We start from the raw sequence: 72,089 nt of genomic DNA on the forward strand, positions 1-72,089 counted from the left end.
CTGGGCACCGCCGTCTCAAGCACCGCTCCGCTGGGCCCTTCCTGTCAAGCACCGCTACGCTGGGCACCGCCGTCTCAAGCACCGCTCCGCTGGGCCCTTCCTCTCAAGCACCGCTCCGCTGGGCCCTTCCTCTCAAGCACCTCTCCGCTGGGCCCTTCCTCTCAAGCACCGCTACGCTGGGCCCTTCATCTCAAGCACCGCTACGCTGGGCACCGCCGTCTCAAGCACCGCTCCGCTGGGCACCGCCGTCTCAAGCACCGCTCCGCTGGGCCCTTCCTGTCAAGCACCGCTACGCTGGGCACCGCCGTCTCAAGCACCGCTACGCTGGGCCCTTCCTCTCAAGCACCGCTCCGCTGGGCCCTTCCTCTCAAGCACCGCTCCGCTGGGCCCTTCCTCTCAAGCACCGCTACGCTGGGCCCTTCCTCTCAAGCACCGCTCCACTGGGCCCTTCCTCTCAAGCACCGCTCCGCTGGGCACCGCCATGTCAAGCACCGCTCCGCTGGGCACCGCCGTCTCAAGCACCGTTTATGGTTCACTGTGCCCACCATGCCTCCTCCTTGACCAGTGGAGACTGTCATCCACCTGATGGACTGTGGCTTTGCACTCCCCAGGATGGTCCAGTGGGCAGCCCACCCACTGTAGAGACATTGAGAGACTGTGGCTTTGCACTCCCCAGGATGGTCCAGTGGGCAGCCCACCAACTGTAGAGACATTGAGAGACTGTGGCTTTGCACTCCCCAGGATGGTCCAGTGGGCAGCCCACCCACTGTAGAGACATTGAGAGACTGTGGCTTTGCACTCCCCAGGATGGTCCAGTGGGCAGCCCACCCACTGTAGAGACATTGAGAGACTGTGGCTTTGCACTCCCCAGGATGGTCCAGTGGGCAGCCCACCCACTGTAGAGACATTGAGAGACTGTGGCTTTGCACTCCCCAGGATGGTCCAGTGGGCATGGTGGCTCCTCGTGGATCTGGCGTCGTGGACTCATGTGGCTGTGGTGCCCCCCCCTTCCCTTCCCCTGAGGTGCCTGTAGTTTTTACATCTGATGCCCCTGCAGTGTTCTCTCCAAAGGACTCAGGTCTCCTGTGTGGGCTTTGCCCTTGTTTCTCAAAACTTTGGCCCACGGACATGATGAATTCGTAGGATGTGCAGGACTTGTTACTTCAGTTATACACTGATGTGTATGTCATTTGTTTTCTTGTGAATATCTTTCATGGTTGTACGATATTTTTCAGGAGCTTTTTGGTACATAAATATTTATTCCAAATTTGATTATGTCCTAGCATTTTTCTGGGGTGTTTGGGTGGTGTCACTGTGACTTGTTGCTCTGCATTGGTGTGTACATAGTTGGGGGGGGGGGGGTGCATATGTGTGTGCCCGTAACCTTTCGTCCTCCCCCCTCCCGTGTGTCGTAGGTGCAGTACTCACCGTTGTCGTCTGCGCCGGACTTCGTACTCGTGGTAGATGAGAAGGTAGACGAGAGCAGGTAGGATGTTTAATTCGGGTTCCATGCTGTCCTCCTTCCTCCTGGAGTGCGTAGTGGTGAGCGTTTTCCCGTCCGTAGTATGTTTCCGCCGTGTTTTTATCGGCGGTGCTCCCGCCCCGGAAAAGGTGGCGTATTGGTGAGTTGGAATAGTGTGGGCGGTACATTGTCTGCCGCCTGTCTGTTGGCGGTGACCGCCGCGCTGTTTGTTTGTACCGCCATGGCGGTCGGAGTGTTAAGGTGGCTGTCTGTGTTGGCGGTTCCCGCCAGGCTCAGAATCCCATTTTTTTTACCGCCAGCCTGTTGGCGGGTTGGCCGCCGCTTTAACACCGACCGCCAGGGTTAGAATCACCCCCTATATGTGAATGGGTATGGACAGTGAAAGGGAATGATATATACAGAACTGTACTTATATTAAGTTGAGTTCTTGATAAAATTGCAATGTACTGGAATTAAACTGTTGTAACACTAGAATGAACTAGAACAGTGAATTTATGCTTATGAGGGAAGGTAATAATTGCCCTAGAAATGACCAAACGTAGATCACACAATCATGATGGGTTAAAATTACAATTAAAATAGAAACAAATCAACATTTACGTGAATAACATATGCAGAGTAGATTAAATATGGGGACATTAATGAAACACTGCTGGCACAAATTATGGAGGAATTACTTTGATAGAATTGCCAGTCATTTTAAACTAACTGAGTGAGCAAGACGGGGAGAACACTTACAGGCACATGCATGTGAACATGAGAATTAAGTAGGGGGGCACATAGATAACAAGATCAAACTCATACACTAGAGCTCATAGTTACTGCATAGATACTTATAATTAAAGAGTGAGTGATGGATCACAACACTGTCTAAATTGCAAACAACCCGATGGTATATAATGAACAGTACTGTGCATGGCACTGAGCGATTCATTTGGAGCTGTTAATTATACGCTCATGCACATAGGTATTGGGTAGTCCTGCTGGGACATGCTGTCAAAAATAACAATCAATAAGGCAACTTTCGAATCACTGACATACAATGAGTGGAATAGCTAATATGAGTGATCCCCTCTAGAAAGAATGAGGTATGAAAAATAAGCCTGTTGTGTTGAAATTGCATTAGAAAATGGTTAATACCGTGGTTTTGTCTGTTATGAAGCCTGTTGTTTTTAATAAACTACCATTCACAAAATATGGCATTGAAGGTGTACATTAGACTCAAGTATAAAGATGTGAAATAAAGGATGGACTTGTGTACTGTGCAAAAGACTCAGGGGAGTCAAAATGTGTCGGTCTGATGCTCGCCATTGATTTTGACAATGAAGGACTGGAAATTAAATGGATCCCTGATTTTAGGTGAAGACCATCATATAAAGGTACAGTGCTTTTTTGTTTTGGTGTAATTCCCTTCAGTAGTTTTTGAGAAATTAAGGGGAAAACAAATTTATATATCTAGGGACGCAAAGGATTTGCGACCCCTAATCATCTTGTGCAGAGATCTGATTGGCTGATAACGCTTCAGCAAAAGAAGCTGTTGAAGTGTTGTCAGCCATCTTGGAACTTGGCTGAAGCCGAGTCCCAAAAAAAGTAAAGAAAAAACAAAAAGGGCTATGGTGTGAACATCCTGACCCCTTAGCTCTGGTGGTGGGGTCCCAAAGAGAACCCCGAGGACTAAAAAGCATTCTTTTTTTATTTTACGAGTGGATACACAGTGGATCCGTGAATCCGCTCGTTATATTTTTTCAAAAATGAAGTGCCCTCCCCTGTGCTTTGTTAGTTTAATGTCCCCGGATGGGTTAAGTCCCGGGGCTGCTTTTTAAAAAAAGGGGGTTCTGGCCCCCTCCCAATGCCCAGGGGACTGACACCACCCCAATGCTCATTGGTTTGGATGTGGGGGGCCTCTGACACCCCGCTGCCCTGGTGACCACCACCTCCCCAAGACGTTAATGATATATGGGGGGTGCTGTCTGCCCCCCCACTGCCCCAGGGACCCCCACCCCTGGGGCCAACACTGTAGTTTGAGCAGAGGGGTCATGTGCCCCCCTCACATCCCAGGGACCACCACCTCCCTGGGGCGAGCTCTTAATTAATGTGGGAGGGTCCTATTGCCCCCAGCTGCCCTGGGTACTACTCTACTCCCTTTTATTTTTATGTGTGGGACTGTCTTGATTGCTTAATGGGTTTCTTTTATTTCCCAAGTTCATGTGTGGCACTGGCTTGATCGGGTATAGGCCAACCCCTACAGCGCTCGACCGAAGTCAGTGCATGGCTTGGAGTTCGGTGCTTGTAGGGGGTTGGCTTGTGGCCAACCTAGGTCCACACATGTCCAAAGGCCAACGACAGAGGTGGTTGATTTAATGTAAAGTAAATAAAATTACTGAAAGTTAATAAAAACATTGAAATTCACTGAAAAAGCCAAAGTTTACAGGGATGTTGTAGATAGGAAATAGAAAAAAACATAGAAAATCACCTAAAAATACAAAGATTACAGGGACATTAAAATTAGGTTCACATTTTACTCACACAAAACCATAGACATTCAGCAGTTATAGTTACCTCAAGTAACTATAACTCATGCCTTAAGGTAACTATAACTCACACCCTCACCATGCACTGCTAATTATCCTGCAAATCACTAATGAGATCTTTGATAACATCATTCATTATATCAATCTAACATTTGCTGTAAAATTATTGAAGAGAAAACTGCGCATGGTGGGGCGGTGTGTATGTATGTGTATATATCTATCTATATATCTATATATATACATATATATATATATATATATATACATATATATATATATATATAGATATATAGATATATTTTTGTAATTACTGAAAAATACAAAGCTTAAAGTAATGTTATAGATAGGTGAATATGTCTGTGACAACACTGGTGTTTTTTACTAATAAATACATAATTTCACCTGTTACAGACAGCAGACCTCACATATTAAATCACTCATGATATGTTCTTTGACATAATTTGTAACATCACTGATGACATTTATAATGACATCATTGATGACATCACTGATGCTATCATCCAAGCTTCTTTTGCACATATTGCTCCATAAACTAGTATTGCATTAGAGGGCTGAAAGTAAATACAAAATAGCTCATAATAATTTGAAGCCATAGGTGTAGCAAGCATATCAAATGTGCAGTATTCACCCTATACCATAGGTGTAGCAAGTATATGTTTTGTGCAATATTCACCCTATAACATACACTTAATGGATAGCCTAATTATCATTAAGAATCACCCACAAATATATAGAAAATCATCATTGAACATCTTGTTCAATATGTATACAACTGTTCAGAGAAAGCCCTCATAGTCACTGAGCCCTCACTAAGGAATGAACATGATATAAGAACAAAAGTGGGCACTATAAACCGTGTTCACTCAATGGAGACAGTTTACTCTGTACCACACTGTTTGCAGTCAGTGAAACTCTCAAGTGTCATAAGAAATACACCACAGAATATTAAAAAGTATCTACCTAAGACAGGATGTAATAGGCAACATTTGTCATAAAAGACAGTATTCACTTAAAATAACCAATGTCTGAAGGTCCTAAAGATTATACAACCTGCCTCCTTCATATTGTGGTCAAACCTTTACAGATAACCCATCTCCGGCAGCTAAAGAAGCACATGCACATAAGTTAGTACCTGGTGCACGCAGTCTTCTGTGCTATGTAGAAACTGTCATGGTGAGATGATTCTGTGTAATAACTCAAAGCTGCTCGCAATACTTAGGGCCTCTTTATGAGTTTGGCGGCCCCACCGCGGGACTGCCAAACTCACAGCGATCATGTCCCTCCAGAGCGTATTACAATGTTCCTGCCAGGCTGACCGGGGGGGGCATTGTAATACGCGGTTCCCGCTGGGCTGGCCTGAGGGAACAGTGGTACTATATTTGTCTTGGCTCCTTTAACCGAGCTGAGGCAAATATTGTAGCACTCCAGCACCCTTGGAATGTGCACTGTCTGCAAAGCAGTCAGGGTTCATTCCGATGGTGCTGGACAAGGGGTGCCCTGCACTGCCCATGCCACTGTCTGCAAAGCAGGCAGGGTCTATTCTGATGGTAGGCATGGGCAGTGTATGACTCCCTCTATTGCCCCCTGCACTGGTTTTCCACCAGCCTTTCTATGGTGAGGTCCCGGCCATAGAAAGGCTGGCAGAAAGCGAGGCTGTAATCAGCCAGGTGGTGCTGAGATCAGCACAACCATGGCTAGTTACAACTCTGGCCGCCATCGACCCATCGGGAACCACGGTCCCCTGCAGAGACAGTGGTGCCCTGGCGGGTCCACCTGCCATGATTGTAATGTGGTGGTCGGACCACGACAGTTGTGGCAATGTGACTGTCCCTTGCAGTCTCGTAATCAGGCCCTTTGTATCTATTGCGAATAATTTTTGCCCTGTTGAAAACTTTTCTTGCAGGACCAAAAAACATCTGTTGAGTGACTCTTCAGTAAAAAGATATTTACTTTGTTCAAAAACTTTCCCTTCACCCATATGCTGATCTTCCTCCGTGATGGATTTGATTGGACAGACATTATATGCTTCCTCTGAAAAAGTGTACTTGCACAGATTATATTCAATAGGCAGGCCTGAACTGGTGATGGTGAAAAGCCAATGATCAAGGAAGAAGGCCACATTGGTTCATTGGGTAATGTCTGTCAGATGGTATGGGTTTGATATGGTTAGTGTGAAAAGGACAACAAAGGCAGTAGACCTGACTTATTCATTATGAGAAGCATATGTTGAGCTAGCAAGCCATTATAGGTTGTTTGTTATAAAAAAAACATTGTAAAGTATGCATATCCACATTTTCTAGCACAGACTTCCACATATCACCTTAGTTGTATTTATTTATTTAGTCATTTTAATGTTATTTTGGTCTGAAATGACCAGACCAGAAAACAAGCTATAAGAAGTATCACTAAGGGAGGTGCTCTGATTCCAACCACATGTTTGTCTTCTTGTCTAAAATATTTTTTGGGGAAAATAGTTGTGTTACACTACCTAAAAAGTTCTGCTACACAGACGTCTAGCCAAATGATATAGAAAGAGGATGTTAGAAATTAACCTGTGTTCAACGCCCTAGTAGTTTGGCATACAGCAGTCAGTTTTAATTTAGACGCAATGCATAAAGAATTTGTGCAAAGCTTCAAACAGTAAAATAGTGAAACACCACACAAAAAAGACCCCACACCAAGTTAGAAACATAGAACAAAATGCAATAAATAAAACAAGACCAAAGCGACAAACATTCAATCAGTAGAACCAGCGATATTAATTTTTAGATGTTTAGATAAAAATAGTTCTAAAAGGCAAGAAGTGCATACTGTGGATATCTGGTTGCGTCAGACTGAGGCAAACTCACAAGTTCAGGCCAATTTTGATTGGGTGTGGGTGGGCTGCAGGGACCCAATGAGACCCACTGAACAGAGTACCTCAAATCCTGGTTTGTGGAGTTACGCTGTGAGGATGTGTCATGCAGCCAAAGCGATGCCTCAGCTCTAAAGTATAGCAAGGCAGAAGTGTGAGGGTGTGCGTCATCATCAAGGATCCTGTGGATGGGGCTTGCAATGTGATGTCGGCATCAAGCATGTGGGGCACAGACAAGGAGATGCATTGGTTCAGAGGAGTTGCAAGGCTGTGATAAGGAGTTCAGAGTCATTGTCAAGGCTGCTGTTGAAGAGAGATAAGAGGTTCTGCGTTGAGGACGCACAACACAGCGGCGGTTCTGAAGGCGATTAAAGCTGTGGCTTTAATGCATGTCTTTGCAATGGATCATATCCATGAAGTAGCAGAGATGCTTCAGTTCTGCTTGAGATTACTCTGCCCAGCACAGGACATGGTCCACTTCTCACCCAGGTAAGAAGACAGCAGTACAGCACAGCAGGGCAACAGTTCGTTCAGAGCAGCAGTGCAGTAGATTGGCAGTTCTTGTAACAGCACAGCAGCCTTTCCTTATAGAAGAGTATCCTCAGGTCAAAAAGGGTACTGAAGAGATGGTGTATGAAGTCCAGTACTTATACCCAGTGGTGCCTTTAAAGTGGTAGAGAAACTTCTAGAGCTTTCCCTTTGACATCCCCAGGCATCCTGCCTTCCTGGTCCTGGCTCTAAACTGACTATCTGGCATATGCAGCCCTTTATGTGGAGGCAGGACATAGCCTACTCAAGTGGATGCTCAACTCTTCACTCCCATCCTGCCAGTGATGGCCGATCCAGGAACACCTAAGCTCCTTACTTTGTGTGGCTATCTAGGAGAATTACACAAAGCTCATCTGTTAGCTATACTCAGTCATGTGACCCAGATACAGGTTACAGGCACACAATGGCTAAGGCAGGTAAATGCCAACATTCTAAAAGTGACATTTTCAGAATTACAATTTAAAATCCGACTTTACCATAAGTTGGGATTTAAAATTGTGATTCCAGAGATGCCAAACATGAACTAGCTACCTGTTCACATTTGGAAATTGCATTTACAACATGTAATAAGTTAACTCCAATGTTAGTCCATGGGAGGGGTAGGCCTTACAGTAGTGAACAATAAGCATTAGTTTTTCACTTCCAGGATATGTAAAACATAAAAGGACATGTCTTACATTCTAAATGCACTGCACCCCGCCTTCTGGCCAGTCCAGGGCCTACCCAGGAGTGACATATATGTATAAAAAAGGACGTTTTGGGCCTGGCAAAAAGTTTATTTTGTCAGGTCAACATGGCAGTTAACTGCCCCCACAGGCTGTAATGATACATTTGAAAGGGCTACTTAAGTTGGTGGCACAATCAGTACTGCAGACCCACTAATAGCATGTCCTTTGTAGGCTCTGGGTGCATGTAGTATGACTTTACTAGGGACTTATAGTAAATTAAATGGCCAAATTGAGTATAAGCCAATGTCACCATGTTTAGAGGAGAAAGCACAAGATCGTTATCACTGGTTGACAGTGGTAAAGTGCACATAGCCCTAAGGCTAACAAATCAAGGTCAATAAAAATGGAGAAGGAAGGAAAACCCCTGTCCCCTGGCCAGCATCCTGTGATTCTGGGCAAGTCAATTACTCATTCCCTGCTTACAAAATGTATAACATGACCTGGTCCTCATGTAGGGTACTCTAATGCCTTCAGGCCAGGTTTGTGCTATACAAAACTTCAAAAATAAATAAACCCCCTCACCAAACACCACCGGCAGGGTTTTTACACTGTGAAACCTCTGACAAGTGCATTGGGAACTCTGACAAATACCAAAGGAAAACAGGATTTATATTGTATTTCAGTCTGTTATTGGGAATCATTTGCCTCTCCCCCTCCCCCCCCACCCCCCCCCCCCGGTTAAAGAATCAAAAGTCAAATAAAATTAAAACAAGAATCAGCCCAATTCTCAGAAAGTTAAAACCTACCACTTGTATTCTGTTGAATCTTCATTGTCTCCAAACCTAAAACAGAATCAAGTTTAAGATGGTATTAATTATACATAAAGCAGCATGTCAATCAGGCTCTAATTACCTTCAAACTTTGGCTTCACCATACCATCCAGCAAGGAGTTTGAGCTCATGCCGGCTCAGTCAACATATGGTAAAGAAATTGAAATTGTAAGGAAAGTCATTGAAAAGTAATAGCATTTTGTCTCTAGAATACGTTGCCATTCATGCGCATAAATCAACGTACTGTCGCCAATTTGGGAAAGACTTGAAAACTCTTTTCTTCACAGATATACTTTTTTCTACTACGACTACAGAGCAACCAGATAGAAAGATTTTCTACTCATTCCCGGCCCTGCATACAGAGCCTAATGAACCGGTTTTCCTTACCTTCTCTGGACTATATGCATGGCAGAGTCAACATTCTTCCCTCTGACCTTCTTTTTGTTCCCTGATTTTATTTACTTTCAGTTCTCTAAAACGACCATTTGATGAAATTAACATTTTATTAAATTCCATTAATAAGTGAATAAATGAAAAAATAAAAATGCAGGATAATATGTTGGAATATATAAATTATATCAACCGTTTGTCCTAGTTTTTCTGCATTATTGTTTGCAAAGACGATCTCCTCAGTGGATTTAAATTTGGGCAGCTGGGAAGTTTGCAGGAATGTCACAATGCAGAAAAACGTTTAAAATATCCAAAACCCACAACACAAAATTTAACTGATGGCAATGGTCAGAATCTAAGTCAATTAACTTGAGTTGCTGGTTTAAAAGTCAGTTCCAAAAAATCTACGGAAGAGAATATTCATGCGCTTACTTGAGGGACTTTCACAAAGTAAGGAATGAAGGTAATTAACTTGTCAAAAAATGTCTATTTCCAGTGAGTCAGCGCTGATTTCTTGAGAGTAGCATTATGATATCCATTCAGTCCTTGGCAGACTACAAATTGGGAAGGCTGCAGACAGTTTTGTTATGTGGATTGGTAATTCCACAAATTAGACACCTTGGGCCGATTCACAAAGGTAAACTTAAACTAAACGCCTACGTTTAGACCAAAAATCTAAGTTTAGACCTAAAGTCTAACTTTGCTCATAGTAAAGTTAAACTTTTGGTCTAAGTTTAGACTTTTGTTCTAAACTTAGACCAAAGCCTAAACTTAGTTTACTATGAGTAAAGTTAGACTTTATATCTAAATTCAGACTTTTGGCTTGTAGGTTCATCAAGAACCCAAGGTACCCAGGGTCAATGGATGAGCTACACCTTGAAATGGGTTTTCATTGTACACCGGGTACACAATTAATTTGGTAATATATAAAGAGTAAATAGATATCAAGGAAACCAATGTATTTCTGAAATGGGCACAAGATGTGGAGTTTCAAAGCAGCGGTTATTTTCACATCTCTGAATTCGGGAGTGCCTATACTAGCATGTGAATTACAGGGCATTTCTCAAAATAACTACTTTCTTATATACTGCCTCACACTTGGAAGGCACAAATGTAGAGAAAGACAATTGGCAATAACACTATTCTGTGTTTTCCCCCAGTCTCTCAATAAAAATGGCAATCCACTTGTGTGGGTAGCTGTTAGAAATGCGGTCTCTAGTTGACAGAGGTTTACACCCTTGTCCAAGTAGGGACAACAATCCTTGTCAGGGTAAGTCACAAACAATCCAAATTATCCTGTGCCCGCCCTCTGGTAGCTTGCACTGAGCACTCAGGTTTAACTTAGAAGGGAATGTATAAAGTATTTGTGCAACAAAGCATACAGTCACTCAGTAAAAACACCTCAAAAATACACCACAAAGGTTTAATCTGGTTAAATTAAGGTTACAAAAATAAAGATTCAATAAGCAGAAGTTGAAATATCACTTTTGCAAGATTAAAAAGAGTCTTAAATCTTAGAAATCAACAGTTGTTTCTTGTTTACACAAAGTACCTGATTTGCGTCAAAAATAACATGCATGGAGACCGTAGAGGAGGAGATGCGTGGAAAAAAAGGGTGTGCGATGTTTCTTTGCACATTGCAAGGGGCTTTGCATCGATTTCTGGCACGCAGTCTTGGTTCCTCACTGTGATGTGGGGATCTTTTTGTAGCCCAGGGACGATGCGGGGAAAGCCTGTGTGTGCAGGAAGAAGTCACAGGAATTGCGTTGATCCGGAATGGCGATGCTTCGAATTTTCTGTAGCACAGCAGGTGCTTTGTCGTATCTTCACTCGGGAACTCGAGCTGCATCATTCCGGTTTGGCTGTACATCGATCCAGTAGGTGTGTCGAATTTCGGGTCGCAAGTTAGGCGCTTCATCGATTGTTCACCCGGGGAGTCAGGTTGCATCGTTCGGGCTCGGCTGTGCAGCTATTCATCGGTTGCAAAATGGCTGTGCATCTTTTCCGGCAGTCTGTGTATCGATTTTCAGAGCACAAGGAGAGTTCAAAGAGTGGTTTTGAAGTGCACACGTTTCCCTCTCAGTACAGTTCTGTCTGCCAAGATCCCAGTAGGAGGTTTGGCAGTCCATTGTGTGAGGGGAGGCCACTAGCCTTTGAAATGTAAGTGCCCTTCCAGCCCAGCAAGACCCATTCAGTATGCAGATGAGTGCAGGTGTGACTGAGTGTACTGTTTTTGTGGTTGTCTGGGTGAAATGCACAAGGAAGCTGTCAACCAGCCCAGCCCGGACGCTGATTGGAGACAGGCTGTAAGGCACTGATGGATTTTAAGTGCAGAGGAATGCTCACTTTCTAAAAGTGGCATTTCTAAAATAGTAATATAAAATCCAGCCTCACCAATAAGCTGGAATTTCTATTACCATTTTGGCCATACTAAACATGACCTGGTTATCCCTTTCTGATCAGAAGCTACCACTCAAACAGTAGATGAGGGTAGCCCTAATGCTATCCTATGAAAGGAGCAGGCCTCACAGTAGTGGAACACAAATTTCGGAGTTTTCCACTCCCAGGACATGTAAAACACACATGTACATGTCCTGCTTTTTACCTACATAGCACCATTCCCTATGGGTTACCTAGGGCCTAGGGGTCACTTATATGTAGAAACAGCGGACTTTAAGGCTTGGCAAGTACTTTTAAATGCTAAGTCGTAGCGGCAGTGAAACTTCACACACAGGACTTTGAATGGCAGGTCTGAGACATGGTTAAGGGGCTGTTTATGTGGGTTGCACAACAAGTGCTGCAGACCCACTAGTAGCATTCAATTTACAGGCCCTGGGCACATGTGGGTGCACTTTACTAGGGACTTACAAGTAAATCAAATATGACAATTGGGCATGAACCAATGTTACCATGTTTAAGGGAGAGGGCATATGCACTTTAGTACTGGTTAGCAGTGTTAAAGTGCACAGAGTCCTAAATCCAGCAAAAACAGTGTCAGAAAAGTGGAGGGAGGTAGGCAAAAAGTTGGGGGATGACCACCCTAAGGCTGTCAGGTCTAACAGTAGCCTAATGCCCAGGACAGGAAAAGCCCCAAAACTCAACATGGACATATCACATTTTTACACTGAAAACTGACATGTATTTCGCAAAGTGCCTAGCTGTGGATTTTTTGCTCTAGCTCAGCCGGAACCTAGGGAGACCTAGCAAACCTGTACATTTTTCAAAACACCCACGGGAATCCAGGATGGGCTGGCCTTTTTGGGGCTCTCACTAGGTTCTGTCACCCAGAATGCTTTGCAAACTTCAAAATATGGCTAAAAAGTACATTGTCATCAGATTTTAGTGATGGAAAATTCTGGAATCTGAGGGCAGTCACAAACTTCCTTCCACCCAGCGTCCCCTCAAGTCCCCCACATGAAATGGTACATCACTTGTGTGGGTAGACCTGGTGCCCGTGACAGGAAATGCCCCAAAACACAACATTAACACATCATATTTTCACAGTGAAAACAGATGCTTTTTTTTGCAAAATGCCTAGCTGTGGATTTATAGATCAGCTAACATTTAAGGAAATCTATCAAACCTGTAAATTTTTTTAAACTAGATACCTACAGAAATCCAGTATGGGGTGACTTGTGGGTCTTTCGCCAGTCTCCCAGAATCCTTTGCAAACCTCAAAATTTGAAAAAAAAACATTTTTCCTCACATTTCGGTGTGGAAAGTTCTGGAATTTGAGGGGAGCCACAAACTTCCCTCCACCCAACATTTCCCTAATCCTCCCAATTAAAATGGTACTTCACTTGTTTGGGTAAGCCTAGTGCTTGTGACAGGGAAGGGTCCAAAACGTATTGTGGAGATAATGATAACTAAGGTGAATGTACATATTAGTCCTGGGATCGGGGGCCGTTTAGGGACACCTATCAAACCCAGGCATTTCTGGAAAGTAGACATCAAGTGGAGTCCAGAGTGGTATTGCTTCTATGTATTCCCCAAAGCATTTGTACCCAGAATACCATGTAAATGTAAAACATTGGATAAAACCACAATTTTTTCTTGCATTTCTGTGATGTAAACGTAAGCAATATAAAGGGATACACAAACTTCTTCTCATCCACCATTTCCCATCTTGTCCTGATAAAACTGCTACCCCACTGGTGTGCCTGGGCCTAGTGCCTGTGCCAGAAAGGGTCAATGATTGTCCTAGCATGAGGGCTAATGTTGACCCTGGGGTGATCTATTCCTGATGCTGACACTAGACAGAGACACACATGTGGGTAGTGTTTTATCAGGGCACGTGGGGAAACTGGATGGTAGGGATTTTGTGGATCCCTGCATATTCCTGTGGTTTAGATGACAGAAATGTAGGGAAAAATAGTATTTTTATTCAACGTTTCATCTATGGCCGCCGAGCCCAGGACCAAAAAGCAGGTGCCCGACTTACAAAGACAGATTGATTTGTGATAGATAATTTTAATGTCTCCATGATATGTTTTGGGCCCTTCCCTGTCGCTGCCACTTGCCCATCCAAACAAATGAGGCAATGTTTTTGTCAGGAGACAGGAGACTGCTGGGTGACTGCTGGGTGGTGGGAAATTTGAGGCTACCTGCAGATTCCAGGACTTTCCCTCACGGAAATGCAAGGAAAATGTGATTTGCAGGGGATTCTGGGTGAAGAAAAACTGGTGAGAGCCATTCAAGTCCTGTATCCTTGGACTCCCCTGGTACTAGTATGTTACACTTAATCCATCATTCACACTGGTTGTTTTGAGCACCATCAGAAATTCTGGTTTTAAAGCATAAATACTTATCAAAGTAATAGAATATTGAAACCAAGCCTTCTGAAGGTGAGGCATAAAGCCTCTTCATGGCACCAAATGCTTTATGGTCCGTTCGCAAGCCATTCGCATACAACACACAACACTTTCATACTGCCGGCCAGGGGCACAATCCAACCGATCATTGCACTCACATCAACTTACTTCCACCAGACAAAGCCCCATCGCATTCATATGACACAGGACGGAATAAGTGTGACTACATTTTGCCACCTGTAAGTAACTGCCTTCTTCTTCCTGAACATCACTGAACGCATGCATAAGGAACCTTTACTAATGACTCCCATGACAGCCACATGAGGCTCAGGAAGACATGTCTTTCATTCACCTTTAGCGCACCCACTGTGCTAAGTCCAACTCGTTCCAGTAAGTGGATGCATGCTGAGGGTGTCCGAAGATGCCCTGTGAGGCCCATTCATCGAATTGAGTGGACATATCTACCTTTGGAACTAAGACAGACATGCTGGGAAATTTTTGTGAAGTTCCCTAAAGGTCTAAACTATGAAGAAGGGTAGTTTTGGCTCACAGGGTAGTCCACGAGAACGTAGCATATGTCCCAGCCACATTATGTGCAGTGCTGTGACTGTAATGCACTTATCATACAGCAAATTGAACATCTACTATGTTCTGATGGAGGATGAACATGGCAAGCAGGTCACACTGACCCATACTTGTCATAGTAACTCAGTGTGAGCACCGCACCAATTGTTTTGAATCCATAAGTGTAGATGGTGTGTATCTGTATTACCTTTGCTGTCCACCTTCTACCTATGCAATGTCCTTGGGAAAGCAAACCTAGTGTAAGCTTTTCTGACCGGTTGATGTCTCTGACCTCATCAGAGTCCTGACTTATCCTGTATAATTGGGAAGTGAACCTATGATAATGCCTTCCATCCCAAGCTACTTGAACCTCCAGAAAACATGTCTTTCATGCACCATCAGCACACTGTGGCCCATATTTTTACATTTTGATGCAAAACTGCGCAAACGCAGTTTTGCTTCAAAAAGCTTAGCAATGGATAACGCCATTTTTTGCGCCATCTGGGCATCATATATATACCATGACGCAAGACGGCATTAAAAACTGGTTAGAGTCAAAACATTTTAGGTTAACCATTGCACCTTGCCGTAAGGCAAAATGACGTTAACGCTGCAAAAATGACTGTAATCTGTTTTACGGGACGTAAATTTTTCGCAAAATGGATATGCACCATTTTTAACCGCATTAGCGTCAACTTCAGATGCTAATGGAGAAAACAGTACAAAAGAGAGGCAAACTGGACCCAGAAAGCCTAGAGAGACTCCAAGGTGACCCCATTCAACCAGGAACCAGCCAGGAAGGCACACACAAGTCCCAGGGGATGAAGAAGAAAAAGCGCAAGTGTCGTTTTAGTCGGTAGGAGCATGAAATACTTGTGAGAGAGGTGACAGAGCACCAACATCAACTCTTTGTCACGTCAAAATTGGCAATTGTCAAGAGAGAGGAAATCTGGCAGCGATAGTAGACAAGATCAACAGTGTGGCAGAGGTGAGGAGAACCGTAACTGAGTGCAAGAAATGCTGGCATGATTGCAAGCGAAGGACAAAGGAGAAAATGGCAAGGATCAGGAAGGCAGCACTGCAAACTGGAGATAGAAGTCCAGCACCACATGAGGACCTAGACGAGATGGAGGAGATGGTTACAGCGCTCATCCCCGAGGAATTGGTCACTGGAATTGCAGGACAGGACAACACAGACTGCCAGGAACCACCACAAATGCAGGATTAGTTGCATGGGGGAAAATAATGTTAAGTTGTCAAGTGCACAAAGGGGGAGACACATAGGACACACTGAATGGATGTCAAAGGAGCATAGAGGGACCCATTGCACATTAATTAAGTTGCACCATTCAAACGTATGCAACACATGTACATACGCCTTTGTAGTGCCATGCACCACAACACATACACAACCTAGACATACGTCAATCAGCAGGGCTAAATACCTACATTTACATATGCAACACATAGGATGGAAGGCATGTCTAATGACTGTGCATCTGGTTGTGTCATCACAACATCCCTTGCATGTAGTCAAACAAACCCTATCAACTTGACCAAGACATCAGAAACTAGGAAGTCAGTCAATACCATTCCTGGGGTTATGTCATGGTGGTGTCCCTTGCAGTAACACCTTGTAACTGCCTTGCCTCATTGCCAAAACACGAGTGCTGCATCTTTCAGCTCACAATTTGTTGCAACCTTTCCCAACAGTACCCAGGCATGTGCTGGCAGCACCACCACCCTGCACATTACCAACACATCCTCATAAGGCAGGCACCACTCCATCATATAGTAAGGATGCCCCTCTGGGTGCAGGTAAAAGTAATCTGGGCAGGCGATGGCGATATAGCAGGGTGGTTCTGTATCACAGGAAACATGCTACTACCCAGTGTAACTAAACTGGTGTAGTGTGGAGCCACACATTTTGACGCTGATCAGAACTGTGCCACTTGAGAAAATATGTACTACAGATTGCAATCTGTAGGTCACAAAAAATACAGGCTGAGCCACAACTACTCTGACACAACCATGTGAGACATATAGAAGTTTGGGAAATAACCACAAAAATACAATACATGGGGCCAGATGTATCAAAGGATTTTGCATTCGAAAACGGTGCGAATCGGTAAATTCCACCGTTTGTGAATGCAAAATCACCTTTCACGATGTATGAAGGCATTTGCAGTGCAGTTCTAAGGAATCGCTAAATTAGTTGATTTCTTGCAATTGAGACGAGTTAGTGCGAATCGCATACTGCGATTCGCAAATAGCGACGTGATTTTGCTAATCTCAGTATGCGATTCGCAAAATCCGAATCTCAATGCAATGCATCAACAAGTCAGGTGGAAACAGGAGCAACCTATATAAAGAGGCCCAGAATGACTCAGCCTCTTTTCCACAATGGCTGCACTCTATGTCCTGGCGAGGAGTATGAGGATCCGGGCAGGGGCCAACATGACATTATTGGTGTACAGTCACTGCCCCAGTCCTGCAGAATATTGTCTGGGGAGAGCTATATTTGTCTGCAATATTAGCACCTGTTGGGCCCCTCATGCTTCCCCTTTGTGTTAAGGCTGGTGCGTGGTGAGCGATGCATTGGGGACTTGATGTTGCCGTACTGAGAAGTGTGTGGTGAGTGCTGTTTTATTATCTCTTGCTCTATCCTGCGAGCATGAGCCTCCTGTCATGGGAGGGGCAGCCCTCTCCGTTGCTGAGTGTCTGAGGAGTGGGAGGAGCACTGTATCCAACTCTTGCCAGAGTACCCGAACCCCAGGAAGGGTGGCTGAAGTAATGGAGTTGAGCCTTCTAGGCTCCCCCTGTGACTCGCATTGATCAGGCTGGGCGTGCTGGAGTCAGGAATCATCTAGGATCTGGTATCAACATTGCAACTTCCGCAACCGCAGCGTCTCTCAGTGCGACCTGGTCGGAGACACTTTGCCTAGCAACCAAGAACAGGATGGAAATGTGAAGCACACACCATCGGCCCCGCCCTCAGGTGCAGAGTGTGGAACTTACCGGCAATGCGGACCCCATGGCCAAGGCCAACAAGCTGATTTTGCACTGCTGCTCTGCTGAGGACTGGAACTGGGACCAACCACCACTACCCAGCAGTTGCACCCTACATTGCGGGTGACTGCCATGGAGATTCACAAAATGTGGGATCAAGGGAGGTCTTCTCCTGTCTGCCGTTGGCTGCAATTGTCTACGCCTCCCGAAACTTCATAAAATTACCCTAACAGCCACACTCAGAGCCACACTTAGAGTGCCTAGGCTTTCCCTCTCTACACATTGGGCCGACTCAAAAGGAAGCTTCCATAATCTTTACACTAGGTGTACAAGTACTCCTGTACACCATGATGAATATAGTTCTACTGTGTAACATGTAACAGAGGTGCAAGGTGCACTGGCGCTTACTCTGATGCAGGAATAATTCGTGATTTTTGCCTGTTTGGTGTCATATGAGCGTTACTATTCTCAATAATATGATGATGACTCATGTGCTTATGCAGTGTACTCTGTGAGAGGTTTGATACGTTACTTGCACTGGCCTCTACTCTGTTGCAGGAATAATTAGTGATTTCTGCCTGTTTGGTGTCATATTAGCGTTACTATTCTCAATAATAAGATGATGACTCATGTTTTTATGCAGTGTATACTGTGAGAGGTCTGATACGTTATTACTTAGGCCCCGATGGTACGACATGGGTCACTTGGCTTTACATGGTCTGGATAATGAATACTATATTACTTTTTGCTCTGAGGTATGCCACTTTGATACTGGTATACCCAAAGGTGATGAGTACTAATTCAGGATCTGCAAAGTATGCAAAGAATTTACAAACAGTGTTGTTTGGTCTAGGATTTGTGCACAATATATTTTATTTTATATTGTGTGGAGTCTCCTTTGTGGTGTATTTGTTGTGCCACCAGTGTGTGTGTGTTGTGCAAACGCTTAACACATGACCTCTGAGGATAAGCCTGACTGCTCTGTGCCAAGCTACCGGGGATGAGCACAGGTTATCTTTGGTGTGTAACATACTCACCCTGACAAGAGTGATGGGTTTGGCCTGGCTTAGGTGCATACCCTCGCCAACCAAAAATCCCATTTCTAACACCCTCCAAATGTGAGGATCAGAATTCAGCTGTTACAAATGAATCATGTGTGAGTAGCTAAAGCCTAAATATCCATGTGCATTGTGGCACTCATGACACTCACAAGTCATCTATTTTAAACCACCAAAATTAAGCCCTCATATTGGATTGGCCAATAAATGGCCATACAAGTCAAGTACGCCATGGTATGTGTGCACATAACAGCAAACTTGCGTTACTATTGTTGAATACACCCAACGTGACCTCCCCGTAAACCCAGAGTTATAAATATGTGGTTGGGCAAGATTGTGACCTAGGCCTGAAGCAACAAAGTGACAGATCACAGGTAGGGTGACAGGTGGCCTGTAGACAAATGCTTAAATGGGAAAAACCCAGATCAGTCCCTCAGATAGTCAGCAACACCACAATACATATAGGACATTGGCCCCCAATAAAACATGGAGGGGGCGTGTTGCCAAAACACCTTAAAAGATAGATGCAACATGAAGATAGGCACACTCAGTCAATCAGAACACAAGATATAGACAATACTCAGTGATTACGCATCCCTCATGTCAGACACCTGGACATGTTACCTACTGGCCCGCCTTTTGTCCATGCAAGGTTGAGACCCACCTGAGGATGGTCAGATTTTTGATTCAATGCCTAGTCCTGGATTCCTTTCAGCAAAAAATGTATGGCATTGTTTTATGACCCTTCAAGAATTGTACATAATGGTGCCCAGAACTCTGTAACTTTGCCTCTTGCCTTTCATTTCTTTAAGGTAAATGAGCATTCAAGCAACATTTTTGGGGGGCAAATTGGTCATTGAAGCCTAGACTGCAGTCGAAGGAAGGGTTCCTCACCTGTACGGATTTTCATCTGTGCAAACAATAGATTTGAGCAGACGCCACAATTGATTGAAAATTCGCTGAATCCTCAGTGTGTAAAAGACTTCATCTGATCCTTAGTCCCATCATTTGGCGTATGGCAAACTATGACTCTTCTTGGACTGCTGTGTGAGATACAGATGGTATGTATGAACCTGGGTGTGATATAGGGCTCCGCCTGGATCGCCAGGTGATGGTAGGCATGACCCTGGGTGTGATATAGTGCTCCACTTGGACTGCTGAGGAAGATATAGATGTTACGCTTGACCCCTGAGTGTCACATAAAGACGAGGCCTCAATGTGTGGACTGCTGGTATTAACACAGATGGTACGTATACACTCTGGGTGTGATATAGGGCCAACAGCTACATTTTATTTTTTAGTTTAAAAGTGTTTTCTCAGCACTACCATTCTCTTAAACACTGATTGTGTTTGAAATAAGTGTGAGGTATTATCCGCTGGGACTGCTGGGCATGGCACAGATGGTACCCTAAGCCTCTTGATGTTAAACAGGGTGTAATTCAGAAGTTAGGGAAAGATTTGGACCTTGGAGATTAGGTGTAGCTTGTGCTTGTATGGGGAGGGCCTGTAGTTGTCGAATTGATCCTTCTGCTCAGTATAAATTGTTCCCCGAGCTGATACTGACAGACTATGGGGCTCACTTAGTCCCATGTACCGTGCTGAGCCTCCCCCTCAACATCGGGCAGCATGCAGTAGGAGCTGGCTAAGGTTTTTTTTTTTGGGACAATGTTACTATTTTTTTTCTGTCACTTTTTTCTCTCCTGTTTTATTTCCATTGTGTTTTTCAATTGATGCATTGTGGATGTTGTGGTGGTGACAAACTATTGCATTTTTTAAATTTTATTTTAAAATGCTATGTTTTGTTAAATGTTTAATGTGCGCATGAATAAGTCGTTTCTTTTCCCTCACAAATTGTTATTCCATATCATCTATTCTGCTGCTAAAAACAGGTTATAATGTTTTGAATTAACTATTGCACTTTCTTTCAGGTTGTGATCCCTCATATGCGTTGTTTTATGTACTGTAAGATGTTTTTTTGATGCACCTCTGTCTAAAGTTGAGCTCATAGCTAATAGTTATTGCCGGCATAATACTATATACAGATTTCCCCACGATCAGAGTAAAAGGATTATTTAACACTTAAGAAAGTTAGAACTGTACCCGTCCCCTAAAAAGGTTCCCAACCAATCATGGAGTCACATTAAGCCACATGCAAACTAGATTCCCTCAGAGGCAAAAAAGCTAGATAAATACTGCCATGAATGCTATGCCCATAGTAAGGCTTACCTGTTACCATGGCCAGAGGGGGAGCCTTCGACACCAACATCATAGAACACACAAGGACAGACACATTTAGACCACTTTTGTAAAATGAAAGAATGCTAGAAGAGAGTCAATTTTAGAACTGTGGGCCATCTTTGAGGTGACCTGATCTGTAACCACCCAGAAACCACACTTAAGGCTACCACAGCTCCCCACCATATGTAGGTGCTGATGCCTGCCAATGTAGGAATATACTATCCCAAAGTGAGAGATAGTGTGCACAGAGTGTCCTCAAGAGGCTTGACAGAGGCTATACTAATGCTCTATTTGTCGTAGTGTGGTCGAGCAGTTAGGATTGTCAGAGGATAGTGTTAAGCATTTGTTGTACACACACAGGCAATAAATGAGAACACACACTCAATGACTTAACTCCAAGTTTTTATATAGAAAAATATTCTTTTAATAATTTATTTTAGATTCACAAGATTCAAATTGAACGTAAGTACATTAAATGTAAGGTACTATGCATAGGTGTAGATAGGAGTTTGAATCAAAAGAGTAATGTACACAGTTTGGCACCAAATGGCAATAAGCTATATTAAAAGTGGACACAGTGCAAAATTCAACAGTTCCTGGAGGAGGTAAGTACAGTTAGGTTAATGTGGTAAGTAAAGCACTCACAAGTTCAGTCTCCGGGGTATAGGTAGCCCACCGTTGGGTGTTCAGTCAACCCCAAACACCCAGCACCAGCAACAGAGGGCCGGTCAGGTGCAGAGGTCGAAGAGAAGCCCAAATAGCACAGGCGGCTATAGAGACTGGGGGTGCTCCAGTTCTAGTCTGCTGGCAGGTAAGTACCTGCGTCCTCAGGGAGCAGACCAGGGGTGTTTAGTAGAGCACTGGGGGGGTCACAAGTAGGCACACAAAGCACACCCTCAGCGGCACTGGGGTGGCCGGGTGCAGTGGGCAAACAGGGCGTCGCATTTGTAATAGATTTCAATGGAAGGACCTGGGGGTCACTCAGACGTTTCAGGCAGGGCACAGGGGGGCTTCTTGTGCCAGCCCCTGACTGGGCAAGGGTGAGGGCTGCCTGCTGGTCACTGATGCACCAGTGGTTGGTTCTGGGGGCTACGGCTGCAGTGCTTCTTCCAGGTGTCAGGTTTCTTCGTCCCGGGCAGTCGCTGTCAGGGAGGTCCTCGGGATTCCCTCTGCAGGTGTCGTCATGGGGGTGTAGAGAGATTAGCCCAGGGTGGACACTTCGTCAGAGTCACCTGGGGATCCTCTCTCGTTCGTTGGTTTCTCTGTTCATGGGCCAGGGGCATTGGGTGCAGAGTGGTAGGGACTCCTGCTTCTGGAGTGAGGTGGGAGTCCCTTTAAAAATGGTTTCTTCATGCTTTAGGTAGAGAGTTCAGCTGTCCTCAGGAGTTCTTGGTCCTGAGCTGGGGCCAAAGCAGTTGTCATCTTCCTTCTTCTCTGTGTTTTTTTTTCTGCTAGGCAGTCCTTCCTCTTTGAAGGTCATCAGGCATCTGATTTCCTGGGTTCAGGGTCGCCCCTAAATACTAAATTTAGGTGTGTGTTAGGGCTGGAGGGCTGTAGCCAATGGCTGTCCCCGAGGGTGGCTACACCCTCCTTGTGCCTCCTCCCTTTGGGGAGGGGGGCACATCCCTATTCCTATTGGGCTAAATCCTCCAAAGCAAGATGGAGGATTTTCTAAGGAGGGGATCACATCAGCTCTGGTCACCTTAGGGGTGGACCTAGCTGAAGGGGAGACTCCTCCTTGTTTTTCTCATTATCTCCCCGGACTTGCCGCCAAAAGTGGGGGCTTTGTCCGGGGGGTGGGCATCTCCACTAGCTGGAGTGCCCTGGGATGTTGTAGCACCAGGCTTGAGCCTTTGAGCCTTACCACCAGGTGTTACAGTTCCTGCAAGGGGAGGTGTGAAGCACCTCCACACAGGACAGGCTTTGTTCCTGGTCACAGAGTGCACAAAGGCACTCACCCAATGTGGCCAGAAACTTGTCTGGAAGTGGCAGGCTGGCAAAAACTGGTCAGCCTAGCACTAGCAGTTGGGCTGGCATGCAGGGGGCATCTCTAAGATTTCTTAATAGGTCCCACACTGGCATCAGTGTGGATTTATTGTGCTGAGAAGTTTGATACCAAACTTCCCAGTATTCAGTGTAACCATTATGGAACTGTGGAGTTCGTGTTTGACAAGCTCCCAGTCCATATACTGTGTATGGGTACCCTGCACTTACAATGCCTAAGAATTGACTTAGACACTGTAGGGGCATAGTGCTCATGCAGCTATTCCCTCACCTGTGGTATAGTGCACCCTGCCTTAAGGCTGTAAGGCCTGCTAGAGGGGTGACTTACCCATGCCACAGGCAGTGCATTGTGGGCATGGCACTCTTCGGGGAGTGCCATGTCGACTTAGGGGGTCACTATGTACATGGTGGTAAACACTGTCAGCTGCTGTGGCAACGGTGAACAGAAGACCGTCATTGGCGGTGAACAGAAACCCGCCATATAAAGATGCCAAAAACAGAAAATGCCAGAAATTCTGTTCCCACCAGCCACTGCCAGGGCCTTGTCCGCAGAAAGGCTGCATATCTCACCCCGCCACCGCCAAGCACATGAATCCCCTGCCCTCCAAATAATGATGCACAAATCACCACAGAGGTCAATGGATGCCGAATGACCATTGACAGTACAGACCGCCACAGCCATCAATGTACCCAACAGCAAGAAATGCACACATTGGCAAGTTTGAAACCCACACACCTGACACACATCCACAACACTATAAAACATGCACAGACACACCCCACAATCCTTTGCAATGCCAATAGGATAAGCCAGACTGACAAGACTACACACAGACACTGAACGCACCAACACACAAATCACACACCCACCCACACAACAGCACCCTCACCAATATCCACACAACACAGCATCCACAACACTCACCATGGCACCCCCAAAGCACCCAAATTTCACAGAAAGGGAGCTAAGAACAATGGTAGATGAGATACTCAAGGTCGAGCCACAAATCTTCGGGGCACAGGTCCAGCACACACCCATTACCAGGAAGATGGAGTTATGGCAGACCATAGTGAACAAGGTCAACACAGTGAGAAACCATCCACGCACGAGGGATCATATACGCAAGAGATGGAACGTCCTGTGCAGGAAGGTGAGGTCAATGGCATCCAGGCACTACATTGCTGTCTAGAAGAATGGTGGAGGACACCCACCCACGCCCTCCGAATACACCAACAGGGAAAAGGTACTGGCCATCCTGCACCCTGAGGGTCTCACTGGACTCACTGGAGAAATGAACCCAGGTAAGTCATCTACAATTACCCCATATCCACCACACCTTGAATGCATGCACCACCTCACCCCTCCAACTACCACCAGGATTACACCCCACCCTGGACTCAATCACTACATCCAGTCACCTTGCATGCCCACAAACCAACCAACATCCCCACATCCCCCCCGTGCACAGCCACCCACCCCTGCAACTTATCATAATGGCACTACTCCACCCACAATGCACCACCACAACCCATGCAAAATGCAATGGCAACCCAACAAAAGGTCCCTGCATGGCCCAACAGGGGAATAAACTGCACAAAATAGGCCAGAACTGTGCTCCCTCATCCAAATTAGTAAATGTAACATACATGTCCATTCCCCACCACAGGCACTACCACCCATGCCACCCTGACGGAAAGGCAAAGGAGTGCCAGCGCCCCACATGGAGACAGAGGCACCACACAGGACACTGGAGAGGGAACTGTGGACACTGAGGAATACCCTGGTCCGTCACACAGTCCTAGACTGTCACCCTCCAGCAGCCCCACCCAGAACACCACTGACACCCCTACCACCCAACCACCAACATTAGCACATGCCAAATGACCCCACACCAGTGTATCCAGGCCACAGACTAGTGGAACACAGTACAGAGGCCACAGTCCCCACCTATCAACAGGCAGGATAATGATGGCCCCAGTACAAGTGGTACCACCAGACCTGTGCAGGGGACACAGTCACAGGGGTTAGGCCCAGTGGGAGGGCATCTGTGTCCCAGGAGGGAGGCCAAAGGATGGATGCTGCAGCCCAGGAGGTGATCTCAGGGGTCCTGGGAGCATACCACCATACAGAAGACAGGATGGGCCAGATCCTTGCCACCCTGGAGCAGAGTCAAAGGCTGCAGATAGCCCAACATCAAGAGACCATGGAGCAGTGGAAACAACTCAATGCCACCATGGCCACTATTGCAGGGGTACTGCAGCACCACACCCCAACCCAGCCTGGGACCCCCACAAGCCAGGTAGCCCATACCACTGCCCAGGACACAGACCAGCCATCAACATCAGCAGCAGCAACTGGACTGGTGTCACTGCTAAGGACACACAGGAGACCAGCACCCCTACACGTACAGACCAGCATCAGACACTCAAACAGTCCCTCAGACCCAGATATGGCACTGGAACACCTGCCAAGACCAAGGCATACTCAAAAAAGTGATTTTGACATGAACTGTCCAAGTGTGCCACTGTGCCATCGTCCTCACCGGCCAATAGCAACCCAAAAACTTGCAAGGTACAGATGGACCTAAAACCACTGCCACCAATCGCTGAGACCATGTAACCAGTATGGACATCCACCATCAGCCCACTCCCTATCACTGTAAAGAGTACCAATGCATCCCTGACAACTATTAAAACACATGTACACGAATTTCAATGTCCCCTGTCATTATGCTGATTCAATTGTAAGTGGGAATGCATTTGCCAGTAAATATAAAAATCATATCTTTATTGCAGGAATGACACCCAACACACAACATTGTGTGGAGTGAACAGAAATGTACACCATGTTGGTTATCATGTCACATGGCAACTGAAAATAATGTGAAAGTGTCAATGGCTACAGACCCCACACCCCCATAGTGAATAAGTCAGACTGACATTATGCAGTGCAGACAACATCATCAGTGAACAGTACCTCATGTTCACTGGAAGTATAGTGGGATCAGTTTGTTCCTGGAGTGGACATCTTCCCCCTCTTCATCATCTCCATCACTCTCATCCCCTCTCAGAGGAAGCTGGTCTGGATATACAGCACCCTCCTCCTCCAGTAGGGGAATAGATTTCCTCACAGCCACGCTGTGCAGCATGCAGCATGCAGCAGGCCACCACTTTTTTACACACATTCAGGAGACCTATAGTGCGCTCTATCACCCTCCTAGTACGTCCATGGGCCTCATTGTAATTCCTCTCAGCATCTGTTCTAGGATTCCTCACTGGTGTCAATAGCCAATGCATGTTGGGATAGCCAGAATCACCTGCAAAAGTGGGTGAAACAGCACTGTAACTAACTAGCCTCAGTTGCACACAGCCTGGCTGTCAGCTGTGTACAGAAAAAGTAGAAAACACACTCACCTATGATCCATCCTCTGTCCCCCTGTAGTTGTTCCATCGTGTGTGGCACACTGCTGCTCCTCAGCACAAATGAATCATGGACTGATCCAGGGAACATGGCATTCATATGTGAAATGTACTGGTCTGCAGTACACACCAATTGTATGTTCATGGAGTGGAAGTTCTTCCTGTTTCTGTAAACCTGTTCACTTACTCTTGGGGGTATGAGAGCTATGTGGGTGCCATTGATGGCACCTATCACATGGGGAATGTTGGCAGAGGCATACAATTCTGACTTTATGGCAGGTAGCTCAGCACTTTGGGGAAACTTCACATATGTCTGCAGGTGTTGTACAAATGCATCCTGGAATCTGGACAGGATAAGGCAAAACGTTGGCTGTGAAAACCCTGCACCCATGCCCACTGTCATCTGAAATGAGCCCGTGGCCAGGAAATGGAGTACAGAGAGCACTTGCACTTCAGTAGGGATGGTATGCTGATTCCAATTTCCCGGTCTCAGTACAGGATCCAGTAATGCACAAAGTTCATGGATAGTAGCACGAGTGAGTCTCTAATTAATAATAATGTTATGTTCCACCAATGTCTCCAAATCAACAAATGGTCTGTACACAGATGGGGCTATCCTTCGCCACATAGGTCTGTACCTAGGAGGAGTAGAGAACACTTGTGAGTGACACAAATCCATTTGCACAACCTGTTGTGTATCAAGCACTGGTGTCCAACATGTCGGTTACACACAAGCATTGTAGGATGTACAACTGGAGTGACATGTCTTAACTGATCCGTCTGGACTGTTGTGGTGATTAAATAGTCATTTGGGCATGCGAATGAGGGCTGGGGTCCATAGGGTCTGCATGGGGCCCATGACCAAGAAATATCTGCTTAGTACTTGCAAAATGGCAGCCCCCTGTCATCCAGATATGTAGTAGTGGAAGTGAGCTCATATCACTAGCGGTTGTTGTAATGGCGTGAAGCGGTGTTCACCGCTGTGCACCCATTCATTGGTTAACATGGTTGCCAATGGGGAATATGGGCCTATCCTGATCGCTGCCGGCGGTGACGGTGCACACCGCCATGGAGCGTACGCCATTTTGTCACCCCAGGTTCACTTGACTCCCGGATTCCATGCATGCAAGTACTCCACTGAGTGTGCTGCTGTGTCCTATCTCTGGTTACTCAAATCGCATGAGTCACAGGGGAAAGGGCCCCGGCCCTCACCGCGGAGGAGCTGGACAAGCTGGTGGACGGGGTCTCACCCCTGTATGCCAAGTTATATGGGCGACCAGAGGTGCAGGTGAGTAGGCGTATGGGGTGCATGGATGTGTGTGATGGTGGTGGATGCCTTTCTGCATGTGTGCATGATTTGTCACTGCACAGACATTGATTGGTTGACATTCAGCGTGAGTGAGGTGGTTAAATTATGTTGTTAAGTGTCCGTCCATTAGGGTACGTATAGCCAGCGGTATCAAATGGGCATTGTCTGACCTCTGTTTTTCTTTTCTGTGTCCCCTACAGGTAAGCGCCCATCAGAAGAGGGGACTCTAGAAGGCCATTGCCAGTTGGTGTGGACCCTGGGGGTCCACAACTGGTGGAGCACCCACTGCAGGAAGTGGTGGGAGGACCTGCAGTGCTGGGCCAGGAAGACTTGCAATGCCCAGCTGGGAAGTCCTCCCAGCGAGGAAGGGGTGCCCATCGGGCCCTGACACCCCCAATGCACTGCATTCTGGCGGTGGCATATCCAAACTTGGATGGGTGCTTGAAGGCTGCACAGCAGACACAAGGGGGTGATTACCGAGACCATTGTATGCCTTCTTGATGGATGTCTGAGGGTGCTGTAGTATGTATGCTGTCTAGTGGCAGGGACTCTGACTGGTGTCTTGTAGCAATACGGCCACCATGGGCAATTAGATGATAAGGGGCAGGTCTGCCGTTCCTGAGGTCCTTCTGCAATGTAGGAGATAGTTGTATGCTAGGGTTGTGGCCACTAGTCAGGGGCATTGGCATGACTAGTAGGTAGACAAGCTGTAGGTGCTGCATGTTGGTGTTTTAGCTGGGTGAGAGTATGAGTGAACCAAATATGTACATCCATTCAGGTATTATCATTTGTTTCTCATGTCTTGTTTCCCCACCCCTGTACTCTTGTGTTGTCTGTGTACATCAGCATCGTCTGGTGAGGGAGCAGTGGCACCGGCGAGTGGGGATGCAGTGGGCTATGGTTCCAAGGAGGCAGAGTCTACCAATGCCAAGGGGACCAGTGGGTTGGAGGGCCAGGGGAGTAACATGGGGAGGCAACTACCACTGGAGGTAGTGACTCTGATACCTCCTCTGATGGGAGCTTCCTGATGGTGGCTGACCCTAGTGGGACCACCCAAACTTTGACATCTTCCGCCACCCCCATACCATCACCGCCCTCCCAGTTGTGTTCCACCTAGTTGCTTATGCCCATTCACCCAGAAGGTGGGTGTCTCCTTCACCCCAGGCACCTCATCCCTGGTCCCAGTCAGCCCTGCTGCCCTCACTGAGGAGGCTATGAACCTCCTGAGGACCATCTCTGTAGGGCAGACAACCATTTTGAATGCCATCCAGGGGCTAGCATCCCAGATGCAGCAGTGCAATGCATACCTGAAAGGCATTCACAGTACCATGTCTGACCTACAGAGATCTTTTCAGGCGCTGGCCTCCTCTTTGATGGCAGCCAGTGTCCCTGGTCTTTCCGTCCCCCCTCCAACCACCTCTACCCCTTCCAACACCCCACTCCCTTCATCCATCCCAAGCACACGTTCAGACAGCCATGCACAATCTTCAACACAGAAAAAATATACACAGAAATACAAGCACCACACTTCCCACCACAGGCATACACACAGCCAACATACATAGGCACACACAACAACATCCACTTCCCCCAGTGTGTCCACCTCTTCCGCCTCCCTGTCTGTCACCTCTACATGCACACTCACAAGCACTGCACCCTCATTCACTGTTGCTGGCCCCATTCTTGCAGTCACCACAACATCAAACATCCAGTCATGCACCCCAGACACCACACCTGCACTCACCACAACGACTTTGAGTAACACTTGCAGCACACTCACCAAACTTGCAGGCACCCAGACAACATCCATTTACACTGGCAGCCTGTCTTGTCCCACTGTGTCCACCCCTCCTCCCATAACACTCCCCCAGACACCCGCCCAACACACATCCACCACACATCAGCATACTGTACAGGCACCTGCATCCACATCACTCACATCTACACCTCTTACAACCACTCCCACTACCTCCACTCCCACACCTTCCTCAGGTCCACCCTAACTGCCCCTAAAAATCTTTTCCTGTCCCGTGTAGACCTTTTTAAACCCACTGGCCCACCCGTCTTGTCCCTAAATGTGCCCAACTCCTTGCCCCGTCCACTCCTTCCACATCCAAGTCCGACCCTGTCTGCCCTTCCCATTCCCCTGCCCCTTTCCCAGTGAGCAAGAGGCCTCGTGCTGGCCCTGGTATATCTGCCACCCCCTTGTCCAAGCCTGCTCCCTCACCTTCCAAGACTAAACCAAAACCCCATCAACCTCCCAAACGGAAGCCCAAATCCCCCCTCCCAGATGTAAGTCCCAATCCTGCCACCCCCTTCCCCTGTTCCCTGAGGTGCTTTGAGTGGCAGTGTTTCCCGCCCCGGAAGTGATGGCAGTCTAGTGCTTCATTAATTGTTGGGTGGGCAGGGCCATTCTGTTGTCCTGTGAGCGGCCTCTTCCGTCTTTGTCGACACCCCTCTGCTGGCGGTGAATGTTTTTCAGGCTGCCAGTTTTTCATGTGCTGCATTATTTGTAGGTATAGACCGAAGGTGCGGTCTTTCCTGCCGTGTTCATAATGAGGGCCTACGTTTTTTTCTTTCCACCAGCACACACAAGCTGTGAGGCAGTGTGCATGTGCTGAGTGAGGGGTCCCCAGGGTGGCATAATACATGCTGCAGCCCTTAGAGACCTTCCCTTTCCACAGGGCCCTTGGCACCAGGGGTACCATTTACAAGGGACTTCACTGTGTGCCAGGGGTGTTCCAATTGTGGAGACAAAGGCACAGTTTAGGGATAGAACACTGGTGCTGGGGCCTGGATAGCAGGGTCCCAGCACACTTTCAATCAAAGCTGGCATCAACAAAAGGCAAATGGTTAGGGGGTAACCTTGCCAACAGTGGCATTTTCCTGCACCTACCATCCCAGTCATTCCTGCATTAGATTACACTAGTCTGCGAGGCCCCCACCAGGCAGTGAGATGCTGGGTCTGGGGCCACCAGGCTGGCAGGTGCAGATTGTTCCAGCCCCATCCCAGGTCAGCACTAGAGTTCCCCCAAGCTTGACCCCTGTCTGTCATGCTCCATCATTCATACCCCAGCAGTGCAGGGAGCATACACCCCAACCCGTCCAGTATAATGCTCTCAGGTGACTGGGAGGTTAATAGAGGTCTTGGACAGTTACACCATTTGTGGAGGGGCGGATAAAGTTCCCAGCCTTTCAGGGTCCGACGGTAAAGAGGGAGCCACAGGGTACGCTCCCTCAAGTATGCCCAGGCAGCAGAAGAGATGACAGAAAGTGAGCTTGAGGGTATGTTCCCACCAAGGAGAAGCATGTGCAGCACTGAGCGAAGGAGGCAGCCCAGGTGGGAGTTAGAAGAAAGGTCTAGTTTGAGGACCATACCACAGGTTCCACGTGAAGAAGAGTCTGAAGTAGAACCAGAAAGGAGGCCCCCGTGGGGAACTCAAATCCCACCAGACGATTAGCATATAAGAGGGGCTGACCAACAAATAAGAAATCAATGTAGCCTCATCGAAACCCAATTAGGCCATAGGAGAAGCAGGATGGCGCCTTTATGTATGCACAGGAAAAGCAGCGATGAAGACGTTCACTGCTACCCCCAAACACGCAGGTCAGACAGACTGAACCCTAGAGAGATAGTGCCTAGAGAAGAAGGCGAGAAGTGTCTAGGGAAGAAGGCAAGGCCTTTGCTCAACCATTTTGAAACTTAGTATCCCACTGGACTGAAATGGAGGGTCAGTATGATAAACCCTGGCCAGAGGAGGGATCCTTTGAGCCAGGAGACATGGCCTTTATGGAAGACAGCATCCAGATTGGAGTGGGCTATCCCAAATGGAACTTCCCCGACATGCAGGAATGCCTGAGAAGATGGCAGTGCTACGTAGAGGAAAAATCTGTGGAGCTGCTCCGAGCCAAAATATAGCAGCTGTTACAGAAGGGCATGTCAGAAACCATCTATGTGCCATGGGCACAGGTGGACAAAGAAGGGCTTAGAACCAAACTACCCCCATTGATGGAAGGGGCAGGAAAATGGATCTCATGTTTTGAGAAAAACACCTCAGGAATAAACCTAGCAATAGGCGATGTGAAGATTCTGCTAAGCAGCCTCATCAGAGAGCAAACTAATACAGTTTTTTCCCAAGCCCACATTCCTGCAGCCATGCTGACTAACTCCAAACACAACAAGGCCACACTCAAATCATTCAGACACCAGCTATATAAGGCCCTTAGGGAAATGTTCCCTGACTGCCAGGACGTAGGAGGGATAATGGCAGAGAACATGAAGCCTGGGAAAACCATGACTGACATTCTAGAGAGTAGGGGACAAGAGACAGGATAGCCGTGGACCGACATGGGCCCCCAGGCTACATTCCTTTTCAACTTCCTCAAAAAGGGACTGCCCACTGAAATACAGAGTGGGCTGGACAACGTAATAGGGTTAGATACCAAACCTTGTTGGGAAATATAAGCCCACATATTACACTATTACAGGAACAAGCAGAAAAAGGACAGGGAAAAACAGGAGCAAGCCCAGAGAGACACCACTAAGCTGGTCCAATAAAAAGTTTAAAAAAACACCCTTCAGGAAGCTGCATTGGCCACAAGCATGCAAATGGCACCAGTCTAGAAGGGAGCTCCACCTCAGAACCCCAGATGGTTTCCACCCAGTCTTAGTGGCAGCGGCCAGAAGGGCTGGCAGCAGCCAGACCTCACAGAGTGCTACTATTGCCACAGAATGGGCCACATGGCCGTCCGGTGCTGCCTAAAAGCTCCTAATGAGCGAAGAGCGATAAGCCTTGGCCTGTCCCGTAAAATCCCCATCCATAGAACCAAGCCCAGGTCTACCCAAATGCATTCTACATTCAGCCACAGGGAAATCAGACAGCTACCACACGAGCAGGGACAAGCAGGGATCAAGTGGTTGGCCAAACACATGGCAACAGCAGACAGGGTATCCAGGCCAAGAAGGACTGGGGCCACAGTCACGACAGGGAGGGGTAACTGTCTGAGTTGGCAGTGCCTTTACACAATCACAAAATCCAAGTATACAGTTGGTTCAAAATCCACAATAAGTTTACATTCACATCATACTCACTTCAAATCTCATTTAAAGAAATAAAGACTAGTGACAACATTAGGAGAAAACTCACACCTTTACTTGCATTTGGGAAATAACTCTAGGCTGCTGCATGTTTTGTCAGTTGGGAATCCACACTAGATTCTGCCTTGTGGGTGCCTGCAGGGGGCCTAGGCCCCACTCTACTGCTAGTCCCCCAGGGCAGGGTTGGCAGGGGAAGGGACATCTGACAAAAGGCAGGGGGGCCACCAACTATCCATAAAAGCATGCACTCAGGTCCCTGTATCAAAGTCCTTGCTGACAGGCTGCAGGTCGAAAGGACAACAGGTCTTAGGCTAACGGAGGCCACCTTTCAGTTCCAAAATGAATTGATGCTTCGGTTCTGGGAGCCAGTTTTTCCACACACTTGGGATAATGATGTTCCCATAAATTTCCAAACTTCACGCAGAAATCAGATAGACTACAAAGCAAAAACATGGCATCAAGTCAGTAGGAAAATTCAGTCAGTGTCCCAGCTCATTATTTATATCTGGAAAAATTTGACGAGTCCTAATTAGGCACCTGACTCCCATCATTGCAAACGCTAAGCCATCTCCTCTCCCGAAAAGGCTCCCAAACTTTCAAAGTCTGCTCATCAAATCATGTCCCTCCAAAATAGTGCAAGTAGCATGTCGCCGGTTAGAAGTCCCTGGCAAAAGCTGAGGGCAGCAGGCCTAAAACATCCTGGATCTGGGAAAAGGTGGTGCCTGGAGGAAAAGAGACTCTGTAAATGACAGTTACAACCCCATGTGAGGTGCACAGATACGCTCCCTGCCACTTCCAGCTTGTCGGCCTGATCACACGAGGCCTCCCTCCTACACATCGTCCGGGGAATAGGAATTATCCCAGTCATTATTGATTCAAAAGCATACGGAGACTAAGAAGCACCTCTCTGACCCCCTTCGGCCATCCGCAAGAAAACACCATCACATGAATATCTAGGGAAGCGTCCAAAAAGAAGAACAAAAGGTAGCCCTAAATGAAGCTTCCAGAAAAAGGACATAGCTAAGACACTTGGCTCCATTAGAGAGAACCTCATTGCACGCCACATGCAGGATCTAGAGGAGCATACATCTGTCCTCAGAATATGTTGCAGCCACTAGAAACATCCAAAGTGCAACACACACCCTTCCTTTCGAGTCACACCACGCATGTGTTGGTCAAAAGATTCCAACCACCTCACTAAAGCAAACACACATTTGAGGGAAAAATAGTCAGGGAAAAAAAAGCAATAATCCCACAAAGATCACACCATAGAAACACTTTCCTGTGCCATGGTGAGAGGAGAGAACCAAATGACCCTTAACAGAAAACTCTGGTTCCCCATAGCAAAAACATTCACTGCTCCCCAAATTAGTTGCCCCAACTGGGGCTCCCTCCAAAATAAATGTACAGAACTTAAAAAAGTGAAAAAGAAAGGCACAGGAATCTCCTGATACTGAATAATGATGTTAGCCTCCAAACCACAGCTCTTATCCAACAGGTCTGCGACTGAACCACAAGTGCACCACATTTGCGGCAGTCCACCACCTCTTCAACAGAAACTTCCAGAACTCCAACAAAACCCAAGTGTACAAGACATGGACCACTAACATTTTTGGACTTTTTTTTAGACATTCTTCTATGAACTCTTTTTCCAAAGGCAAAGACACCGCTGAAGACCTGCAAAATTCCAAAAGTTATGTATTGTTGTACCATTGTACACCCTCTGTTCCCTGTGGGTATGGCCATATCCTTTCATAGCCAGAAATCTGCTTAGTCACATGGATTCCATCTCAACACTTCTACAGCACTTACATATGTGCTTTTCCCACATCACTTACAATTACACTGAACCTAATGTTAGCATTCCATATGCACTACACAGCACACTCTTACACAACACATAGCATCAACACATGACCTCTGTGGGCACCCAGACATCAGTTAGTCTGTGTTACATCTGTGCGCTGCTTCTACATGCCGAAGACACAGATATATTTATACCAGGAGATAGCCCCCAAGAAAGCAAAATGCCTCATCCATCTGCACCTATGTAGGATCAGGGCCAAGTTGCAACCTAGTACAGTGGAACCTCATAGGGTGGTAGTAAACTTCACTCAATATGAGACCAATCCTTACACACTGTAACTTTACACTCAGCCTAGCGATATTCAAACTGAGATAGACAGGTTGCGCAGGTGACGCACTATAGGGGAGAACACTGTCTGGCCCTGAGACATTCTGGAAAAGTGGTTCTTGGACATAGCATAACCACTACACCAGTGCACAAACAAGTTTGTTCCCGCCTCCATTGGTGGCCCCAGGGTGGCGCTTAGTGTGTCTGGAGCAGTCTTCTTTAATTACAAATGGACCCCATACATGAAGTTCCTGTGTAGGGCCATCCATTTTAGAGATACGAGGGGAAATGGGTCTCATAGGGAAGGATAAATACCAGCTTAGATACACCATGTTAGGAAATCGGGGATGCTGATATAGATAAGTACACATTGTTGGAGGGGAATTGGCAACTTTTAATTGTACAGAAACTCACACTGTTTTCCTTATGTTTCAGAGGAAAAGGGATGATCACACTCAGCACGAATGAGAACTATGAAGCAATACTGCACGTACCAGACATTCATTTGGGGACCTCCACACTGATAGATTCTACTTGCAGTGTAGAGAACTTGGTTATGCTCAGCTCATCCCCGGATGGCAGGGCCTTGACTACCTCATGACCATATGCAGCCTGACCCTGGTCACCCCTGTAGAAGATCTGTCTGAGCTATTCTAACATCTGCTACAGAAGAAAACAACTCTGGTGCATCAGGTCCAAAAATAAAGAACTGATGATCATTTTGGCTGGGCTCAGTACAAGGATATTCTAGAAGAATTCAAACTGTTCAGTGATGCTGAAGTAAATGCAGAAGGGCCCATACCCTTCTTCACCCTACAGATAAGAGCAAACCTCCACTGATTGCAGATAACCCAGTGGGAAATGTTGAAAAGTGAGCAACGATACTGAGCTTGGCCTAAATGCTATAAGGTAAGCACTAAGAGATATCCACCTCATTGTGATGCAACATTGGTATGTGTTGGACTTAATGACCACAATGGAGGGTGGGGTATGCACCAAGATCGGTGGGTCCTGTTGTACATTTATCCCCGGTAACAACCTGAACAATGGGGCACTAACTTCTGCTATCCTAGCACTGCATCGTCTACAAGCTGACAAGAAGAAGGAGGGAGAGGCCCCAGATTAGAACTGGTTATTTGATTGATTTTCCTGGCTCCCCGGTGGATGACCAGACTGTACATTTCATTGCTTCCGATCCTCATTCTTGTGCTGTTTTTGTGTTGTTTCCTAGAAGTGGGGGTTTCCTGCTGTAAAAACGCAGTCCTTAAATTAGGTAGAATGCAAGTAACTAAGGAAATAGTAATGGACACAACAGAAATACACCAGACCTCAAATACTGTGACTGTCATGAAGTATGGGGTGGATAAAGGAGTTGAAAATTCAACTAGAGGTGGAAATGTTCTAGAGATAAAAATTATGTCAATGTTTGCCATGATATGTGTGTGCATAACAATGAACTCACATTTCTATTATCAATTCCACCCAATGTTACCTCCCCATTAACCCTGAGTCTGAAATATGTGGTCAGGCAAGCCCTGCGACCTAGGCCTGAAACAACTGATTAACAGATCACAGGTGAGGTGATACATAACCTGTAGACAAAAGCTCGAACAAGAAAAACCCAGATCAATCCCTCACACAGGCAGCAACACCACAATAGTCGTAGGAGATTGGTCCCAACTAAAACACATTAGGCTGGAAGGGTGCCATTTTTAAAACACCATAAAAGTTAGATGCCACATGAAGTTAGGAACACTCAGCTAATCAGAACACAACACATAAACAACAGACAGTGATCACATGCTCCTCATGCCAGATATATGGACATGTTACCTACTAGCCCGCAAGGTCAAGCCCCACCTGAGCAGTTTATCAGATGGTCAGATTTATGACTTCTTGTCCAGGCTCAGATTACTTTCTGCAAAGAATGTATAGAAGTGTTTAATAACCCTTAAAGAATTGGATGTAAGGGTGCTCAGAACTGTCTAAGTTTGAGAGACAGCCGTCAGACCCTGACTCTGTACTGCACTCTCCTGGATGCTGCATTTGTTTAAACCACCTGTTCCTGTTTTGCCAAACACCTCTTGTCTTTCATTTATTTAAGGTAAATCCCCATTCGAGCAACAAGACCATTCTTGGGGCAAAAGTGTTGACATTAACATATATTTAGAAGGCCTTTAAGTACAATGGAGACCAAAAGGAGAAAATACATAGATTTTAAAAAGTACAAGCAGAAAACGAAAAAAACAGAAAATTATGAAGACGTAAGCCACTGATGAATCAACAATGTGAATCAAGCATACTTGCAGGGCAACAAAATCCAAGAAGACTGACAAAACCAAAGAAACCAATCACCAACTATTGGAACTACTCAAAGTGGGCAAATTCCAAAGAACAGGCAAAGGATAGACACCATTTCTTATAAAAGGCCATAAACCTATGTACATGTACCAAAGAGGTATACATTTATTATAAAGGAAAAAAATAATAAATACAATTAATTATAGTGTGAGGCCCAAAGGAATAGCCAAAAAGTCCAAAGCCATATGTAATATCATACTCACAAACTCCTCCAATATAAATCAACCTGCAAAGGGAAACTACAAAAATCTAAATAGTTTTGGGCATAATTATTATATTATTGTGTTCCAATTCTCAAATAAACCAGAGGCACTTACCCACAAAAGTTATATTTGGTCCTCTGTGTAGCAAATAAACGTGAGGATCAGAACACAGCCGGTATGAATGAATCATGTGAGAGGATCTAAAGCCTAAATATCCATGTGCATCGTGGATGCCATGACAATCACAGGTCATCCATTTTGAACTATGAAAATGAAGCCCCCTACTGGATTGGCCAACTAATGGCTGTGTAAGTCAAGTATGTGACATGTATAACATGCTACATGTATAAATTGGGGTCATCAAGAAACAAAACCTAAAGAACTTATCAGTGTATCAGCCACAATCATAATTTGAAGGTGATTACTGTGCCAAATATATAAATCAGTCAAAGCCATCATTTTGAAACCTTCATGTATGACTTTATAATGAGTAATAAATCATATCAAAATATCAAAAGTTGCAAGTAATTAATGTAGCCATAGTACCCAAACTAAAATGGAAAATAATCATGGCTATTAGCAAAAGTGTTTCTGAGCCTCCACTAATGAGCACAGATGCCCAAAGGCACACTTACATAGTACTGGGTGCAATGGCCATGCCCAGGGGACCCTGGTCCCCTGTGCTGGCCATTGGGGTGGTGGGCATGACTCCTGTCTTTTCTAAGACAGGAGTCATGTGGTATGGATGGTTTTGCATCAGAAAATGACGCTAGGCTGGTTAGAGTCATTTTGTTTTACTCTAACCTGCCTAACCTCATTTTTTGGTGCAAAACCCCCTTCGTCCATACCGCCAGCCCCACCCAGCTAATGTCATTTTTTTTACTCTAGCCTACCCGAAGGGGGTTTCCAATGCAAACTGACTCTTTGCAGAAAACATGAGACTGTAAACCTTCAATGGGACTAATCTGGGACTGTATCTGATATGAGCACCATCACGGTTGCACTGAACCTTTGACTTGGTCCAGTGAGACCAGATAGCCATGACTGGTGCTCTATGCTTCACGTTATCCTTTAAAAATTCATAACTCCGGTTCTACTAGTTGGATTTTTGTAATTTTGGTGTCGAATAATTTTTATGAAATTTACTCTATGTTTTATATTTGTTTGGGTTTTTTCTTGTGTTGTATTTTCACTTTATTACTGTTTGTGTGCTGCAGAAATACTTTTCACATTGCCTCTAAATTAAGCCTGACTCCTTTTGTGCCAAGTTACCCAGGATTAAGTACAGATTAATTTAGTGACTTTATTGTGGTTCACCTTGCAAATGGATTTTGACTGTTGCTTGACCACAGCTCACACACGAATCAATCAACAACTCAATATCTCACAGGCCCTAACTGCCCATAAGGCTGGGTGCATGTTTTTCAATAAAAATAGGACATGTATATATGTTTTATATGTGCAGGCAGTGATCAAACTCAAACTTGTTTTTCACTTTAACAAGGCTAGCTCTCCCATAGAATAAACTGGATTACCTTGTAGTAACTTAAAATTCTTAATTTCACTTTGGGAGCAGCTTTACTATGACTATTTGAGAAATTACACTTTTAGAATGTTTTCATTTTTCTGTGTAAGCCAAAAGGGCCTTTCTGCCAGGCTGTAGTGTCCCCTGACTGCTGATCGGCTACCCTGTGGTTAGTTGTAGATTGCTCCCAAAAGGTAGACAAGAGGCTTGGGGGCAGAGACTAAGATTGCCAGTGAGGTTGTGTCCAGCCCATTCCTGATTTTCAAAGGATGCCTACCCTGTTACCAGCAGATGTAACCCAGTGGGAGCGGATGCTGCTCCAGAATTGGTCTGGCATGACCACAAGCGAGGGCTTGCCCATTTCCATGGACAGACCTCTAAGTGGGCACAGAGAGCTTTGACCAGTGGAAGAGGTGTCCCGCTATGTTGGTTTTAGAAAAAGAGGGATACTGTGGAAAAGCATACAGAAAAACACACTGAAAGTGTTGCATAAGTGGGTAGGGTCACCAGTGCGAACTTTTAACCTGTTGGTTAGTGGTTGGTCAGGAGTTTACCCCACCCATAGTCTGGCACTGGGCATAACTGTGGCAATCCCAGTATCCCCATCAGAGGACTCCTGGGCCTATAAAGTATCAAAAGAAGGACTGCTCTGCTCTCTGAAGAACCTGATGAATGACTTGGCCTGTTTGCCTAGATCCCAGAAGTGATTCCAAGTGTCAGCTGGCTAAACTCCCTTTTGAGCTACAGGCACACAAAAAGCTTTGAGAGGCCTCTTTCCCTGCAGCTGCCCAACAGACCAGATTCCTCTATTGGAGTGAGATCTAAACCCGAGTGGTGCCTCCTGGGTCCTGGATCCTGGGCTGGTGTTGCAGCATGCTTCTCTTGACCAAATTCCAAAAGGTGGGTCTTGACCAGAGAATGCCCAGAGAACTAGTTGGATACCAGGAACTCCATCAAGCCAAAGCTATTGGCATTGAATCACTGGTTGGATTCAACTTGGTGGTTTGCCCCGCTTAAGGAGTTCTATCTTCCAGAAAAATGTCAAAGTCCCAACATTTGGGGCTTCATCGGGACCAATGCTGCACAGCAACCCGTTGATGTGCTTCGGGACACGGACTTCAGACTTCGCTTGCTCAAAGCTTTACTGCCTTCGTTGACAACATACCAGGACCTCGCTCTTCAGCAACTTGTCATTGTCAAGTCCTGCTTCAGATTGAGCTTGCTGCTTGCGAGGCCAACGATGTGTTGAGAACCAGTTTTTCACCAGAAAAATGTCTAAGTCAGCAGGAAAACTTTCCACCAGGATGAACCTGGTCTCTGTATCTGGACCATGCTCCACTGTAGTAGGCCTTTAATTTTTACTTTTACCTGGTCCAGGGTGTCCAGATAACCTTGAGTGGAGCTTTGTACTTTTTGACTCTATTTTGAATTCAAACTTCAACAAATCATATTTTTTATTTTTTTTAAATATTATATATAAAGATACACACAGACACACGCATATTTTACCTACTCGCGGTCGCTACTAGGTATTGTTAGGACCATGTTTCCATAGGGAAAGCATTTTTTGACATGCCTTTATCTTTTGCGTTGTTTTCACAAATAGTCACAAATTTTACCCCAAAATTGTGCAGGTGATTTTTGTTGCACATGAAAAGTTTTGGGGTGATCTGTCAAGCGGTGGAAGAGAAAAAAAAAGGGGGGTCCAAAAAGTGGGTTTCCATGTTAATTCCCATAGGAGTTTTGAACACGACTAAAGCCCAAACCACTGGACAGAATTACACCAAATTTGTCACAAAGCTAGATTGTTTTCTGCAGGTTGTGAGTTATTTATTTGGTGAAAGTCCATTCTGTAGTTTAGGAGAAATTAAAGGAAATCCAAATGTGTATATCTGGGCTGAGCATGGTGAGATCTGATTGATTATCAGCAATTTAACCAGAAAGTGCTGGCAGCCATCTTGGGATCAATATACATGAGGGCACACCATTGCAATGAATTTCCCTCCCTGGGGCTGCTTAAGTTAGAGGGGGGCCATGCTGCCCTTCCTTGAGAAGCCATAGATGGCCCTGGGGCCATCCCTCCCCACCACAGGGCTGGCTCCTGCTCTGATCTGGGGTACCTACCCCTGGGACATAGCTGTTTGCTTTTGCTTAGTGGAAGCTGGCAGCCCCACCAGCAAAAGCAAACATAACTCCACTTTCTGTAAGCGGGAGCTGTCGAGCAGTTCCTGCTTGTAGAAAGCGGAGTTTCATCTGTTTCCTTGCACACAAATATGCATGCAGAGAAATAGATGAAAACATTGCTCCTGCCAGCAGGGAGCTCCAATTTAAATTAGCTCCCTGCTTGTGGGAGCAATTCCAGCTCCCACAGCCCATGGGGATCTCGCTGGGATCACGAGGGCCTTCAGGCTCCCCCCACGGTCCTCCTTTCACAGCAAGCATCTTGCTTGTATGCCAGTTCGAAGTTATTCCATGGAGAGACCATTGCAATAACAATACTCTCTCTATAGAATGACTTCAAAGTGGCACACAAGCAAAATATTTGGTTGCAAAAATAGCTATATTTTGAGGCTTATCAGAAAAGAGTCTCTTCTGGCCTACGGATAAGGCTCTTGGACTATTACTCAGTTGGTTGAAGGTTCAAGTCCTGGTATCTCATGCAGTGTGTCTATTTATTTATTAGTGTTTTGAATGTTAAACATTCTTAGTGATGTAATATTCAAGCGTGTTTGCCAACAATGGCCCTCATTACGAGTTTGGTGGTCTTTTGGCAAGACTGCCGTGGGTGCCAAAAGACTGCCAGTGATGCCGGTACCCCGTATGCTGTATTAAGAGTCCACAATGAAGACCGCCAAAATACAGCCACAAATGCAACATTGCCAGGACAACTGGGTGTGGGAAAGAGGTGGTCGCACCACCAGCAGCGCAACACTGACCACATCCTGCCTTCCATATTAAGACTCACAAATCAGCACAGTGGTAGTTGCATGGTGGTAAACCATTGTCGGTCTGACCAGCCGCACTCAAAAACTCACCTTAGACGGAACACAACACCACATTGGACAGTACGAATGCCCCACCCCTCAGACACATACAAATTGCACACACACCTGCTCCCTGCACCATATAACACATCCCCACACCCACCCGCAAACCTTTGCAAACAGAGAAACACACACTGACAGAGAGGCGTGCACACGAAAGACAATGCACTTCAATACCATAGCCACCATTACACTACACACACACCACACCACTGCACTAGCTACACAATACACATATCGTCACTGCACCAAAACACCACATAACAACATAGCACATAACGAAACACCCCCTACCCCACTAACCACCACACACTGCACCCCTGCACACAACACACACCACCTACCATAACACAACCACCACGTCATGTCAAAAGCACCCATGCTTCACAGACAGTGAGCTGAGGGTCATGGTCGATAAAATCATCAGGGTAGAGCCACAACTGTTCCAAGCACAGGTACAGCAAACCTCCATTGCCAGGAAAATGGAGTTGTGGCAGAGAACTGTCGACAGGGTCAACTCAGTGGGCAACCATCCACACACAAGGGAGGACATCAGGAAGAGGTGGAACGACCTATGGGGGAAGGTGCGTTTCATGGCATCATGAAACCAGATCACCATTCACAAAAATGGGTGTGGACCCCCCAGAGTTCACATCAAGAGAGGAGAAGATCTTGGCAGTACTGTCTGCTGAGAACCTGACTGGAATACCCGAAGGACTGGAGTCTGGTAAGTCACTAACACTCCCCTGGCACAAACTATCCTGCCCAGCATGTTTCCTCACCACCCTATCACTCCCCTAATCACCCTATCAATCACTCCACCTTACACCCAATCACCTAATACCCCTCCCCTGCATGCAACTACACCACCCTGCCACAACGCCCACACAGTCCTTCCCATGCGCAGGGATAGCAATGCCAATAACAAATATTATGACTCTCACAATGCACCTGCACGTCCACTGCAATACCTGTTTACTGGACTGCACAGTACAACACCTGCATGTACAACCCTTGCACCCCCCACACCAACTGGATGCACAGAATGAGGAAAACCCATGGCAATGAGAGCTATGCAATTCCCATGCCCCGTTTCACAATCTAACATGTCATCCCCCCACAATCCACAAACAACACTTGCTGTGATGCATCTGTCATTGCCATAAGTGGGAATCAAGTGAAGCTACTGTATGCATCAGACACACAGACAACCAATCACACTTTCACCAGATAACACTCTTTCACTCCTTTCACAAGTACTCCAGTCACTGGCACCATGGAGACAATGCCAGAGATAGCCAGCCCTCCCCAGGATGAAGGCCCTAGTGACAACTATCCTCAGGATGCATAGATGGTGATGACTTACCTGGCCCATTGGGGATATCTGGTCAGTCCTCCACTCCCAGCCACACCCTGCCCACAACCCCCCCCCCACCTAGTGGCAACAACATCTCAGCCAACCCCTCGTCCCCAGACCTGTGTCACAAGGATAGAAACAATCATTTGTGTGCCCTGCAGTACAGGGAACAGTTAAACACTCAAACCCCTGACAATGAAGGTCCTAGTGACATTGGGAGTGGGGTAGGGTGGACGGGGCCTGAGAGGGCACCTGTGGGCCACAGGACGGGGCAGCAAGGGTGCCAACTGACCAGGAATCAATTTCACAAGCCCTGGGTGCATACCAACAATCCCAGGAAAAGATGGGCCAAATAATTGCCACGTTGGGGGAAAACCAAAGGCTGCAGAGGGAATACCACCAGGAGGCGATGCTGCAGTGGCAGACTCTCAGTGCTTCTATGGCCACCACACCAGGGGTGCTCAGGGACCTCCCCAACATGCTGCATCCCACCTCCATCCACCAGCAAGCCCTTCCATTGGCAACCCACCATCTGACCCATCTACTACTGTGGCGGCCAGTGGACTGGAGGCTCTGCAAGGGGACCCACAGGTCACTGACACCCCTCCATTTGGTGCCTGAGGAATCCCCTCAAAAACGTGGTTGTCCATCCAGGGATTCTGCTGGAGCAGATGCCAAGACAAAAACCACCACCAAGAAGTGAACCTCGCCTGGAACATTCTCCCTTGTGTGCCACTGACACACCCGGTTGACTGTTCAATACCATAACTCACCTTTTCCTATGGCCCTTGGACACTGGACTTGTAGTACCTACAGCTAGGCCATCTACTATGAGGATTTCATACAGCATGATTCCACTCATCAACTGTTGAACCCAATATGCACAATAAATAATGTATAGCACAGAAAATGCATATATGTCTTCACTGTATGATGTGCAAATGTTAACAAACTTCAATGACATCTCATGAACCAGCTATCAACCCACATCCAGTGCAAATCACAGTAGAGGTGTGCATCCTCTGCAGGGAACTTAGGACACCACAGATGGCTTATTAGTGGTCTCAAAGGAGCGTCAGTATCCCAGCCACACACCAGAGTAGACCCAGAAGTCCAATCTATAAAAACGACAACAAAGGGATACAAATCAGCATGTGAGTCAAAGTGCCACTCTAGGCACATATGCTGGAACTTGCCGTGATTGCCATTGTCTTATGCCTAGGAAACAAGGCACATCACATTGCATATCTACATCAAAAAATAGAATAATTTCATTAACCAAAAACATGTAGCTGACATCTCGAATGGGCTGTAAACAACACCTCCAACTGTATGCAGACGCAACTTGCCATAAATGCCTCAATCAGCAGATAGGATATCTAATGAAACTCTTCATACAGTCCATAGCCTGCCTCACTTCTGTACAGGAGATTACATGATACAAGGCACATAACAGGATTGTTCCAAGTAGATGTAAACATGACAAACTATAGATTGTCAAAATGGCAGTGTGATGACCACTTACATGTCTAAAAGCATACAATCAGTCATCCTTCATCAACCACATTTGAGAAGGGTAAATGTGGCATCCCCACTGATAACCCTGGCCAGATTAGACATTTCATTGTGTCAAAGTGGCTAGATGTAATTTGCAAAATCACACAGACAACATACCTGCAGGTCATTTGAAGTACTGATTGGTCAACTCCATCCATCCTCATCTGCCTCCACATCACTCTCCATGTATCTATCACCAGCCACAAGTCCAGCAGCCACTTCCTCATCTCCCAGTAATGGGATGTGACGTCTGAGGGCCAGATTGTAGAGCATGCAGCAGGCAACAATGATCTTACACACCTTTTGGGCACTGTAAAGGAGGGCACCTCCTGAGACTTGGAGACATATAAATCTTGCCTTGTCCTTTCAATCATATCCCTTGTCCAACTGCGGGCCTCGTTGTAATGTGTCTCTGAATTGGAGGCAAGGTACCTCGCTGGTGTCAACAGCCAGGGAAGGTTAGGCTATCCAGAGTCTCCTGTGTGAATAGAGGCGGAACTTGTTAGGAACCATATACAGACACATGGAAGATAGTGTTGACAGGTGCAATAACAGAGACACACATCCACACAGATACATATCAATTAGCCAAGCCCTCTCTCATGAGGCATGATGGCATGTCTGGGATATTGCTGTTCCTCATTATGTAGGAGCCACGGACAGATCACAGAAACTTGGCAGTCACCTGGGAGATATACTGGTACACCAAGCAAACCACCTGGATGTTTATAAAGTGTATGTTTTTCCGGTTCCAATTGACCTGTTTGCTGACACTTGGAGGAACCAAAGCAATATGGGTGCCATCAATAGCACCTGTTGCGTGAGGGATGTGTCCTAGCTCATAGAAGTCAGCCTTCACAGTGGCCAAATCCGCAGGTTGGGGAAACCGGATGTAACTGTCCAGGTGCTTCTGGTTAGCTGACAGTACATCCCACAAGACAATGCTGAACATGGGCTGTGACATCCCTGCAGCCAAGCCTACTGTAAACTCGAAGGGCCCTGTGGCAAGGAAGTGCAGCACCGACAACACTTGGACAATGGGAGGGATGGCATTGAGATTGCGGATGCCAGGCAGTAGATCAGCCTCCAACTGAGTACAGAGTTCCATGATGGTGACATGATTCAATCTGTAGGTCTGCACGATGTGTCTTTCCTCCAAGGTGGTGAGGTCGACTTCCGGCCAGTACACTGGTTCATTTCTCCTTCTCCTCATTACATGGCATCTAGGATGGAGAGAGAAATATTGTTTCATGTGATGTGCAGGTCAAACATTTTATCAGATACACACTAAACAATGCAGGCATGACTGAACGGGTGACAGTAACTACACAGGGTATGTAGGAGCGTCAGTGATGGCATGCGTGCTGGCAATAACTGGACCTGTACATGGTATGCGTCAACCAAAACATGTGTGATGGTACAGGTCACATGCACATATGTGTCCCCCGTGGGACATCCATGTACATATGACAGTGATATAGGTAGCAAAACAGTCAATGGGCCAGCATGTTGGGGCATATTCACTTCAAGTGACATACGTGTTGTATCCCACATGTATGTGGCTGTGTATGACATACATACATGGGCTTGTGCACTAATCGGGACATTTCAGTGTCATGACACATTTACATTCCTCAGATAAACCCATTAACTGTACATAAAATGGCAACCACCTGTCCATCACAACAGGACAGTTGGAAGTGATGCAATTCTGCCAGCGTATGCCGTCATGGCAGTAGGCGGTTGTAACCGCCTTGTAACTTCTCATTGGTTGCCTTTGCTGCCTATGGGGTATTGGGGACAATGATTATCACCGCCAGCGGTTATGGTCCTGTACACGGAGGCCATGACCTCCATTTTCTGCCAACTCTCTCACTTGACTCTTGACACTACTGTAAGCAAGACCTCCACTATGTGAGCTGTTGTGTACTGTCTCTGGGAGCCATTATGTCACGTCCTGTAGGTGATAGGGCCCCGGCCTTTAGCCAGGAAGAACTGGAGAAACTAGTGCCAGTGGTCGTACCCCTGAATGAACAGCTGTATGGGCACCAGAGGAACAGATGAGCCCCATGCCATTGCCGTGTGTGATAGGGGTGTGTCACCGTGAGTGGTGGTGCCATAATGGCCACGGTGTCCATGGATGTTGTGGGCATGGATATATGGAGTGTGATCAGTTTGTATAGATGTGGATGGCAGTGTGTGTGTGTGGTTTATGTAGGCCACTGTTGTTGATGTAGTTCCACTCCTAATCACATTCTCCTCCTGTCTGTGTCACCCATCCAGGTCAGCGTCCATCAGAAGAAAGGACTTTGGAGGACAATCGCCAAGCAAGTGCAGACCCTGGGGGTCCATTGCCAGCAGGGTACCTTTTACAGAAAGCGGTGGGAGGACCTGAGACACTGGGCCCGGAAGATCGCGGAGTCCCAGCTGGGGAGGTCCTTCCAATGAGGGAGGGGTGCCCGTTGGACCGTGACCCCCCCAAATGGCCCGCATTTTGGCCAGGGCCTACCCTGAGGTGGATGGGCGCTTGAGGCCAGCACAGCAGTCACAAGGGGGTAAGTACTGTCTGTAAACTGGCACCTAACAGGCCTTGAATAGATCTGGGTGGCTGCCTACTGGCATACTGTGAATGTGTACACTGTAAGGTGCACATCCACAATGTGTATCAGTGACCCTGCCAGGGTAACCATGGAGTAGGTCTGACAAGGCAAAGGTGCTAGTGAAGTGCACTTCCAAATTTGACATGGGTGGGCCTGTCTGGACACCCTATTCATTCTGTCTGACCAGCTCCAAACAAATCAATTTTTGTATCAGAGCTGTCAATGCTATTCCATCTGTGTAAGTTTCCTACTGCAATTGTGTTTGCATTGGCATGGTACAGTAGCTGCCATTGACTGTATGTGGGTCTGTCTTAATATGTCCTCCATAAGAAGGGCCTCAATGGGACTAGAGTATTGAACTGGTAGCTGACTATGCAGTCATGCCTCGCCTCCCTGATCCAGCCACTAGTCCTGTCACACCCGCAGTCACCACACTACATCTACCCCATTCACCAAATGCACACTTACCACAACTACCAACACCCCCTCATGTAGCACATCCACCTTACCTGCAGGCACCACCTCAACAGACAGTCACTCATCCACCATGGCATCTTCCTGCACCTCCTCGCACCCTCCTACCAAGGCATCTAGATTCCTGCAGACACATAACCAACAGACACCCAGCACACATATGTTTTCCACCCACACACCTGAACCCAAGACACCTACATGAACACAACTCACAACCACTACCTCTCTCTCCACTCCCAAATGCTTTTACCATGATCGCCCTTGTGTCCCTAAGAAAAGGTCCCTATATGAATTTTCCTTCTTCCCTCCCACCCTGTGATTCCCCAAAATGCACTGTGTCCCTCGCCAACCCTATTCCTTCTACCTCCCAGTCCTCCCATGCCCCCTGGTGTAGCCCATGCCCCTCCCCCTACCAAAAAATCAACCCCCCTCAAACCCAAGCTCCCCTTTCCCAAGAACAAACCTAAGGAGCCACAAACTAAGGTGAAAGCCAAGCCCAACCCCCCCCAATCCCAAGAGCAAACCTGAGGACTGCCCTCCTAAACGCCCCCCAGACCACCACCCTACTACCCCTGAGGTGCCTGCTCACCCCCATGATGCCCCTACCATGTGGAGGCCACTTTGCAGTCAGGAGTCAAGTTGGGACATTCACAAGTGCCATATGTGCATGATGCCACTTGGACTGTTTGGACTGGCCAGTTGGCCAAATGTGTACATTTTTGTGTGATTTGACATGTGTTTTTTTTGTGGATGTGATGTGATTATGTTGCTGCATGTGTTGTGTGGTTTCCTTGTGCTTTCTACTCAGTGTGGTGTGTTGTGCTGGTGTTGTGTGGCTTTGTGTGGCTGTTGTGTGTGCTTGTGTTTTTCTGTTGGTGTGTGTATGTGTGTCAGTATGGGTGTTAGTTTGCGTGTGTGGCCATCGCTCTCCATCCTGGATTTGTGTGTGGATGTGTACTAATGCCTTTCCCTTTAGTGTGTGCTAGGTGGGTGTACTTACGGTTGTATTCGTCACCATCACTATTTCTGGAGTCTTAGGGCTATCCGGAGAAGTAGGAAGACTTCAAGTTCAAGATCTATGGCAGCTCTGAATGTGTCTGTGTTAGTGAATGTCTCCTTTTATACTGGTCGGTTCCACCAGGGTTTTAGTGGCGGTCCGACCAAGCCGGATATCCTGGCGGTGTGTAACTTTATAATATGCTCAGTGGTAACATGGTCCCCGTCGGACTGGAGATGCCTGCCGCAGGCCTCGGCGGTCCGTCCACACTGGCAGCACTCGCAGACTATTAGCTGTATCCCGTTGGAAACACTGCCATACTCATAATATGTCGGTCTTCTCTGCCTGGCCTGCGGCGGTGAGACCACCACCTCCAGCATGGCAGTCATCAGAATGCCAAACTTGTAATGAGGGCCATTATCTTTGGCTTGAATGTCAAAGTAATGTCAGAATGCTTTACACTAGGGAGTAATCTATGGACTAGTGGTTAAGGTCTCTGACCTTCACACTGAAGGTTAAGGGTTCCAGTCTTAGTGTGTCTCTCGTCATTTCGCTAATTTCATTTCTTTTCAGCTTCAAATATTTAAGGTATATACTAAAAGCTGATCTCGCTCTTTTTACTTGAAAATTATTTTTTTCTTTTCAATTTGTCCTAAAATATATCATTCTAAGTATATAATTTATTAAAGTTTGGAAAAAATCTCTGGGTGGTTACCGCTCAATGCTCAGGGCTGTGGGTGGTGCAGGGTTGGGTTGTTACGGGGGTTGTTTGAAGGGCCTTTCTACAGGCCAGGCCCTGTGGTCAACTGCTGCCGCACATGGCCAAAGGCCATCCACCGCAAAGAGTTGGACGGCTGTAGGGGCTCTGCGGCAAACCCCTGCTGCGCAGGTTTGGGTCAACCTCGGTGGTTGGATTACCATATGGCAACATTCAAAAAGCCATAGAAATTCAGTTAAAAAAACAAAGGTTACAAGGTTGTTATGGTCAGGAAATAGGATTAAAAAAAACATAGAAATGTGTTTAAAAAACCAAAGGTTACAGGGTTGCAGGGTGGCAAGAGAGTGAGCTTTAGTTACCTTAGGGCACGAGTTATACTTACTTGAAATAACTCTAACTATAATAGATGAATTTCTATGGTTTTGTACATTTAAAATGTGAGCTAACTATAATGTCCCTGTAACCTTTGTTTTTCAAGTGCATATAAATATATATATGTATATATATCATTACAGTGGGTTCCAAATGAGTTGCTGTGGATTGCAACTCCTGCATCATGACTGTGTGCTGCCAGTACAGCACAGAATTTGCTCCTCACCATTGGTGGAAGCTGTTCATCCATTTTTCCATTTCTGATAACTCTTTCTTGATTTACAACAAGTGCTGATTTTATATATATATATATATATATATATATATATATATATATATATATTTATTACTTTATTTCAAATGCTTACATGGGGTAACTATCCTCTACAATCTGAGTTTAAATGTATGCTGTGGGGTTGAGGCCACACATGTTCTCTGGCAACTGCTTGCTGCAGTGGAAAAAGAAGCTCATGCAAAATGCAGACCTCATATTCCAGGCAAAGTATGCAAATGCTCCGCAATTGAGATTTAGTTATAATTACTACTAATGCAGGCATTTACGTACCACTTTGCTATGTCAAATGTTCTCTCAAATGATGTGTTTGCGTGGTGCCATGCCTGAAATCAGGTAAAATGCCTATAGATCTGGGATGAAGAACACACCCTGACTGAATGGAATGCCATCACCCCAGACAAAGCCTTTGCAATCATGAAAGCCATCCACTCCAGGGTCCTCCTTGAATTCAACAAAGAATCCACCCCATCAGCAAAACCCTCATCCCCGTCCTCAACACTTCTATCAATACAGTCACTTTCTTAGAAGCCTGCAAAAATGCACCCATCCGCGGTCTACTGAAGAAGCCCTATGCAGATCCACTCATACTCACAAACTACTGATCGCTCTTCCTCCTAGCATATCACCAAGCCAAGGGCCTACACTAAGCCATCAACTGATGCCTCACTGACTACCTCACCAGCCACTAGCTACTCGGCACAATACAGTCTGGCTTTAGACCCAACCACAGCACAAAGATAGTCCTCATCACAGACAAAGACACCATTCAAAAAATCAGAGAAGAGGATAAACTGTAGCCTTAATGTAGCCTTCATCCTATTGGACCTCTCAGAGACCTTTGACTTGGTCTCCAACCCATCCTGATCAGAAGGCTGCACAAGAACGGTGTTCAATGAGCTGTCTTCCTGTGGATCTGCACCCATCTTACCAGAAGAACTTAAACGGTCAGCCTGACATCATACTCTTCAGAAGCCCGGGAACTCATCTGTGGGGTACCTCAAGGCTCATCTGTCAGCTTCACCATCTTCAAGATCAACATAACCGTACTGCCCAATGTCATCAGAGTTAACAACATCGACATTACATCCTATGCCTATGACCGCATGAAACTTTTGCTATTTCTCTCAAACAAAGAACAACTTCACCACCTGCATGACCAAAGTGGCCACCTGGATGTAACCCAACAGTATTAACCCCTTCGCTGCCAGGCCTTTTCCTCTTCTGTGCAGAGCCTTACTTTGGCTATTTGGGGCAGTTCACGCTTAGGCCCCCTTACATTTTGGCCACATAAGCTATCCACGCCAAATGTGTGGCCTTTTTTTCCAACATCCTGTGAATTCCAGAGGTACCCAGAGTTTGTGGGTTCACCTGGAGGAGATCAAGAAATTTGACAAAATACAGCAAACATTTAGCTTTTTTCAAAAAAATGGGAAAAAAGGGCTGCAGAAGATTGTGTTTTTTTCCCTGAAAATTGCATCAACAAATGGTTTCCAGTGCTAAAATCACCATCTTCCCAGCTTTTGGGAACAGGCAGACTTGAATCAGAAAACCACATTTTTCAACACAATTTTGGCATTTTACTGGGCTATACCCCATTTTGTCTGCTTTCAGCCTCCTTCCAGTTAATGACAGAAATGGGTGTGAAACCAATTGTGGATCCCGGAAAGCTAAACATTTCTGACAAACAGACAAAATTCTGAATTCAGCAAGTGGTCATTTGTGTACATCCTACAAGGTTTTCCTACAGAAAATAACAGCTGAAACAAAAAAATATTGAAATTGAGGTGAAAAAAACAGGAATTTTTCTCCATGTTTTACTCTGTAACTTTTCCCTGCGATGTCAGATTTTTGAATGCAATATCTCGTTACGTCTGCTGGACTCTTCTGGTTGTGGGGATATATATGCCTTATAGGTTCATCAAGAACCCAAGGTACCCAGATCCAATAAATGAGCTGCACCTTGCAATGGGTTTTCATTGTAAAACGGGTATACAGCAATTCATTTGCTGGAATATAAAGAGTGAAAACTAGGTATCAAAAAAGCCTTTGTATTTCCAAAATGGGCACAAGATAAGGTAATGAGAAGCAGTGGTTATTTGCACATCTCTGAATTCCGGGGTGCCCTTACTAGCATGTGAATTACAGGGCATTTATCAAATAGTCATCTTTTTTACACACTGTCTCACATTTGGAAGGACAAAATGTAGAGAAAGACAAGGGGCAATAACACTTGTTCTGCTATTCTACGTTCCCCTAGTCTCCCGATAACAATGGCACCTCACTTGCGTGGGTAAGCCTAAAGCCTGCGACAGGAAACGCAACATGGACACATCACATTTTTACATTGAAAACTGACGTGTTTTTTGGAAAGTGTCTAGCTGTGGATTTTGATCTCTAGCTCAGCCAGCAACTAGGAAAACAAATCAAACCAGTGCATGTTTTAAAACTAGACACCTAGGGTAATCCAAGATGGGGTGGGGTTTTCACCCAGAATCCTTCTTTCCGCCACATCTCCCAATAAAAATGCCACCTCACTTGTGTGGGTAGGCCTAGTGCCCGCAACAGAAAATGCCCCAAAACACAACGTGGACACATCACATTTTCCCAAAGAAAACAGCTGTTTTTTCCAAAGTGCCTAACTGTGGATTTTGGCCTCTAGCTCAGCCAACACCTAGGGAAACCTACCAAACCTCTGCATTTTTCTGGAATCTGAGAGGAGCCACTAATTTCCTTCCACCCAGCGTTCCCCCAAGTCTCCCAATAAAAATGATACCTCACTTGTGTGGGTGTCCCAGGTGCCTGCAACAGGAAAAAGCCAAAAACCTGTAGAGATTGAGGGGATAGCACAGCGAGTTGATAAGCGCATATTGTTCTTTTGCACATCTTTGGGCTGACTCTGCTTTGGGGACCCACAAAAGTGAGGTATCATTTTACTTGGGAGACTGAGGGAAACGCTGGGTGGTAGGAAATTTGTGCCAGAGCGGTGATCCTATAAAGAAAAGTGAGCAAAATATGCTTTAAAAGCAAATTTTGAGTCTGGGTAAGAAAATGTTGGGGGATCCATGCAAGTCACACCTCCCGTGACTCCTTGGGTTGTCTAGTTTTGAAAAATGTTTGGGTTTGGTAGGTTTCCCTAGATGAAGGCCGTACCCGGGACCAAAAACACAGGTCATGTTAAAAAGACCCCTCACCCACCAACCAAGCCTGTCACGGGTGTGCTGCAACGCCTGAATACAGCGGAGCAGGTTTTGTCATTTTTACCACACATACTGGTTGGATTTGGAACGATGGTGAGTGATGTATTAGTAGAACAAATTTTATTAACAAGAGATTTCACAAAAATGAAATGCACTGTTAATCACCGAAAGGCCAAAAAACTGAACAAATGACTCACAGCTCGTGAGCTGTAAACCCATGACAAGGCACCAACCGCTTTACAGTCCATTCACACACCTTTCATACATGACATGTACAAGACCATTCACGTCACCAGCCACGGGCCCAGCACCTTACAACACTTGCATCAACAGACAGTGCCACTCAAGGGCCCATCACTTACATCCGCCCACATGCCTGATACAGCAATCACACCAGCTGATGGGAGTGTGTGGACTGAGGTTTGGCTGGTAGTGTGTTGCAGTAGCCAACAGCAAGTCAATATTTACACCGCCAGCCAAGCGCCACTCCACGCACAATGGCATCACTTTTTTTTTTTAAACAAAGAAACCACTCACTAATTAGAAATAAGTAGAAAACTACAAACACAAACGCTCTAAATAAATACATGAAAGAAATGCCAACCAAGAAACTGAACACATGGAAATATAAAACAGGCAGTTTACGCTCACGGTAGTTCTCAGTAATTCTTCTGGGTGTGGTAATTCCTGAAACAGCCACCCACACACATCCCAGGCTTTAAAGGACAATCTGGGCAGTACATTCAAGTCGTTCTCCAGATACCTCTTCGAGCTCAGACTCTACATTTCTAAGCAGGAAAGCCTTTTTTGGGTGTGGGAGGAATGTGCTCATCAAAGCGGCGATCTTTCAATCTAGCCACATCCTCCACCACTGCTTCTTTAGGAACTCTTGCCTGTTCCACCACAATAAGGCTCTCTATCACTGATTCCTGATATTTCACAAATGTCATCTTTGACTCTGGAGACCTATCCTTGAACACAATAAAAGCATTAAAAGTTGCCAAGTGGAACAGGTGAAATTCTAATTTCTTATACCAAATGTAAGACTTACGATCAGCAGTATAAGGTTCCAACCTCTGATCAACTCTATATACACCTCCCATGTGCTTATTATAATCTGAAATGCACACAGATTTGCGCAATTTGGAAACCTGGCCCCAAACAGTCACAGGGGAAGTACTCTCATTATGGATGGTACTTAGCATGTAGACATTCCTCCTGTCTGTAAATTTCAGAGCTAGCAGCTCATTATTTTGCAAGGCATAATAATAAGCCGATCTGCCCCAAAGGGGGGCAGAAATGGCCATAAATAATATGCCTTCCTAAGGGGCCGCACCCATTCAATAAACACACACACACTATCCCTGGTGCTTAAATGGCTTCTGCCCCCCTGTCACCGAGTGCAGCAGTGATGACACGCGAACAATGAATTGGTTTTCAGAAGTCTTTTATTTACTTCTTGTTTATGTGTAGTTGTGAACATACAACATAGTCTCTATTGTTCCAGTTTCTTCTGTTAACGGCTGGTCTTCAATGCTCTTTCCTCTTGTTTCTCCTTCTTACAGGGCTCCAGGAAGCACATGTGAAGAAAGACAAGTCAAAGTATCGGTAAGTTGCTTTTCTTGTCTCTATGTGTCTTTCCCTTTCCCTTTCTCTGTCTCACCCTTTCCCTTTCTTCTATCCCAACCGTCTGATGGTTTTCAGGTACTTTCTGCTCTGTGTTCTGTTCTCTTATCTCTGTTACTTTTCCTCTCTTTGGTCCTCCTATCTGTCTGTACCTCTCGCTCTTCGAACCTTCCTAGTCTGTTTCTGTATCCTTTTGCTTTTTCCTTCCTTGCTGATCCTTCTTCTCTACTCTTTTGGGTCCTTTTTTTGTCTTTTCACTCTTGTTTATCTCAGTCATCTTTCTTTCTTCCGTCCTCACTTATTGAGTTATGTGTTGGTTCTCCTCCCCTCCCCTCTCGTCTTTCCCTTTCTTTTCCCTCTGAGTCCCACCTGTCCCTTCTTATCTTTTATCTTTCCTGGTTTCCCCCTTCCACCACCCGTATTTTCCCTTGCCCTTAATTGCCACGCACCTGGCTTGGCAACGCTTCTCCAGACGCGTGGCTGGGAGAGTCACAAAACGCCTCCCGGGCCGCTGTTTCTTCGGGGCTCTCCAGGCAGGTCTGGTCAGCTGATTCCCAACATCCGAGGGAATATTCCTTCACCGCCTGCTCCAGTCGCAGCGTTTCCTCCTCTGTCTCTGTTTCTTCCGCGTTGTCGTCTCCGTCCGCTGGTTCCTCCGCCTTCTCCACCCTTTTGGTGCCGTGAACTTCTCTTTTCTGCCGTCTTCTCCCTGGAAGCGCTACGGGATTGGGGAATGCCCGATCCTTTTCCGGGTTAGAGGCGGCAGAATCAGCACCAGTCGCATTCCCGGACGGGCTTGACGGCAGTGGCCCGTCACACCCCCTTTGGGGGCAGAGGGCCTAAAAAAAATAGGCTGATCTGCCCCCAATGGGGGCAGAAATGGCTAACAGTTCTATGCCCACTTTGGGGGGCTGAGCCTTGCCCATAAATATTATGCCCCCCTAAGGTTAGCAACCCTTGACCAAGGGGCTGCCCCCCATAAAATAAACACACACACACACACACATTATCCCTGGTGCCTAAGTGGCTTCTGCCCCCCTTTCCGGTCAGATGGGCCTAAAGAAAATAGGCCGATCTGCCCCCAAGGGGATCAGAAATAGACAACAGTTATTTGTCCCCCTTGGGAGGCAGCCCTTGACAAAGGCGGCAACCCCCCACTGAAATAAACAAAGAAAATAATCCCTGGCATTCCAGTGGTTTCTGCCCCCTTGGGGGCAGATCAGCCTAAAGATAATAGGCAGATCTGCACCCAAGGGGGGCAGAAATGGCCATAAATAAAATGCTCCCCTAAGGGGAGTGACCCTTGTCCAAGGGCCTGCCCCCCCATAAAATAAACACACACACACACACTATCCCTGGTGCCTAAGTGGCTTCTGTCCCCCTTGGGGGCAGATGAGCCTAAAAAAAATAGCCTAAAAAAAGTAAGCCGATCTTCCCCCAAGGGGGTTAGAAATTGCCAACAGCTGAATGCCTCCCTTGGGGGGCGATCCTTGCCCATAAATAATATGTCACACACACACACACTTTATCACTGGTGCCTAAGTGGCTTCTGCCCCCCTTGGGGTCAGATGGGCCTAAAAATAATAGGCCAACAGTTATATACCCCTTGGGGGTGCAACCCTTGCCCAAGGGGGTGCCCCTCCACCCCACAGAAATAAATAAAGGAAATAAATCCCTGGCGTTCCAGTGGTTTCTGGCCCCCTGGGGGCAGATCAGCCTAAAAATAATAGGCCGATCTGCCTCCAAGGGGGGCAGAAATGGGCAAAAATAATATGCCCCCCTAAGGGGAACGACCCTTGCCCAAGGGGCCTCCCCCCATACAATAAACACACACACATTATCCCTGTTGCCTAAGTGGCTTCTGCCTCCCTTGGGGGCAGAAGGCCTAAAAGAAATAGGCCGATCTGCCCCCAGGGGGGCAGAAATGGCCATAAAATATATGCCCCCCAAAGGAGAGGGACCCTTGCCTAAGGGGCTGCTCCCCGACACAAATTAAGCAAAAATAAAATTTGAAAATAAAATCCCTGGTGTCTAGAGAGCATTCCTGCTGCCCGATCGCGATGCGATCAGGCAGCAGGAATGCTCAAAGAGACTGTTTCCTTTCCCCCGATGCCTCTTTGTGCGCAGTCCCCCCCCGCCGGAGGAGAAACTCACCTCTTCTCCTAACGCCGCGCTGGAAGCAAATGGCTTCCAGCGCGACTGGCACCCTCTAATGATGTCAGAGCGCTGACATTATTAGAGAGGGGTGTGAGGGGTCTGGGGTGGAAGGGGAAGGGCTTTCCCTTCCATCCCTGCCCTGGAGGGATGGGAGGGAAGCCCACTGAGGGAGCGCTAGTGCTCTCTCCGAGCTCTGGTGCCGGGACGTAATGGTTAGGTCCTCGGCACAGGAGCACTGTGCCGCAGGACATAACCATTACGTCCGTGGCACAGAACGCATCAAACTGAACACCAACCAGACAGAAGTGGTGACATACGGAAAATATTCCTCACTGTAAAAATCCGCCTGGTCGCCTGCAGATTTGGACCTACTCCTACCCTCAGACTGAAAGCAAAAATCCAAACAGACTGGGCATGTCTGCACAGGTTAAAACTGTCAGCATATCATGCTTCCATACCCTGAGGCAATTGGAGTGGCAACTGAACAAGAACAGAAAAACAGAAAAACCCAAGCCCTCATCATCAGCAGGATGACAGTAACTCCCTCTATGTAGAAATCACCAAGCATCTCATGAAAAAAAAGACTACAGACCATACAGGATGCTACAGCCAGACTCATCCTCATCCTCTGACATCACACCACACCTGAGGGAGCTTATTTGCTCCCAACACACAACCATACTCATTTCAAGCTCCTCACCCACACATGCTAATCATTGCAAAACTCAGGCACAGCCTATCTGAAGAGCAGCATACATTTCCAACAATTCTCCTGGAACCTCTGTTCATCTAGACTCTTACTAGCCCATGTCCATCTATAGTCGCAGATACCAATGTCGAGCATTCTCATACATCACTCCTAAAGCATGAAACAACCTCCCACTGCACAGTAGAGTCTCTTCTTCTCTTGTTGAATTCCTCAAAAAGCTGAAGTCTTAGCTCTTTGAGTGAGTTTCCCTTGCCAAGTGCTAGCCTCAAACCTGTGAACCACCAGGATACTCTCACAAGTGATAGTGCATTATACAATCAGATAACATAACATACAAAAATGTCTTCTCAAGTCACACATGACGAAATCACACGAAACCAATTACCCTTCATCTTAAAGCTGGAATGTAGAATCCTGTGTTGACACACTCAGAAACAAATTTCGGGCTGCATCCCGAAAAACAATAAAAGAGCTTGCCAGACAAAACAATACAGTAGTCAAACCATACTAAGTGGAATGATTCAGTAAAAACAGGATAATAAGTGTGAATTGGGAGTTCACCTTGTCACTGCTAAACAACCCTGTACACAGCCGTAAGCAAGTAATATACATATTTGTGAAGTATGGGATGCCAAACCAACAGCTACCCTGGTAAGAAACAATTATTCATTCACATTACATCACCTACTAACCAACACTTCCATTCAGCATTCTTCCATTCAGCATTCTCATGCTACATTCTGATTTCATTTCCATTAAGGTGACAGATTAGAAAAATAACAAAAGTACACATGTAAAACAGAAAGAGTCAAATTATAGACCGAATAGCTTGTCTTAGAGTAAGTAGACTCCTTTCCCAAGGGGTTAGATAAAAAGCACTGTACCCCTACTTGGAATCTTCAGCTGCCATCAGTTATTTACTTTATAGGCCCCTCACCAGCTATATTATAGACCAATTAGGTAGTAGTAGTCATCTTTTTTGTGTGTTGGGGTACACTTTGTAATGATTAATTTATCTACCAGTAATCTTCATTGCTCTGATTACCCTTTTTCTCACGCCATCACTTACTATTATAAGGTGTCCAACCTCTACACAGGTACCACATGACCGAGCTCGATCCAGTCTGAAAGTACAAAGCGTATCCCCTCCTCCCTTACCTCCCAGCCACTTCCATCAGCCTGGTGATACAGAGGAATGGAGTCCAAACACTTTCTATATGCCCCCAAGTTAAATGGAAGATTCAGGGTGTCCCTGCTACAAGAAATGAGTACTCAGAGTAATGAAGATTACTGGTAAGTTACTGAATTATTGCCTCTTCAATACTTTTCTTGTACCAACACTATTATGATGCTATACCAAAGTTGTAAAAGAATAAGAACAAACTGAATCCTAAGAAATCACACCACCCCTTGGCTAACAGAGAGAAAACTTCTTTATTGCAAACCAAGAAAGGAAACAGAAAAGAGACCAGATTGTTCAAGGCTTAACAGCAGCTAGGACCCTCATGCCAAAATGCAAAGAATCCCCCACAATCCTGCTCTACAAATATCCACAACAGAAACACCACCAACCTCAGCCCAGGAGGCTGCCATTCTTTGAGTAGATTTCCATCTCCCCTGGACTCCACGTGGCAGCAGTGTGTTTCTTGAGGCATAGGCAATAGAAATCAAAGACCTAATCCATCTAATTAAGGTAGGTGTAAATGCCCTCTGACCATGGTGGAAATACCAAAATGTATAAACAAATTCTTGCATTGGCTGAAATTCTGTGTTCTGGACAAATGGATTTTCACCACCCTCAATACATCCAAGGCATGCCATGCTTCTTCCTCAGCAGTATCGAGAGTTGAAAAAAGAGGGCAATGTTATTTCCTGTTGCTGATGAAAAGGAGAAACAACTTTGGGGAGAAACCCCAGTCTCAGTTTAAGGATCAATCTATCAGCAAAGGTACGTAAATAGGGAGACTAAACAGATAATGACCCTAACTCCCCGACAGGCTGCCATTATAGCCACCAGAACAAATCCATTTAAGGATAAATGCTTTAGGCTTACATTAATAAATGGTCCAAAAGGAGGAGAATGTTAACCCTTGAAAACTAGGGGCAGATCCCAGGAACAATTAGCAGTCCTAACAGATGGATTCATCAAGGAAAAACCTTTTAGAAGGCGAGTACCCAAGGAAATCATCTCCTCAACACCCTAAGAGGCCCTTACTGCTTTAAGTGCTGCTCACATTACTTTCAAAGTAGAGATGACCAAACCTTTTTAAAAAAAACATTCTGTAAAAACTGAAGCACCCAAGGTTACAAGTAGTAGGGTTTAGAGATCTATCTGAACATCATTTGAAATAGAATGACCAGTGAAGATTGTAGAATTTTCTAGCAGACAGCCTCCTCGAATGTAGTATTGAGTCCTCCACTGGGGAGGAAAGACACTGCAACCCCTAAACCCTCCTCACAATAGCCATACCATCAGACACAGTTTTATGCATTTGGCTGGGGGAAAACTGGAGACCTGAGGGGACAGGGGTTTGTTATGCCTTTGCCATCAATTTCAGTAAGGGAAACCACCTCATTTGAGTGCAGAAGGCAGCTACCAAAATTAGGAACACCTCCTCTCTCCATAACCGGGGCAGGAGCTTGGGAATCCAAGGGAAAGATATACAATAAAAGGGGATGCCTAGGGTGAGTGAGAGCATCTATTCCTCATCAACCCGTGTTTGAAACCTGGATGGAAACATTGGGAGAAGAGTATTCTCTGAAGTAGCAAACAGATTAGCCAGAGGGGTGCAAAACATTTGACATAACTGGTCAAAAATACAAGGTTCCAGGCAGAAGTTGTGGGAAGAGGAAAAAACTCTGCTTAGTTCATCAGCCTGAACTTTGTCCTTTCCTCAAATGTGCTTTGCAGAGAGAGAAACAAGATGACCCTTTCCCCCCACTTAACTGACTATCTGAAAGGCTAGGGAGGTTAAAGACTAAGGTGGTCATTATGACATTGACGGTGACTGTTAAAGTGGCGGTAATACCACCAACAGGCTGGTGGTAATTGCCATCGCATTATGACCATGGCAGCAATAACTCCCATAGACAGCCAACGTACCACACCATCCGCCAAGGCGTTAACACCAGTGACCACAGCGGTAACCATCAACAGCCAGGCGGAAGACAAGGTACCACCCACCATATTATGACACTGCAAACCGCCACGATTTCCAGGCCGGTACTAACGCCATCAAAAGCCTGGTGGAAAACCATCACAGAACACCAAAGACTCACCCACAGACACAGAGAAGACCAACGCCACCATGGAACTGGAACTGCAAGTCTTCCTGATGTTCTTCTACACCATGCTCCACCTGGAACACCAACACCGATAAAGATGATGACGGTGAGTAGAGCCACCTAGCACGCAAGGGAGGGAGGGAGGAAAAGGAGAGTGATACACACACGCACAACACACACCAGACTCACACACACCATAAACACAACCAGCTGCAGACGTAAACCAATAGCATAGGACTCACTCATAATAAAACAAGGACTACAGGTCGGCAGTACTGAAATAGTAATAGCAAGGCAACAGCCACGATATGAACCAAAGATACATGAACAATTGTCCAGAAAGGGCCAATGCCCAGTCCAAAGTACATAAGGCCCACATGGCCACAGGGCACAATCCAAGCCCCAACTTGATCCTGACTCACTTTGCACAAAACCGTGTAGGGGCAAAATCTCGGAAGTTGACAGGCACCTGAGGGGGAAGGGGGGCTGGATGGCACCTCAGCTGAAGTCGGGAACTTGCCCACTGCTCCTGGAGGGGGCTCCATGCCCATTTCCCAATGCTGAGGAATGCAAGGTCACAGTCTCTGAAGTGGGGAACTTGCCCACTGCTTCTGGAGAGGGCTCCGTGTCCATTTCCTAATGCTGGGGAGTGCAAGGTCACAGTCTCTGAGGTGGGGAACTTGCCCACTGCTCCTGGAGGGGGCTTTGTGCCCATTTCCCAATGATGGGGAGTGCAAGGTCACAGTCTCTGAGGTGGGGAACTTGCCCACTGCTTCTGGAAGGGGCTTCGTGCCCATTTCCCAATAATAGGGAGAGCAAGGTCACAGTCTCTGAGGTGGGGAACTTGCCCACTGCTTCTGGAGGGGGCTCCGTGCCCATTTCCCAATGCTGGGGAGTGCAAGATCCCAGTCTATGAGTTGGGGAACTTGCCCACTGCTCCTGGAGGGTGATCCATGCCCATTGGCCCAATGCTGGGGAGTGCATGGTCACAGTCTCTGAGGTGGAGAACTTTCCCACTTCTTTTGGAGGGGGCTGCTTGTACAACAGCCCCTGGAGGGTGGCCTTCATGCCTCTGCTGGAGGTGAGGGCTGCTGTGTCAAATCTGGAGGAGGTGTCTCCTGGGGGGCCTCTGCTGGGGTGAGGGCTGCATTGTCTCTGTTGGGGAAGGTGTCTCCCGGGCAGCTTCTGCTGGAGGTGAGGGCTGCTGTGTTCCAGCTGGATCTGAGAGCTTCTTGCCTGTTATTGGTGGATGATTGGACCCTCTTCTGTCATTGGTGATTGAGTGGGAAACATTTCTGACATTGGTGGTTGAGTGGGAACCTTTTCTGTCATTGGTGGTTGAGTGGGAATCTCTTCTGTCATTGGTGGTTGAGTGAGAACCTTACCCCTCCTGGCTGGTGGAGTGGGATCCTTCCCTTTCCTGGCTGGTGGAGTGGGATCCTTTCCTTTTTTGGCTGGTGGAGTGGGATCTTTCACTGTCTTGCCTCCACGACTAGGATGTACCTCAACTGTCCCTGTGGACTGTTTGACTAAGGTGCTGGTGGGTCGTTGGGACTCTGCTCTTACAGGCAGGATAGGGGGGAGGGGAGAGGTCAATTTAGGCAAGGAAAAGCTTCTTAGGGACGGTGAGGCTGGATGTGGAGGCGGGATGGGAGTGGAGGTTGAGGAAGTGGTTGTAGGAGGAGTACGTCTGCTGGATTTGGGTGCAGGAGCATGGGCAGCATGCTGATGTGAGATGGATGGCTGTTGGGCATCTGAGTGCCTGCGTTTGTGTCCTTTAGGAAGTGGGGGACAGACAGGGTGAGAGAGGACACAGGGGACATGTGGATGGATGTTCTATAGGTGTCTGCTAGTGAGGTGTGTGTGCTGCTTGGTGTGGTGATGCTGATGGTGGCTGTTGAAGCAGTGCATGCGGGTGTGAGTGTGGACGTGACTGTGAGGGAGGTGGAGGAGGAGTTGGAGACAGTGGAGTCAGTTGATGTTGATGTGTGTGAAACTGTCTGTTATTTGTGTGAGTGCTTATGGACTGAAGTGTGGTGCCTGTGTTTGACTGTGCTAGTCTTGTGTGATGTCTTGTGTGCATGCTTGTCTGTATGTGTGCATGGGATGGGTTGGGGTTGAGGATACTGGGACTGGGAAGTGGTAGTTTGATGGGGGATGGTAGGAACAGGGACAATGGCTGCCATCAGAGAGGAGACCAGAGCCTGAATTGATCTCAGTTGAGCTGCCAATCCACCGTGGATGCCCTCCAGGAATACATTGCATTGCATTGCTACATCTGGGGTGCCAGCCCCTGGATGGCGTTCACAATGGTTGACTGCCCTACAGAGATGGATCTCAGGAGGTCAATAGCCTCCTCACTCAGGGCAGCCAGGCTCACTGGGGCAGGGCCTGAGGTGCCTGGGGCGAAGGAGATGCCCACCCTCCTGGGTGAGTGGGCAGGGGCAACTCGCTGAGGGTCTACTGGGGTGGAAGCTGTACCAGCAGTTGGGGTGGTCACAGAGGGGTCCACCACCACCAGGGAGCTTCCATCGGAGGAGGTAGCTGAGTCAATGTTGTCACCTCTTGTCTCCGCTGTGGTGCTCTCCTCGCACTCGGTCCCATTGGTTTCCTCGGCATCGGTGGACTCTGCCTCCTGGGTCCTGTGGGATGCAGCTCCCTCTGTCACGTGTTCCCCTGTTCCTCTGCCAGATGATGCTTGTGCATACATGGACAGGATGACAGAAGGAGAAAGGGGGAGGGAGAGAAAGGGAGCACTGAGTCAATTACAGCACCAACACAACAGTTGGCATACACAGCACCGTCAAACAGGGATCAGGATTGAGCACTGTGCATTGCACTGGCAATGAATTGACTAGATGCCACAGCAAGATGAGGGACAAACACCGCCAACTGCACACCTCCTGGGACCCACAAAGTCCTGACTGACATGGAATTCAAACAAGCTAGGTTACCTGCATTTGCCATGCACCCATTACCCTTGAGCTGGATAACGCTGCAATGTCTGTCCTGGCATTAAAGGGCACCCACTAACTGACAACCACCAACGGTATCCCATGCCACCTAGCATTGATTGTAGTAATGCCCACTGTACTCACCCCCTTGTGGCTGCTGTACACGCAGTGTAGGTATTGTCCTGTGGAAAGTGAGGAATCAAATGAGGTTTTAGACAGAAAATGGCGGTCACGTCCACGACGGTGTACACTGTCACTGCCGACGCTGACTCCCATTGGCCACTGCACTCCATAGAGCCCCATATTAGCCAATGAGGAATTTCATGGTGGTTCAGGACCGCCTTCTTCCACGATGCCCAATGTTGGCGGAGTTACCTCACTTCTACCTGTCCCTAGATACAGGACATGCGGTCGCCATTTCATGGTGGTGGACTACATACAGATCTTCCATAACTGCATCATTTTTTAAAATTGCACATACATTGCTATTCCCACTGTCCCATCACATTAATGCTGTATGCACACTGAGGTAGTGGTTCCATTGTTCAAATTGTGACAGCCTACTCACTCTTGTGACCCTTAGATACCTACCACTGCAGATGAATAGGAGGAGGAGACAAACCCCCATGTGCAGACCCCTTGTGGACTTGGCTACACTGGAGAGCAGGCACATTATACTCACCTATAGACTGGACAGGGCCACAATCACAGAGCAGTGTGCCCAATTGGAGGCTGACCTTTTTAAAAAAACACAAGTTTATTAGTTAATTAAAACCATAAAACTTTCCTTCCACATAAACATTTAACAGAACAATTTTAGTGCAAAAAGGCAATTATAGTTCTTTAGCTTAAGGTGAAGTGGTAAGAGGGTTTTTCTTCTATATAAAGATTTTAAGAAAGGAACGTACTAGTGCTTTAGGTATTAATAATGGGACAACAGAACAATCTTATTGTGGGTAAAATAAATACAACGGCAGATAAAATCCTGTGTTTAAAATGAAAAGCTAAATGAAATATCCTTCCCCCGAGATATTTAAGGAGAACAGTAGCAGACAAATGAGGCATTAGAAAAAATAGGACAGAGTGGGAAGAGGCCTTCTATCAGATTTATCTACCCCTACTTTCGTCTGATTGTTGAAACCGGGCTTTATTACGACACGAGCTAAGCAACCCTGTGGACTACATAGAGGCCTTCCCTTCTTTAGGATGTTCAAAAGCGGGTTATAGGGATTTCACTATTGTTTCCGCCCTCCCTCTATCTGGTCGTTTCGAGAGGTTGTGGTTTTATGAGTGAAAATTTCCAAAAATTGAACCAGCCTAATGTTCAATATTGTATTTTGAGGGTTAAAAGCTGCATTAGTGCTTGTCTGCAGGATCTAATTCTTAAGCCGTTAAATTCTTTTTTCAGCAAGAGTCTCCTTTCGGCCGCCATGGCTGGACAAATGCAGACCACATGCATCAGGTTTTCATCTGCTAGATGGCAGAGACGGCACTCCTGTGAGTCTACTTGCCACTCCTTCTTCCATTTTGGCAAGAGGTCTAAAGTAGGGACTTCACCCAGCCTAAGACTGAGAAAGGATTGCTTGATTTTCCGTGAGTACGAGCCCGCCATAAGTGGTGATTCTTTAAATGTTTTGTAGGAATTAAGAATCAACCAACTATGCTCCCTTTTGGTCAGTGAGATCTTATCTTCTAGCCAGCTCTGTAATTTACTCACTTTATTCACTGCTTTGTTGAAAATGGGGATGGGTAGGGACCTGTTCCATACCTCATCTAATTTCAAAAGACTCTTACTTTCTTCTAGATATTTTATATAGTTGGAGTTCCCTCTTTCTAGGATAATTTCCTGCCAGACTAGATTGGCTAAAGACCCCTTTGTGGCGTGGCTCAATTTGTAGCAGCATTTAATGCATGCCGCCGGTCGGGCTAACGACTGTTTGACCAGCGTGAATTCCAGTCTGACCTGGGCTGGCGATGCACGCCCAGGTAGCCGAAAAACGCGTTTATAGGTTTTTATCAGAAGCTTTTCCAGAAGACCTACTTCCATCCCCCTCATTATTTCGGTCCCATAGGTGATAGTTGGAAGTAGCTTCGCTCTCATTACAGCTGTTAATGGGTTCAGAGCATGACCACAGATTGAATTTGCTAGCTTACAAAAGGCGTAAGTAAGGGCCTGCGTCTTGTTTTTTATTGCTTCTTTTTGTGCCGTGTAATTACCTCTAGCATCCACCACCAATCCTAGGTATCTGTATGATGTTACTTCCTCTAGGGTTTTCCCATTCATATGCCATTTACCTTGGGTGGATGGCCTGCGGTTTAAGGTAATCATTTTAGATTTTTTATGATTAATTTCTAAATCATTGGAGCCTGAGTATTCTTCTAATGCCTTTAACAATTTCTGCATGCCTATTCTGGTATTACTGATTAGTAGTAGGTCATCTGCATATAGTAGGTTGGATACTTGTTGACCGCCCAGTGAGGGAGAGTGGGATGAGTGACCATTTAGCTTGGAGGGGAGGTCTGCTATGTACAGGTTAAAGAGTGTTGGGACCAATACACAGCCTTGCTTCACCCCCACTGTTGTTTTGACTGCCCTGGATAGGTGAGAGCCTTCCCCCAGTTTAACCTTCACCCAAGTATCTGAGTATATTATGTTGATGGCATTTAAAATAGAATGTGGCAGCCCCCACTGTAGTAATTTGTCCCACAATTTGCCACAGGAGACACAGTCAAAAGCAGCTTTAAAGTCAACAAAACATAAATAGGTTGGAGTCCCCTTTGCTTTTGCTCTGTTTATGATCAAGCCTAGCCCCATATGATTTGTTAATTTTCCATGGTGCTTGGTAAACCCGGTTTGATTAAAGGGTAGAATATTGTTATCTGTAATCCAGGTTTCTAGATGTTTTAGCACACAGCAGGAAAAGTACTTGAGATCAACGTCTAAAAGTGTGATTAGTCTGTAGTTGCTTGGGGAGAGCACGCACCCACCCTTATATATGGGGTGGATTATTGAGCCTTTCCAGGATGCCGGGACGTTGCCAGTTGTGATCACGTCATTAAACATTGCTGCCAGGAAATTGGCCCATCTTTCCGTTTCTTGTTTAAATAGTGCTTGCTGTAGGCCATTGGGGCCAGGGGCGCAGTCCATTCGTGACTTTCCAATGATTTTAAATAGTTCTGGTGCCGTAAATTTCAAGGGTTCCGGAATGTTGGGTTCCCAGCTAATCATATGCGACTGAATTTGAGGGCCTTCTTCGATGATCCGTTCTTTTAGATGGGACTTTAAGTAGGATAGCCATACTTCCTCTGTTATGTTTGAGTTATTGCCTGCTTTTGCGCCATTGTCTATTGTATTGATGATTTTCCAAAATCTTTTGGAATCAGATGTTTTAGTCGCAAAATGTAGTTTGGCCCACAAGACCTCCTGTTGGCCTTTTTTAAAGGACCATAGATCCCTTTTGTACAATTTCCTTTGCTCTCTCATGGCAGTCAGTATTGATAGATTATCTGGGCATTTACGTAGTGACCTCAGTAATTTCCCTACAGCTGCTCTCCTTTTTCGCACTGGCAACGGTAAAAGTGAACTTTGGCGGTGATTCAATTGCGCTCCCTTTCTTGTGTTACGTAGGGAATCTTTTTTAATAAGGTCTAGGGCAAAGTTCTCCCAGACTGTTGTCAGTTTTGCCCCACTTGTGGTATTTGGTTCTAGCTTTCGTAGGACCTCTTCTGCCTGAGTTTTGATGGTGTCTGAGGACCATTTGAGTCGCTTTAGATTTTCGGTACCTAGTGTCCCGTTTAGGGCTGCCACTTTCTCTGTTTTTTGCGGTGATGCACAGATCCCCAATACCTGTGGCTTATGGTCGCTTTCCGTGCGGTCCATGATGGTGAAGGTGTTTACTAACTTATATAAAGCAGGGGACACTAAAGTGTAGTCTAGATATGAGACTGATTTCCCAGAGAATCTTGCACATGCCGGTGGGATATCGGGGCACTTCCGTCCGTTTAGTGCGAAGAGGCCTACTAATTCACAGGTGCGTATGAAACTCTCCCCTATTTTATCTTTCCTGAGTTTTTTGGGGAGTGTTTGGCTGGGCATTCTTGCCACTGTTTGGGTGTGATCTTCAGTGGGGATGTGGAATAAGCCGAGATTGAAATCGCCCGATATTAACCAGAAAGCTGATTTTACTGTACCTTTTATCCTTAATAGTTGAGTTAAAAATGTATTTGCTTCGATTTTTTTTTTGGATTGATGTATGTGTTGACCAGAATCAATGGCTCTTGTGTGTTTTTCCCCCAATCGTCTAGCTGGAGAAGTTGGAAAGGTTGGTTTTCCTCCTTATGCTCAGAGATTTTTACTAAAAGGCTGGTACTAACGTAGATGGCAAGGCCTCCCTTTGGCCTACCAGGCCTATTTGTTTTCGTTGCTGGGTTAAGATATTCACCGCCAATGGTTACCGCCATTGAATGTCCTCCGTGGTGATTCGTGGGTCATAATGTGGTGGGCGTTGTTTTGTTGGCGTAAAAATATGGGTGTTCATAACACCACTTTAGCACTGACCTTTGGGCTGGCGGATTTGTGTATGTGACAGTATTCCGTTGGATTGGTGTGTTTGTGTGTCATAATTTGGCAAACAGATGTATGTTGGCGTCCGTCACCGTGGCGGTAAGTGATATTTACCTCCAATGTCATAATGAGGGCCTAAGACTCTGTGTCAGACTGATTGTTTATGTAAGATTTGTAAATGTGTTGTCTGTTCTTACTCACACAGCTTGATTGGAAAGCAGATCGGAGAAGTTCTGCAGAGCTAGATAAATGACCTTCAACCCCTCATGTTCGAGGAGCAAATCATTTCCTGTGGCAACCACCTCGTGTTTGACCTGACATCTTTTAGCAAGGTTCCTGACCTCCTGTTTTGATTGTGTGCTGAACTTTGTTTTTGCTCGCTTTAGGCCTCACTGCTCTTTACCACTGCTATCTAGTACTAAAGTGCATGTGCTCTGTGTATAAAACATGGTAACATTGACTTCTTCATGACTGGCATGTTTGATTTACTAGTAAATCCCTAGTAAAGTGCATTATGTGTGCCCAGGGCCTGTAAGTCAAATGCTACTAGTAGGCCTGCAGCACTTGTTGTGCCACCCACTACACCACCCTTTCAAACATGCCTCAGGCCTGCCATTTCAGAGCCTGCATGTGCAGTTTAAACTGCCATTTTGACCTGGAAAGTAGGTGCACCTCCTTTTTATTACATGTAAGACACCTCTAAGGTAGGCCTTGGTTAGTCCTAAGGGTAGGGTGCAGTGGTCATAAAAAGCTGGACATGTATTTTTAAGTTTAACATGTCCAGCTAGTGAAGAGCTCTTAAATCCATTTTTCACTATTGCAAGGACTATCTCTCCCATAGGATACTATGGGGATTGCCTTAAAACAACTTTTAAGTGTAATTTCCAATTGGGATAGAAAATTGGAGTTTGGTGTCTCTGGACTCACAATTTAAAAACAAATCTTTTTAAAAGTGTTTTTTAAATGTCCAGGTCTGAAAATGCCACTTCTCGAAAGTTTGCATTTTCTTTAACCATTTTGTGGCTTAGCCTGCCTCCAATCCATGTCTGGTCTGTGTACGGTTAGGTGGCAGGTACCTTTCTGCATTCCATCCAGACAGCCAAAAATACATTATACTCAACTGCCTCTGCATTCCATCTATATACTGATGGGTCTTCCTCGGCATTAAGGGTGGAGGGGCTCTCACTTTCACTCCAAAGTGTAATGGCATGAGCCCACACAAGGGACTTATAACCTCCCACAGACCTCCTGGCAGACAAGAGTAGGTTGAAAGGGAACTGGGGCCCTTCAAAACCACTCTTACATGTCTCTCCCACTTTAAAGGCACATTTAAGTATAAGTACTGCACCTCTGACACCATACACTTAGAACACTTCTGGACTGGGAATATTCTACCGGGAAGAAGGACCGCGGGGCTGTGAGGAGGTACTTCCACTTTGCTTTTTAATCTGCTGTTTTGGCCTGCTGCCTACTATTTCTTGCCTGGAAGTGAGAGGATTGGATCTAACTCTGTACATCTTGCAAACTAAAGTTTCTCCAAGGGACTGACTGAGCTTGCCTCCTGTTTCTAAAGTCTCAGGGATATGAAAGACTTCACCTGCATCTTGCTGTCAGCACCTGGGCTCCTCTGCTGTGAGTCCTACTCAGCCAAATGGTACCACATCCAGTCCTGGGCCCTTAGAGGTGAGTGTGGTGCTGCAACACAAAGACTAATGCAACAATACCAGTGTTTCACTTGAAACTGACACATCCCACTGCAGAAAATCTGCTTTGCCGATGCCTGCACCAAAGCCATGGACATCTGAGGTCAACTGTGTGACTCAATGCCCCCACCTACAACGCAGCCCCAGCTTGGCTGATGTAGCACCGACACATTGGAACCAGTGCTCATCGCTTCTGGACATCAGCGCATCACTGACATTGCCTGATCAGGAAACTATGCATCGCCTGCAAGCATGACACACCCCCTCCTCTGGATCAATGCATTTTCACTGAACATTGACGCAACAAAGGTACTGTCAGTGGGTGTGCGTGACAACACAGCCCCAGGTAGGAGCTATTGTCTTCTAAGCACTGCATTTGGATTTAGAGGGTCATTACAACCCTGGGGGTCTTTGACCGCCAGGGTTGTTTTGGCGGTGAAATTCTTGGTATCACGACCGCGGCGGAAGTGCCGCGGTCGCACCGCCGGGACCGGCGGTTTCCCGCCACTTTAGTCCTGGCGGGAGTAATCCTCCATGGCAGCGCTGCTTGCAGCGCTGCCCAGGGGATTACGAGTCCCCCTCCCGCCAGCCTTTTCATGGCGGTTTGCACCGCCATGAAAAGGCTGGCGGAAAGGGGAGTCTCGGGCCACTGGCATGGGCAGTGCAGGGGCCCCCTACCATGGCCCCATGCAGCTTTTCACTGTTTGCTATGCAGACAGTGAAAAGCGCGACGGGTGCAACTGCACCCGTCGCACGGCCGCAACACCGCCGGCTCCATTTGGAGCCGGCTCCTGTGTTGCGGCCGAGATCCCAGCTGGGCCGGCGGGAGGAAACCAGGTTTCTGCCTGCCGGCCCAGCGGGGATCTCATAATGGCCGTGCCGCCAAGGTCATAATGACCCCCACAATCTTTGAAAATTCATAACTTGACTTTTGTACATTGGATTTTTGTTGTTTTGTTCTCGTTTGACTCAGATAAATATTGGCTATTTTCCTAAACTGATGTGGAGTTCTTTTGTGTTATTTTCACTGTGTTTCTGTGTGAGTTTCACACAAATACTTTACACATTGCCTCTTGAGTGTAGCCTGACTCCTCTGTGCCAAGCTACCAAAGTGGGGGCATGGATAAACTTTTAGTGTATATTTTACTTGCCCTGACTACAATTGCCATCCCTACTTGGACAGAGTGCAAACTTCTGCCAACTGGAGGCCCGATTTCTAACACCTCCCCTACTCTGAGAGACTGCCCAGGGTCATGCCCCACCCCAATTTTCTTGCATCTGTAGTCAAGAATTGGGGAGGGGTGTAAACAAGCCCAGGGAGCCACGAAAACACAGGCAGCCTGTAGAGAAAAAAACAACTTAATATCTACCTATATGAAGTCTCTGTGGAAGGAGTGTGAAGTAACCTACAAGTTCACCA

This window comes from Pleurodeles waltl, chromosome 1_1, assembly GCF_031143425.1.
Source record: "Pleurodeles waltl isolate 20211129_DDA chromosome 1_1, aPleWal1.hap1.20221129, whole genome shotgun sequence".
NCBI lineage: Eukaryota > Metazoa > Chordata > Amphibia > Caudata > Salamandridae > Pleurodeles > Pleurodeles waltl.